Genomic DNA, 70,044 nt, shown 5'->3' with positions numbered 1-70,044 from the left:
TGAACAACCTCTCGTTCCCACTCCATGAGATAAGAGGAACGTCAGAGGCACGTTGGCCCAAGTCAAGTGAGCGTTCAGGAATTGTTTATGCTAAAATTGAAATGACCGAACCACGGGCAGGCACTAAAATTCTTTATGGCGGGGACAAAAGTTGAATCAACAGTCTTTACAAGCCCGTCGCCCGTAGGCCGCTAACACTGCGCACCCATTTAGCAGACGGGTTACAGACGGAGGGGGCGGGGCCTCCCTTTTCTTTGGGTACAGACGCTCCCCTACTTACGAACGTTCGAGTTACCAACAACGGTACATACGAACATGTCTGCAAATTGCGTTTAGGTCGAAAAATGTTCGTAAGTTCCATTTTGTATTGCGCGCCTTTTTCCGAGTAGTGCTTCTTTCCGCCGCTAATACCGACCGACGCCTGGCGCTGTGAGAGCTCAGCTCACCCAGCATCTACCTTCCTCTGCCCAGTTCGTTGCAGTGCAGAAGTGCGTGAACGTATCTCCAGTGCGCAAAGAACCTTTTGTATCATTAAATATCTCGTGCATCCATTATTCAATATGGTTGGTGAAAAGCGAAAGGCTTCTATTGAGGGAGGTGCAAAGAAGAGGCAAGCCATTTCATTTGAAACCAGTGGCAATAATAAAGAAGCTTGATGCGCATGAGAAAGTGGTGAGCGTTGCACAGGAATACAACTTGAATCGTTCGACCGTCAGTACCATTTCTAAACAGAAAGATGGAGCAGCAAGACCCAAATATTGAACGTTGCACAAAGTTTGCAAATCAATTGAATGATGCCATATAGTGCTACCACGTCATTTATGATTAAAAAAAGAAGAAAACTGTGCAATCGTTATTAGATAGCTTCTTTCGGCCACTTTCTAGTAAATCTCTCTCTCTAATGTATGTATACAGTACTGTATGTATTCTCTCTATTTTATTAAATGTTTTTTTCAGTACAAACCAATGCTGGTTACTTATACAAGCCTTAAACATATAAATGCACTTATATAAACCTTCAATATACTTATATAGGCCTTAAACATAAATTATAATACAAAATATAGCACTGAATTAACTTACAAACAAATTCAACTTATGAACAATCGCTCGGAACGTAACTCGTTCGTAAGTAGGGAAGCGTCTGTACTCCGGTTTCCAAGAAGATGCCCAAGTCAACGCACGAGAAACGCACAAGAGCCAGGCGACGTGTCCGCAAGTTTCACAGCGGAATTGAAACGGTCGGCCGGCCGTTTGGTGTCAGAGACGGGCGGACATGTGAGGGTCATTGGGTGAGCTCATTAAAAAGTACGCGGCTTGACAGGGGCCACGACTCCGCGGCCAACGGCGCTCGCGCCCATCTGCTTCCTTCCGAAAAGGACGTGCGCTCAAAGAAACGCAAGCTGGATTCCTTGTCCGCAAACAGCACCACCAGATGACCTTTCTCCCAGTGGCCATATAAATAAGCGTGGTGGGGTCCGCCCCGCCCCCCCGCGGGAACGCATTGAACTCTGGTCAAAAGCTAAAGGGGCGACCGGATGCAAAAGCACAGGCATTCTTTCTCAAAATAGCCAACCACTGTGGTTTGCTGTATACAAGGTCAGCGCGCCGGGAAAAGCCTGTTTTTACACGTTGTCAACAAATGATAGCAGCACGGCCTATTGGACGGAACGCATTAGTAGCCAGCTATCCGTAGAACGCACGCACGCGTTGACGGCAGGACTGAACCGGTCGCAAAAGACAAGCAAGACCTTGACGGAGCCCCAAGTGGTCATCATTTATCATTTATTTTCATCATTTATGATGAAAAAAGAAAACTACAATCATCATTAGATAGCTTCTTTCGGCCAGTTTCTAGTAAATCTCTCTCTCTCTAATGTATGTGTACAGTACTGTATGTATTCTCTCCATTTTATTAAATGTTTTTTTTCAGTACAAACCAATGCGTGTTACTTATACAAGCCTTAAACATACAAATGCACTTATATAAACCTTCAATATACTTATATAGGCCTTAAATATAAATTATAATACAAAATATAGCACTGAGCAACTTACAAACAAATTCAACTTATGAACAATCGCTCGGAACCAATTGCGTTCGTAAGTAGGGGAGCGTCTGTACTTCAGTGTCTTACAATAACGTGCAAGTTATTCTGGCGTGCGTATTATGAAGGATTGCGACTGCTCCTCGCTGGACTTACAAATGAGATGTAAATGCCAGCGTCCGCAAAGGCTATTATTTCTTTGCCGTAACCACATGTCTATTTTCTGGATTGAGCAGAAGATGCAGCTCGAAGAACATTTGGAGAGATCCATTAAACATATTTGAACAATGGTTCCAAATTCATCCAAGCGTAAACAGCCGAGTCCATGGACGATGGGCCGTGTTATCTCTGGATAAAATGGCAAAAAAAAATCAAAATAAATGGTTCTTAGGAAGCGAAATTCCAGGCAGAATTCTGTTAATGAATTTGACTGATATTTGCCACTCCATTTCCTCCTGCCATCTTGATCCTCTCAAAGAAAAGGCCAAAAGAGAATGAAAAGATCCCCATGGCAGCAGAGAAGAAGAGCTCCTTCAATAACTCTGCAAATACAGCACTATTCTCCGGCTTCCCCTTTTGTGCATTATTAGATTTCTGCGATGGAAACGGCGTTCTGAACGATAGAGCTCGGCAAAGTAGTTCTCTTTGTTGTTTTTGGCCGCCGGTTCCGCCTGTGTTTGGCCTCCCCATCCAAAGTCCCGCTCATCTTTCCCCAATGGCTTTTAAAAAAAATACATTTTAATATTTCTTAATACATCCATTTTTACTTTACTTTGTACTTTATACTTTTTACTTTAATGTTTATAAAACTTTCCTTGTTCTGTGAGCCTGGCTTCTTTCGGCTACTTCTTTTTTTTTGGAACCATTCAGCCATGCCTACGCCGTCACACACACGGGACTAGCCGTTACAATATGCAGCAGAAGGAGCAACACCTCTGTGCCGCCGGAGTTTCCGAGCTTCTGACCAAGCATTCCATGGTGGGATAAGACGGAAGAGCTGTCGGCGCTTACCAGCAACGGAGTCGAGGAGTTCTGCCCTGCTGCTGTTTTCTTCAGCTCCAGACTACTGAGGAACTGTGCAGATAAGCTTGGAAGAGTGACTCTGCATATTCTCTACCTCGGTCACAGTCTGCAAAAGTTCCCCATCTCATGGAAGACTTCCCGTGTGTGGTTCCAGTTTTTGTCCAAGTTTACGTCTTTTTGAGTCTATCCGTTTTTGCTACCGAAACTCGTAGCTCGTTTTGTGTTTTTGCTGCTTTTCTGTCTTAATGATTTAGTGATTCTTAATGATCCCATTGACTTTGATTTGCTTTGTACTTTGTGCTTTTTGCTTTTGCTTTGTTGTTCTGCGGCCTTTGACAGTACTGTCTAACTTAGAACTATGCCTTTTCTTGCTACTGTCACAATGAAATTTCCCGAATACGGGATGAATAAAGTTATCCAATCCAATCCAATGACCACGGAACTAGGATGCCATTTGATGTGCTAAACCAAATTATTTTTTCAGTAGTACATTTCGACAGCGTTGTCGTCATGCGTCAACTCAAGAGTGTCAAAAATTCAAGCTAGCCATCTAATTGTGGTGTTTTAGCCTCTCCAAAATGGACGCCGGCCGGTCCATCCTCGCACCGGAGATGCTTTGTTACAAAGGCAAAAGCCGGCCGGGTGTTGCGACTCTGTCATTCGCCATTTTCAAAAGTGGCCCCCCAAAAAAACAAAACATGCTATTTAGGAACTTCAAGTGAAGCCAATCTTCTGCCACTGCGTCTGGGCAAAATGGCTCAGCGACTGGAGGATATTTTCCGTGGCGCGATCAAAAGATCAGCGAGAGGAACAAACTCCATCCAAAATATCAAAGCATTCACATAGTTCCCTATCAACAGAGTCTAGAGCAGCCTATGGAATTCAGCGTTTTCAAATGAGCCACTGGCGTTCGTTTGGCGGCCAAATGGATTCTACACAGCGGCGTCTACTCCTTGAGAGGGTTTTATTGTTGACTTTGTTTTGGACCACCAAAGACAAGTCCCTTCTCAGCGAGTCCATTATTTTTTTTTCCGCCCACTTGAAATGACTTTTCTAACTGCACACGCACACGCACACGCTGAGGCAATCCATCCTGGTGGCAATTGGCTTGTGTCTCTTGACTTCAAACTCCTCTGCGTCCACTCGTTATCTTCTTTTTTTTTGTTTGTTTGCCCTAACCTATCAAGTTGCTTTTTCTGCTGAATTTTCTCTTCTCCTCCTCCCCATTGGTTCTCCTCCAGAAGGCAAAAGTGACGGTGATTGATCCGCTAATCCGGCCGGCATTGCTTTTGATGTGCCAAAAGAAGCCACCACGCAACGGCGCATTAACAACAGCCATAAAACTAACGACGGCCATAAAGAAGCGGCCCGGCCTTATCGCTGCCAGTGATAGAAATGAAATGGAGGGAGGCATTTATCTGGGATGTATCTCATCCGCCGTCCGTTCTCTCAAATCCGTCCGAGTAATGGCGCCGTCGACGGCGAGATTTCCCCGCCGTGGGAAAAAAAAAGCTGACGGGCCAGAAAAGTGCTAAAGGGGATCATTTCAATAGGCTTCGACGGCTTTGTCTCAGCACATTTTTCTCGTTAGGTCTTCATCGATAGACTTGCCGGTCCTGGCGGGGAGTCGTCCTCCCCAATCCATTTCCATTATTCATCTATTAATCCTAGAAGGACGGGCCTTAACCATGGAATCGCGTTCAAAAGATCTGTGGAGTATGGAATGAATTCTTATGTTATTTATTAGTCAATTGGTTTATTTAGTGTAGTCACTAGAATAGAATTTTGCATAGCCTGGTGGAAATTTCCATCATGACACCTATTAGTTAGGGCAGTGTTGGGCAAACTTTTGGGCCCGGGGGCCACATTGACTTTAAAAATTTGACATTTTTGTTTAAAAATACGGTCGCTCTGTTTACCTTATAAAGAAATGATTATGCTTATTTGTGCAAATTCTTACGCAGTTGTTTTGGTTCCCGATCCGCTCGGGTCACTTTGTATGCTTACTTGTGCAAATTCTTACGCAGGTGTTTTTGGTTCCGATCTAATATGAGATTGTTGTGACAGTTGTTTTTGACCTTAAAGGTGTTATTCGGTTAGAATCAGATTACCTTAAATGTTTTGATTTTGCGCCGACTAAATTGACAGAGGAGGATGCCGTTTCTTTAGAATCGTCTTGGACGAGGACGAGTCGGGAGTGATTTTCCTTGCAAGTTGTAGCCAGAGTATGTTAATGATGTCTCCCTGTTTTGATTAAAGTGTATTAATAATAAACCTATCAGACACCATCATGGCAAAGGGTTTTGACAAAATATAAGATGCCAAGATTTTTCTTTGGTTTTTTTTTCAATCTCAAAAACTGGCTTTCATGGAGCGTGAATGGACATTTGCATTTGATTGAAAACGAGAAGGACCGCCCACAAATTCCGCCATAAGTCGATTGTGATGCCCTGGTCAAAGCCAATGCAAATTTCTGTGGTGAGCGTTTAGCGGGCTGCTCTTCTGGTTCATTAAGGTCCCTTCGCCGGTGTTTAATGAAACGCCCGTCAAAACCCGGCGTGCCGGAACGTGGATCACGCCAGTTGACATTTCCACTTACCTTGGTCAACGCCGCCGGGACCGACGGGCACTTGGAGCTGGGCGGCGACTCGATGGTTAGACAAGGAAAAATACCCTGGATGGAGATGACAAAAGCAAAAGAAATAGTTACCCAGGTGCATGCTAGCAAAACACCAAAAATACCAAAAATAGGAGGGAGGCAGGGAGTGGAAGATTTTGGATCTCTAATTGTGTCTTCCCTCCATTTCAAGAACCTTTTTTCCCTTTTAGGAAATAAAAAAATGTCTTAAGAGAGTCGTTGACAAACAGCAAATGGCAGATTTGGGACCTCGGTATCGTCAAAGTAAAAAGCGCGCTTTCTACGCCGCCGCCGCCGCCGCCACCTGCTCATGAATTCTCAGTTTGGGCACGTGTGGGCCCGACGCCCGACGCATGACGCACGACGCACGGGAGCCAGCCGAGCGTAGCGGGGGATATAGCATCAAACAGCTGCCCGTGGCACGTTGCGAAGGCTCTCTTGCACGGCCCGCATTCAAGATATTAATTATGAATCTATTTCTTTCAACGCCTGAGCTGTCGTTTCCCCAGAGGCCGCCGGGAAATGACCTTCACGTGAACACGTACTATACATGGACAAACGGCGTCGTTTGACCACCTCACTCTATCGAGACACTGCAAATAAAGTAGTGTGCGGTATGGCGGTTAACGCAGAGCAGACATGGCCGCGCTAAACGAAAAACCGCCAAGTAGGAGCACGCCGATGATAACAAGTACCTTTTTTTCCCTTCAGTGCCGAGTCCTAGTAGCAAGATTAGCGTAAAGCCTTCCAGTGATAGATGGTCAGGGTGTGCGCACACTTTTATAAATGGGGTTTGGGTCAGGGTTTCAGACAGGAGGAGAACAGCGCTTTTTAACTTTATGCTATCTGATGGATTCCTTATTAATACAATTTAATAAACATGGGGACATCTTTAAACATACACTTGTTACAACCTGCAAGTGAAAATCACTCCCGATTGGTCTTCATCCGGGAGGATTCTGAAAAACGGTATCCTCCTCTATCCATTTTGTCGCGCCATACTCAAAACATTTAATGGCATCTGATTCAAAACAATTGCATAAGCTAACCGAATAACACCCTTAAGGTAAAAAAACAACTGCCACAACAATCTCATATCAGATCGAAACCAAAAACACCCGCGTACGAATTTGCAGAAGTAAGCATAATCATTTCTTTATAAGGTAAACAAAGCAGCCGTATCTTTAGACAATAATGCGATTATAGCCATGTGCCAGAGTCCAAGTCAAAGCAATTTATGAGTCCCTTGTAGATCAACATCCTCGGCCTGGAACAAGGTGTTTCTGTTCAGTCAATAGTCCTGAAAACAATGAACTGGCCTCGAAAGCAGCTGTGGGGGAAAGTGTCCTCTTACTTGGTCCCATATAAAGCACAAATTAATTTATAGCTTTATTACCTATTAAAATGCTTAATGAACATATAGAAACATCCCAGAATAAACCCAACACAATCAATCATCTTTCAAACCGTACGTCAACGGAAAGGTGACGAGATTTAAGTACGGCAAATGTTCTCCCCGTACTTTCAAACATTTCAAGGCTTATTTGAGGGTGTCGCTGGAAGACCGACATGAACAAAAAGTGCAGACGAATACGCCAGTAAGATGCAAATCAAGAAAAGTAGGAAGGCCGGCCTGAGGATTGTCATCCAGTAAAAAGGCAGAAAGATTCCGGCAAAAGATTTAACCTTCACACATTGACAAAAAGGCTGAAACTTGAAAGAAAAAAGTAACAACTCATGGTCCTAGACTTGAGTTTGTCATAAAAAACAAACTCCCCAAACTTTTTCTTACGTTAGAAAATATCCATTCAGTACAGTCCAAAAGTCCAAGGAGTTCTGGAGTCAGAAAAAAAAAATGATGGCCATGTATTTCACCGTTAAAGTCGAAATTTACATCAGAAAAAACACAAATAGGAGGCTGTACTTAGCATTCAGGGGAATTGTAAATAAATAATGATGCTAATCTCCATGTTGGTCTAGGTTATTGGGTCTGAATTTCGGCGTGATGCAATTTTTTTTAGCCGCAAAACTGGAGCAATATTGTGAAAAATGATGTCTTCTTTCCAAGGGTCCGCCAAGCGGAGATGGACGACGGGCCGTAAAATGCATTTTGCGCCGTTGAAGAGCCTGAACCCCGGTCAACGCTATTATTATATCTTTCTATTTGAGCGACAAAGAGCAAATGCATACAATTTCCTCTCTCTAACTGGTGGGGTCAAGCCATTCGCGCGCAAAATATCAGCACGATGGCGATGGCGGGGATAAAGTGGCCGTCGCACGCCACTCCATTAAACTCCGACGGGAAGCCGGTCCGAGGCTCCGAGTACGCGTTCCATTTATCGGGACCTCTGGTGACCGCAACCACAGCGAAAACAACAGCGCAAATGAACCCGCCGTCGAGTGTTCTGGCAGACAAAAATTGGAATACAGACGCTCCCCTACTTACGAACGAGTCAGAGTTAGGTTCCGAGCGATTGTTCATAAGTTGAATTTGTTTGTAAGTTGCTCAGTGCTATATTTTGTATTATAATTTATATTTACGGCCTATATAAGTATATTGAAGGTTTATATAAGTGCATTTGTATTTTTAAGGCTTGTATAAGTAACACGCATTGGTTTGTCCTGAAAAAAAACATTTAATAAAATGGAGAATACATACAGTACTGTATACATACATTAGAGAGAGAGAGAGAGAGATTTACTAGAAAGTGGCCGAAAGAAGCGATCTAACGACGATTGCAGTTTTCTTCTTTTTTTCATCATAAATGATGCGGTAGCCCTGTATGGCATCATTCAATTGATTTGCAAATTTTGTGCAACGTTCAATATTTGAGTCCTGCTGCTCCATCTTTATGTTTAGAAATGGTACTGACGGTCAAACGATTCAAGTTGTATTCCCGTGCAACGCGCATCAAGCTTCGTTATTATTGCCACTCATTTCAAATGAAATGGCTTGCCTCTTCCTTGCACCTCCCTCAATAGAAGCCTTTCGCTTTTCACCAACCATATTGAAGAATGGATGCACGAGATACATTTAATGATAAAAATGAAAACGGTTCTTTGCGCACGGGAGATACGTTCACGCACTTCCGCATTGCAACGAAGTGGGCAGAAGAAGGTAGATGCTGGGTGAGCTGAGCTCTCACAGCGCCAGGCGTCGGTCGGTATTAGCGGCGGAAAGAAGTACTACTCGGAAAAAGGCGCGCAATACAAAATGGAACTTACCAACATTTTTCCACATAAACGCAATTTGCAGACATGTTCGTATGTACCGTTGTTCGTAACTCGAATGTTCGTAAGTAGGGGAGCATCTGTACTCCAAGTTGTTTGATAGCAAAATGTTGCTCATCAAGTGCTCGCTAAAAAATGTTCTCGCGTTGCGAAAAGGATTTGAAGCGCCCAGCAAATGCATTTTGAAAGCAGGCCGTGGCTTTGGCCGGGGTCAACGGCCCCCTGAGCAAAGACGCGACCTCCGTATTAACCCCGATTAGGGACTTTACGTCTCTTCCCCGGAAGCCGCCCCGGCCAGTTAGATTGTCTCGTCGGGCCGCCGTTAATGCGGTCATTAAACTGGACGTCGTCGGCCGAGGGCCGTGAAAAAGCAAAACAATTTGCCTGTCCGTTATTAAATTAAAAGAAAGGCTCACACGCATTTGTCACTTGTCTGATGTTTATCTAACAATTATCCGGAAACCAAACTACGGGGCTCTTTTGTCTTTCGCAAAAATACTCGGCTCTTTTGTTAAAGGATTTTTTTGTTTTGTTTACGTAGGCATCCATCTTTGAGAGAAATGGATCTGGTGACGTTAACCCGAGTGGCGACCAGAGAAAATGCTCACAAAACATGTTTCTCTGATGAGAGGACATCTGCCTGCTCAAGTATGAGAGTGTTTTGGAACAAGGGATCAATACATACATTATTGGACGCGGTTCAAGTGCGACGTTGTAGAGCTAATTCAAGATGCGTGCGTGGATAGGTGAAGTGGCCTATTGATTTCTTTTCAGGGGGAGCAAAAGATAGGACCAAAAGGGTCAGAAGAAAGAAGTGTCCAAGCAAACTGGCGCTGGAGAGCTAAAAGTAGATCAAATAAGATAAACAGAGAGAAAATAAAGTCCTTGGAGATTTTTCTGGCTAAAAAACATCAAATAAGGGCAGGAAGGTCTCCGGTCCATTTGAAGTGGCGACACTTTTGCTCCTTTCAATGCTCTAATCTTGGGTGTAAAGATTTACACCAGAAAGTGAAGAGCAGAAATTGGCGTCTTCATCCACTGGTCCATCGGGTTCAATCATGGAAACAGAGGCAGAAATGTGACAAAGTACTGGTCGACTTTAAGAAACAAAGCGCTGTGTGACTGTCAATGGATACAAACAATGGCTGTTATCACATTGAGATTGCCTCAGAGGGAAGGCGGGCAAACTCTAGAAAAGAGGAGGAGGATCGGGGCTATTTCCATGCTGAATAATCCCTGCAGACAGCTGGACACTTTTCACGATGATGTTGCAAGCTGAGCTCTGAACTACAAGTCCTTTCACAGTACAGTGGTAGCTCGACATACCATCGTAATCCGTTCCGAGACTGAGATCGTATGACGAGCTTCTCATAACTCGAGCAAACGTTTCCCATTGAAATGAATTGAAAACAAATTAATTTGTTCCAACCCTCTGAAAAAACAGCAAAAACAGGATATTGGATTGGAAAAAAGGTTTGATTTTTTCTAATTCGCCATATATTGACAAAGTCATAAATAACGAGTGGTTTAATAGTAATAAAATGTGTTTACTAGAAGTAAAATTAGACGCCTTTCACGGAGGGGAAGGCAACGACACACACGGAGGCGGGGGAAGGTGTTCGGGGGGGGACTTTATCCACGGCAACAACGCACTTGTAAACGAACAAACAAATTTAAATGAACTTGGATTAATATATACAGACACTCAACGTTTAATGTAACTTCACACAAAACTGAATTCTAATTTAGTTTGAATCTTTTTGACCTTTGTTCTACGAGTTGACCCCACCCCGACGTTCCGGTAAGACGAGCATATCGTATGACGAGTGGTCGTATGACGAGGTATGACTGTACTTCCTAGAAGTGAACATTCTAGGTGGCAAAAGGTAGCATCTGGCCACAGGTCAGAGTATCGGTGCACCTTTCTGAATGCATCCACCCACCCATCCGGACGGACGGAGCACAGGTTCCACGTTCAAACATCTGGCCCTCCGTCTCCGTTAAGAGTGGATGGAGCCTTCTCCAAAGATCTAGCTAGCCCCAAGCTGTCTGTCCCGTGGCCCACAAAAAAAGTGGCGTCCGGGCAGATGGAGGCTATATTTGTCCGGCCGGGGTGAAAACCCGGAGCACGGGTTCCACGTGGGCTCTATTTGGCACGACTGCCGAGCGTCACCACGGAGTGGGAGGAAGCCGTGGGCGTGACCTTTGCTAAAGCAAAGCACTTTCCTTTCCATCTCTGTCTGAGTGTTGAAAGCTTTGGCGTTAAGGTCAAGTGTGTGACAATCATATCAGCTGGCTCCCAACGGCACCACACGGGACCATTCTGCTCGGGGTTCTTGCCTATAAAAGGCTCCAAACAAAAACAACAAAAGTTTGCCAGCGCAAGGCTCTCCTTTGAATGTTTCAAACCATCGCACGAAAAGTCCAAGGGTTATTTACGCCTCGTCAAGCTTTGAATTTGGACTTCTAAAAGACAGACTCCAGAGATTTATGTTGGGATGCGCTTTTACGATCCGGGCGAGTCCCGCTCGCTATTCGGCCAATTCTGCAAAGAACGAATTTCAAGCCACCAGGAATTAAATGATTTTTTATTGTTCATCATCTGGAGCGGAAAAGGCATTATTGGCAGATATTTTCATTTTATCGGAGAATGCCCGGTCCGGTCGGTGCACAAGGATAAGAACTAATCCATTAGTCTGGGCGCCGCTGTGTCATTTCTTGTGCTGTATTAATGTTGCTACTGTTTGCCATGTCACTTGACTACTTTGATGTTTTTCGTGCTTGAAAAAAAAAGGGGAAAAAAAGAGAAACAAATTCCCCTTTTTTAACCGAACTAGGTTGAAGATCATATTTTTATCCACAGACCAACTGTCATTCACATGTCTTTCTAAAAGTTGCCCGTCCTGATGACACACTGTTACTGATTTTAAATCAGCGCGTTGGCAAAGCGGTTTTACTTCCAAAAGCATTTTAATCCAATGGCAAACCACACACTTGAAGGCGCTCCTTCACACCTACTTTAAGAAGGAAACGGCGGTCGGGGAATGGAATTTGGGGCCAAATCGGCTTTCGTGCAAGTATTCCGCTGGAGTTTCCACACGTGGCGCGCGGTCTACTTCCAGCGCCATTATATTTCCTATTACTCGTCCGCCGATGGAAAAGCGCAAAGTGACATTTGTCAAGTCTCGGAGACGTGGGACGATGAAAAGCGGGAGCGCCAAAGGAGAGGAGAGGCGGCGCAAAAAGACCACTCGAGGAGGCCAATCTCGCCGTTTGAAAGACAGTTCTTTGAAACGGCTGTGACATTTCAAAAGGCCAGACTTCCCGAGAGGCACCGACGCTCCCTCCATTAAGACGAGGGTGCTCCGCGTTTAGACCTATCCATAGCGTCTTGACACGGACTAGGGAAAACCGTATGATCGCCACAGCGTAGGGGCGGAGGAGGGCCTTCCAATTAAGCCAGTGGTCTCCAAACTATTCCACGGTGGGCCGCAGTGGGTGCGGGTTTTCATTCCAACCCATAAAGAGGACACTTTTTCACCAATCTGGTGTCGTACAAGTGCAATCAGTGGATTGCAGTCAGGTGCTTCTTGTTTTCTGCTGAAATCTCATGGGTCAAACTGTTTATGCTAGTACGGTTGGCACAAAAACCTGCACCCACACCGGCCCTCGAGGACCGGTTTGGGGACCAATGTTCCCTCTAAGCCAGGGGACGGGAACCTTTTTGATGGAAAGAGCCAAAGACAATTCATATTTTTTAAATGTTATTCCTTGAGAGCCATGCTCCGAATTTAAAAGTCAACATACATGAAAATGTGTGCCTTTTTTAGTCACTTCACCACTTTTAAAGTACAAAAAGTCTCTGAAATTTTTTGACAACATTGTTACATTGTTGCTAATCAATGAGTATCAATGAGAAAATCCACGCAAAAGAGTGTAATGAAAAAAAATGATTATAAGGCGCTGGGCTAGTGTCAATGCCATAATACCAACGTAACGCTCCTATTCCTGCGCTTTCTCAACAGCAGTTTGCATATTTTACCTCACAGGTTAGTGGAGAGCCATACGCACCCATCAAAATATGTGGCTCCCGAGCCATAGGTTCCCTACCCCTGCTCTAAGCTGTGCGCGTTCGCAATTGCGCACTACTCTCGTCTTCTTTGCGCACAGCAAATCATATGGAGCGCACAAAATAAAATCCCTTTTTTTTTTTTTTGCTGTGAGGCCGACGCGCGAACCACTCATCCGCCGGGCCGCCCATTCATAGATATTAATCATGACATTTTATTATTACTAAATCATTTATGTGTAGTAGACATACACCTGCTTATGGCAGGTGTGATACTGGTGTGTGCCCATAGCGAGCAATGATGATGTTGCTCACACCGGTACTCAGTGTGTTCAGGGAGGTTGTCTTTCTGTCCAGACAAACAAAAAATTAGAGGGAACATTGTTGGGGACCCCTGAATTAAGCTATCCGTGCGTCGGTTCCAAAAATGTTCTTCAAGAATGCGGCAATCCAGCCAAGGAGGAACGAAAAGGAGGCGTCTTCGGAGCTCCAAAAACTGGCAAAATTTTCTTCGAGAATGCGGCAATTCACCCGACCGAGGACCAAAGGGCGCGTCTTCCACGCAAGTTTCCGGCTTTCCGCCGTTAAAGAGCGACTAAAAGTGGCGAATCCCAGCAGGATTTATCGGTTGTTCGGCGGAGAGAAGCGACTTGACGGATGGCCAGACGATGACTTGCACAAGTCTTCGCCAAACAACTCATTCATTCATTCCAAGGAGGTCACCAAGAGCGACTTTCTCCCGAAGGCAAGCCGCGAGAGCCGCTGCCGCGGTCCCGGACCGATTCATTCCGAGTGAATGCGCGCAATTATACGAGAGCAACGCGCCCGTATTAAACTCTGATCAATCTGGACGCTTAATCACTGTTGCTTGCGCTACGGGCCATTGGCGTTTGCTACCATTTCATTGCATTGAGGAGGGAAAGAAAAAAAAAAAGTCCGTCCGACCGGCAAAAGCCACTCACGCGGCTCCGATGTGACGGCCCGGCCTAATGGGAACCATGTGACCGCCGGGCCATCTTTAATTACGGGCAAACTCCCGTGACGAGCCGCCCTCGTGTGGATCCTCCGCCAGAGCGGACGCCGCCGTCCGGCGAGGCCGTGTGCTCGTAAAGCGCTCCGCTCGCAGATATGTCCAATCCGTGTCGTTAAAGCGCGTGACGGAGGCCAGGCTGGCTCTTTTGCAAACTACACCCACACACACACACGACGGCAACAACAACAACTCAATAATTTGACGCACTCGTGCTCTCGAGCCACAAGCGTTTGACCACGTCAGCAACAAGCATGACATCATTTGTGGAACAAGCCGTTTGGCTTCCACATTCGTCACATCTTCAACACGGGAAAATCAATCCATCGATTAGCTTACCATATTATGTAACGGATAGCACAGCAGTGGAAATAGTTAAGGGGTATTTTCATAAGACTGGAGCGAGTTTAAAAGACAACTATTATTCGGTGCGCCTGTAAAATGTTGCACTACTCAAAGCAAAAGATATTTTCCCACGGACATTCTGGAATTATTTTGTTTTTTTGGGCTGCAACTTTGGGCACTAAATATCTCATTAGGGTCCCGGGGGGTGCTGGAGCCTATCCCTGCTGACTTGGGGCCAGAGGCGGGGGACACCCCGAATGGGTGGCCAGCCAATCGCAGGGCACGATGAGATAAACAACCAATCACTCGTAGCTAGGGGCCATTTAGAGTGTCCAATCAGCCTACCATTCATGTTTTTGGAATGTGGGAGGAAAGCAGAGTACCCGGAGGAAACCCACGCAGGCTCGGGGAGAACATGCAAACTCCAAACAGATGGACATGACCTGCATTTGAACCCGGAGTTGTGAGGCCGACGCGCTAACCACTTGCGCCGCTGGCACAAAATCTGTGACCTGTAAAGTTAAGAGCCACAGGTATAGAGATTTACGTTGCTATCATGGAAAATATTCAGCATCATGAGAGAAACTATGTACTTTTCGCTATCCTGAGTTTGGCCTCGCTGAAATTCCGTAACGGACTGTCCAATGCGCAAAGGCAAACGATTGAAGCACTACTAGCAATGTTCCCTCTAATTTTTTGTTTGTCTGGGCAGAAAGACAACCTCCCTGAGCACACTGAGTACCGACCGGTGTGAGCAACATCATCATTGCTCGCTATGGGCACACACCAGTATCACACCTGCCATAAGCAGGTGTATGTCTACTACACATAAATGATTTAGTAATAATAAAATGTAATGATTAATATCTATGAATGGGCGGCCCGGCGGATGAGTGGTTCGCGCGTCAGTCTCACAGCTATAAAAAAAAAAAAAGGGATTTTATTTGGTGCGCTCCATATGATTTGCTGTGCGCAGAGAAGACGAGAGTAGTGCGCAATTGCCCACGCATGCAGCTTAGAGGGAACATTGACTACTAGTACAAAACGCTTTTGCATAAGGCCTCCTTTTCAGTGATAATGAATAAAATAATAATAATGTCTAACCACCAAACAACCCGATTCCCAAATGAGCGCCACGGAACGCACGGCTTTGTCGCTTTCACGGTACTGGGCAATCATTTTTGGCACCCTATACTCAATGTAGCAGGATTTTGGGCCGGATTAGCGGCGTTTCTCCACACGAGGCGGGACAGACGGCGTCTTAGCGCGGGGCGTTCTCCGAATGGGCCCCAAAAAAAGGTTTTTGCGGTTTGAATGCAGTCAGAGAAGAGGTGTGACATTGGCATTCTGCAGGGAGGGAGACAGAGAGAGAATGAGATGTTGTCTTTGCCATCACAAGGCTGAAGCCTCAAGGGCTTTCAAATGGATCACAGGACCAATTCAATTACATTTCTGGAAGTCATTTGAGAACACAAGATTTATCTCCAGTTACTAGCTGGCAACCGTAAGAGGGCTCACCCCCACACCCCCTTCTCTTCTCTTCTCTTCTCTCTTTTTTAACACAACATATACACTTGTTTCCACAAGATGTTGGATTGGATTCAATGACATGCTCAAAATTAGAATGGGAAACTTTCAAGGATATCTTATGACTTAACATACTGGGGTGGAGATGGCGGGGACGGACGGGTTAGGGTTTTCCTTAACCTAACTCGTTCGTAAGTAGGGGAGCGTCTGTATTTAAAGCATCCAAACCCAAAAGGAAGAAGGCCTTAGGATTCATTTCCTTCTGAACATTTGTTCCCCGTCCGTAGCCCAAAAATGTGGCCTTAGAAGAAGTTGACGTACCGTCCTTGAAGCGGAAAGGAAAATACAAACTGGACCAAGGAGTTGTCCTGTCGGTCCATTGCTTTAGTTTTGAATATTGAACGCAAGGAAAGTTTCGGTCGACGAAAACATACCTCATTCAATTGAATTCACGGCAAAAGCTAGGTAACGTCGGACGTATTCCGCACCTACTAAAGGATGATGCATGGACGTGGTGCTGCTCAACGTGAAAATTGATACGCTATGTCGGAAACAATAGCGCGGGATGGCGAGCAAACAAGTCATGCCCGCTCCAGTGTACGGTTAAATCATGATTGGGACGAGAAACGCCAAAAACAATCATCCATTTGTAATGTGAAAGGAAAGCGGTCGCAGCCTCCAGCCTCCGTCCGTCTCTGAAGAATTGAATTAAGTCAAACTTCTGATATTACATTTCTTGGCCAATTGAATCAGAGCCGAACAGTGGGAAGACAGAAAGAAAAGAAAACGCTGGTAATTGGGGGAAAACAACGTTATGTCTTACTGGGGATTTTCTCGGGGCGGCGAGCGAGGTTTCCGCGCCCGACGACTCCTCCTTCGCTCGCCCCTTCCATCCGCCACCTTCTCAGGATTGAGCGAATACGGAATCGCGGCATAAGGACGCTTTTCCTGATTTGATTTATTTCAGGAAGAAGCTTTATTGCAATACCCAGTATTTCTCTTTAACAATTTAACCTGGTTAGCTGCCTTGTTAATACGAAAACTCAAAAAAAACCAAACAAACAAAACTGCCGCCTGAGAATTCCTCCATAATAACCTCTTAACGTGCCGCAAATCCAAGCGGCCACCGTCACAAAATGCCTTTCGCTTTGGCGCCGACATCGGTAAGATCGATCTTTCACGCCAACGCCGAGGGTACACGGTCGATTGGTCGCCGGTCTTTTGGTCGCCGGTCTTTTGGTCGCCGGTCTTTTGGTCGCCCGGAAGGTTATTGATAATTACCATTTAAATTGTTGCTCAAATTCCCTAAATACAAACTGCCAATGACTATTTAGTCCTACTTAATGCCCTAGTAATTATTAAGCTAAAGAAAAGCTCCAAATTTCCCGGACTTTGATTGTTTTTTGTTGGAGAACTTGCTAAGACCCTGACTGAACTGACGTCGCTTCTTAAAGGGACAACGCATGTACATACAAAGTCTTCTACACTCACACGTGGGCTCAGTGAAACTGCTCATGGCCATTGTTGGCTTTGATTGATGCGGAGACCGTGTTGTTTTACCTCGTTTTGTCAGCGGTCTTTTGGTCGCCAGACCACCGGGCTATTTGGTCGCCAGACCAAAAGACCGGCGACCAAAAGACCGGCGACCAAAAGACCGCACACGGACGGCGAGATGCCTCCGACCAAAACGGCGAATGCGGCAAACGGATAAAAGAGGCGAGGCGAGCCACGGCGGCTAAAGTGAAAACGCAAATAGCCCGGCGATAGAAAAGGCACGATAGCCCGAGTGTTTACACGGTGAGGGCTGGCGCTGGATGATCTGCAATTAAAAATTCGAGTCCTCCAGGCCCACTAGGCCAAATGAACAGGAGCCTCTCCGCCTGGGCACGGCGGCAGCGGCGGCCACTCCAACGTCAAGTGGAGCAAAACAAAGGAACAAACAAATAACAGCATCACACGAGGGGCCACCGGTCTGCCGGCGAATTGACGTCAGCCGGCCCTCGCCGTGGATTCGCTTTTACGCCGGCGGAATGCGGGTCACGGGCGTCAAACGTCAGAGGGCACATCCGCCTTTGCGCATACGTCAAAGCCCGTGCGAGTCATGCCACTTCATTTAAACAATCCGCTCCTCCTACGCCGGCATACGCTACATCTATTATTGACGGTGTGCGTTGAGGCTTTAGGGTCTATACCAGGGGTCGGGAACCTTTTTGACAGAGAGAGCCATAAAAAAAAAAATCATATTTTCTAATGTTATTTCTTGAGAGCCATTCTCAGAATTGAAAAGTAACAATCCATGAAAATGTGTGACTTTTTTTGTCATTTCACCACTTTTAAAGTACAAAAAGTCTGAATTCTTTTGACAACATTGTTATACTGTTGCTAATGGTACTCGGACGTTTGGTCGACCGGACGTTTGGTCGCCGGGTTGTTACTGTTGAAACCAGCTCTCAAAATTATAATCATGAGAGAGAGAGTGAGTTTAATATCTAAATATCTAATATCAAAATATCAACAGTAAACTCATACAACATAATTTGACAGCGAGCGAACCCGGCGACCAAAAGTCAGTTCGACCAAACGTCCGTTCGACCAAACATCCGAGGACCAAACGTCTTTTGACGAAACGTTCGGTCACGGTTGCGAATAAATCAGTATCAATGATATCATGCATGCAGAAGAGTAATAAAACACAAAATTGTGATTAAAGTGGTGGTACAGGTACTGTCAACGCCACAGTGACGTTCGGGACTTAGCACTCTCACTCTCATATGGCTCTCCTAACCTCAAAGGTTAGGAGAGCCATATGCACCCATGGAAAGAGCCACATATGGCTCCCGAGCCATAGGTTCCCTACCCCTGGTCTATACCTTCATCAGACCTTGCTTTGTTACGTGGAGCGTATTTTTAATGGCATGTACGCCGTACTTGACCCAATCTAGGGTACCACTCATATGCGCACAAATGAGACTTGACATGCACGAAACGCCAAGACAATGCGGCCTGATACGGTCAGTTATTTCAAAATAGAGATAAACAGATAAAAGGCTTCATAAAATGTATTTTGACGTCTGCGAGTGAAATTCATGAGAAAAAAAAATAGACCGTATCTGGCACAAAACGTGAAAAAACTGCTAATATGCCAGAAAATCCAGTACAGAAAATCCAAAGGCATGCGGAGGGAAATACAGGTGTTCTAATGTCGGCCTCCCCAATAAACATCACTAGTCACATGGCTTCCTTCATCACACTCTAGCGACCTATCTTCCCTCTCGTAATGGTTGGAAATCCCTTCCCCGCACGGTGTCGCCTGGGCGATAGCCGCCATGCCGAGCCAGATACAATTGTCGCTGTTCTTTCTGTCCCCAAAAAGGCTTTTTTTTCTCCTGTGCAGCTGCATTTTCCGAATAAACAACACATTATAACCAACCTCAGTGGGAGGACGCCAAAATCCTATCTGGCGCATTAAAGCCCTTCCAGGCGCCAAAGACACTCGCGTGTAGCATTCTCTACGTCGATGCGGTGGAACAGGACGGCTTGGAAATATATATGCAAAAGAAATATATGGAAAAATGGTCACAGAAGGCGTGCTTTCATTTTTGAAGAAAGATATGCCTTTCATCCAATTTGCATTGCACAGGATTATTTTTTCTCAGACAATCAAATGTTGAATTTTGGCCGCGTTTTGGTGGTGTTAAAGAAGAAGAAAAAACATTCCTTTCCTAGGCTGTCTTGGCCAGCTCATGTGAGAATATAACAGTGCCAGTGAGAAGATGTATGGCTGTATTAAAGAAGGAAAAAAAGTCAAGAGGAAAATAGAATTTCCCTGCAGCCTGTGCCTGTGGCTTATTGAAAGACATGGGAAAAGCAGGCCTTGCTCGGTGTGGTCTTTGTCACTTGACCGTAATGGAAGGAAGAGTCATCGTAGTGTGGCAATACGAGCAGAGTTCCTAATGCCATTGCTTTTTTTTGTTTTTTGTTTTTTAAACGTTGACGAAATGCAACCTTATCAGCCCCTCGGGATAGTGGACAGTCATTGGTTTGTACAGACGCTCCCCTACTTACGAACGAGTTAGGTTCCGAGCGATTATTCATAAGGTGAATTTGTTTGTAAGTTGCTCAGTGCTATATTTTGTATTATAATTTATGTTTAAGGCCTATAGAAGTATATTGAAGGTTTATATACGTGCATTTGTATGTTTAAGGCTTGTATAAGTAACACGCATTGGTTTGTACTGAAAAAAAAAAGATTTAATAAAATGGAGAGAATACATACAGTACTGTATACATACATTAGAGAGAGAGATTTACTAGAAAGTGGCCGAAAGAACCCATCTAATGACGATTGCAGTTTTCTTTTTTTCATCATAAATGATGCGGTAGCACTGTATGACATCATTCAATTGATTTGCAACCTTTGTGCAACGTTCAATATTTGGGTCCTGCTGCTCGATCTTTATGTTTATAAATGGTACTGACGGTCGAACGATTCAAGTTGTATTCCCGTGCAACGCTCACCACTTTCTCACGCACATCAAGCTTCGTTATTATTGCCACTCATTTCAAGTGAAATGGCTTGCCTCTTCCTTGCACCTCTCTCAATAGAAGCCTTTCTCTTTTCACCAACCATATTGAATAATGAATGCACAAGATATTTAATGATAAAAATGAAAAAGGTTCTTTGCGCACTGGAGATACATTCACGCAGAGGAAGGTGGATGCTGGGTGAGCTGAGCTCTCACAGCGCCAGGCGTCGGTATTAGCGGCGGAAAGAAGCACTACTCGGAAAAAGGCGCGCAATACAAAATCCAACTTACCAACATTTTTCGACATAAACGCAATTTGCAGACATGTTCGTATGTACCATTGTTCGTAACTCGAATGTTCGTAAGTAGGGGAGCGTCTGTACTTAAACAGAAAATGACAACGACGACAGGTGGCATTTTGACAATACAGAGTTTTCCATCTTTTTTGTCCAGCGACGAAAACACAGTGGAATGAAGGACTCGTGAAGAAAATGTCATTTTAGATGATTACAAATATGCCAGGGTACGAGCCGTCAGCGGCTGCGTGTCGGGGGATGCTAATCTTGTCGGATTGAGCCAGACCATTCCCTTAAGAGCACTTGCATGTTACAAACCAGATGCAATCTTCAACATGTATCACGCGTTGCTGCTTCTGAACTCTTGACAAAACACTTGTGAAGCGCACCAATGATGTATATACACTCAACGGACACTTGGTAAGATGCTGCTTCTTGGCGAGTGGGTTGGACCAAACGCTCATATTTATCCTACACCTTTGTCTTCATGGAGGAGGAATAAAAATAAAGCTTCTTTTGCCACCTATTGACACCATAGCAATGGTGTAAAAATGCCACATTTGGAGACGCTACGTTACTAACGGCCACGTCCCAAAGGTACCGTTGAGATCCGGTGACTCGCCGGGCCATTAAACAAGCGTGACTTCATTGTTACTGTATATTCGGGAGAGCAGTTCGAGATGATTAAAGCTGTCTAACGTGCTGCTTTTCCAGCAGGAAGCGGCCATCACAAGATAAAAAAAAAGGAACTTAAAGTGATTCAGTTCTCTTTTGCCCCTGAAAGCAGTTAAAATGTTCCATTCCATAAACGAGTACTAAGAGAAGCCTAAATTCAGGCCAGAACATGCCGTGTACTCAAAAGCAAAGAGAGATGGATTCACGCTGTCACTGTTTTCTCCAACCTTCTAATATTCCAGCAAGATGAAAATGAGAGTGAGCAAAAGCAGGCTTGACTTTCTTTCACATCTTTGATGCAAATTGTAGCCTCAATTTCCTGGCTAACAGGAGAGGACAAACAAAAGTGCAGACAGACTTTCTCCGCTTTAGAGCCTCCTCATCTGTAAAGATGAGCGTTTTGTGCCTTTGTTGACGCTTTCCTGGCTTCAAAAAGAGACTTTGAGGCTCAAATGACCGTCGTTTTTCGGCCACAAAGTTTCTGCTCAAAGAAAATGTCATTTTGGAATCATTATCATTTACATCGAAAGTCCTCCTCCTCTCAGATGCTCACGTTCTACTTCTCAATATCATCTCCAGGCACACTTTGGGACAGAAATCGCTAACTTTCAAGATGAGTTCACGCGCATCATTTTGCTGAGCGCTGCTGTAAACGGACCGGTCGCAAATCAGTACGACGGTAGTATCGATGTAAAGCGCCGCCGACGAAATGACTCGCGGTATTTCAAGTCGGGTGTTATATCTGTTTCCGAGGACGACCCTCCCTCCACGTGATTCACGGGTAAACACGTTGGGCCACGAAATTGCCAATGAAACACAAATGTTCCGCTTCACTTCAACCCCCAGTTCCAAGGCGCCGGCTAGCTAGCTGGCTAACGACATCAATAAACCCGCCCCCTTTTTACTGCACAGTCGATGACATCCCGTATTTTTCAAACTATAAATCGCACCCGAGTATAAGTTGCTCCAGTCAAACAATATACAATGAAGGAGAATTACTTACTTTTTCTGCAGGGCCATATTTTATCAGAAACCAAGAAAAAACATGTTAAAATAAAAATAGCAAACTGAAGAACAACAGGCTACGTAGGCATCTGTTAAGGTACCATTTTTCAGATAACTATAGCCTTTAAAAAAAAAAATCGAAACAGAACAAGCTGTCAGTGGTCAGATAGGGGGAAAAAAAAACTATAGAATACGCACTTGAGTAAATTGTGACTTATAGTCCAGAAAATGTACTACAAGATCACAGGAAGAAAAAAAAGTATTTAGTTAGTCAAATGTGATAAATGTTACACTGGTGACGCCCATTTCTACGTATTATTACACAGTCGTGGACTTTTTATTTTGTTTATTCAGTTTTCTATGTTTTATGAAAAGCGAGCGCAATCGAGTGTCACGCAAGCCAAATTGATTAGTGTCAAAGTGCATGAAATATCTTATTTTATCTTTCATATTTGGCTCTGAGAAAGATGATTAGATTGAAAGCAAGAGATTTTCTAACAGCGATTCTAAGGAACTGAGTGGAGACACTTGTTTTCTGATGAAAGAAGGAATCTAATCTTTCACTTGAGTTTAGCAGGAGCACAGCGTCCATATTTCCACAGTCATAACACACAACGTTAATCAGCAGCGCAACACTTTCCTATTTTTCTTGGATAAAAACCTGTTATAAACTGATTGCGATGGTTTTGAGTGGAAATAAAATGGATTAAGGCATTTTAATTAATCACCCCGGAGGGACAAAAATGATTTGACAGAAGAATATGGAGTTAGAAACTGAAAGTAGTCATGCCACAATTAAATTCAGAGCTTCATCCACCAAAGTCAAAACTTTTCAGCCTCTTTCTTATTCAACCGAATGGTTAAAAGTCTCCAAAGTTATGACTGTACATATAGCTAAATATTACATGTACAAACAATTAACACAGTCTAAAGAAAGAGCATATTTCTCCAATTCGTGCACGACTTTTACTGAACCTTCTGAGTATTCACAAGTGATGACAACTTGACAACAGTTAAGAGTCCTTTAGTTATTCTTACCTTGTTCTTCACTTTCTGAAGGACTTCGAGGTCAGGAAGAACTATTAGAAAAGAAACAAAGACATGTTATGAGCATGAAGTTAACGAATAAAAAAAGAGAGGCTCCACAAATGTCCCTTACTTGTTTTTTTTCCTCGAAAACTTAAAGAGCCCCTACAATAAATGTTCTTACCGTTTGTTTGGAAACGCAGATAAACTCGTTATTTTTAATGTTAGTCCATAATGATAAAAATGCGCACAAACGAATTGACAAGTTTGTGAGTCAGGATAAACAGTGTTGAAAATAGTCGTCATTGCGAGTGATGCTAACCGAGCAGCTATGCTAACGTTTAGCTCATAATTCCACGAGGCCTACCCGGTGACATTCGGGCAAATTCAAGTATTTTCCCTCGCTGAAAAGCGCCTTTTAACCAAGTCTAGATCAAAAACCTTTGACTGTACCTCGGTAAAAATGCGTTTCCGTCCGTTGTTGACGACGAGCACCGTTATGACGTCGACCACCTCGACCTCGGCTAATCAAGTCTCTTCCCTCCGCACCTGCGATTCCATTCGTCCACTGTAAAAAATAAACAAAAAAACAGAAAATAAAAATAAAAAAGCGATTCCCTTTTGATCTGCCGATACCAAGTTCCGATCCAACACATCGTATTAACGGCAGAAAATGTTTTTTTAAACCCAGTTTGAACAAATCTATAGCCATCAAAGTCTTATTGGCGTTTAACCTGCGATTCCATTCGTCCACTGTAAAAAATAAACAAAAAAACTAAAAAAGCGATTCCCTTTAGATCTGCCGATACCGAGTTCGGAACCAACACGTCGTATTAACGGCAGAAAATGTTTTAATTTTTATTTTTATTTTTTAACCCAGTTTGAACAAATCTATAGCCATCAAAGTCTTATTGGCGTTATTAGTGCATCACCATTTCAAAAAAATAATTGAGGAGATTTTGATGGATTGACAGAGTCGACATCACTATCTTGATCCTTTTTCAAGGGAGTTCTGACCAATGCCATAATGTTCATTTTCATGAAAAGTGTGTGTGGAAGTGGGGGGTATTGGTTGGGGGGGTCGGTGGGAAAAGGTCAAAAGCTTGCCGCACAGCTCATTTAGTCGAGAAAAACTCCGCTTTGAACAAGATTAAAGGTGCATTTTGGATGTCATGCTATTTCAAGGTAATGGAAAGTTTGTCCGCGGATGAACCCTCCTCCGTTTGTCAAGTGCGATAAACCCACTTAGATAGACCATCGTGTTTCATTTTAGTTGAGCGTGCAAATATTTTTTTTCTTCTGCAAATGTCAAAATACATTTAAGAATGTGATAAAAGCACAAAAGAATGAAAAAAAATGTGAGAATTTTTCTTCCCTGTTGTTTCAACTCAACAAAGAAAAGATTATTTTTCCTCTTATGATTGGCACATTGTCCAAAAACCCTTTTGTCTGTGATTGTTTGATTGTTACTAAACAAAATAATGTGAAATTTTTAAAAATATAAAAATCAATGGGTTTTTTTTCATATGAAACTCTGGCTCAAGTGTTTTGTAAAGGTGCCCTGAAGCTCATTTTCAAATGTTTTCACTGTTTGGTGCACGAAATAGCGCATGAAGGTTGAAAATAAATCTCCTCGCGGATGTGGTTTGCAACCATGGGCTCAGTGCTCCTTTTGAAAATGGCCAAAAATGATTTGTTTGCCACATCAAGTTATTATCCGTCCATTATCCGTACCGCTAACCCTGGTCGGGTCGCAGGGGAGAAGAGCCACAAGACCTCGTGGGCCGGCCGGCCAATGGCACGGCGGCATTTGGATTACAATAAAAGCAGAAATCGGGAAGGATGGCATCCAGGTTGTGTCATATCAGATTACAAAATGAAGGCAGCCATCTTCTGTTTGAAATGGAAAGCACTTGTAAACCACTCCACTAATTGGATGTTGCTCATTTCAAATACTAATTCCCTTTCCTTCCCTAACCCGGCATACTGCGTCTGTAACGTGCAAATTTTTGCCGTGCTGTTCATCGGTGAAATGACGACGATAATAAGACGCACGCTTGATCGTCTATTCAAGTTGTCAGAAGCCATTAGGTGCCATTGGGATAATTGCTCTAGATATACCGCGTAGAATTTATGGGAGGAAAAAAAGGGCGTAATTACGGCCATGCAAAAAATGACTGATGGCAGCAAATAGCCAGATTGAGTGATGAGTGATAATTGCTGCTGGTGTGCAATGGCTGCTCCTCGGGGATGAAATTTGTTCATCAAACATCAGCTCTTGCCTACAGAAAGAGAAAATCAAAGAAATGGGGGATTTCGACAAACACCTTTCGGGGGAGAAATCAAGAGCCCTGTCGTAATTAGGGCTCTTCTCCTGAGGATTTTGCCTTCATCAGATTTTTTTCCAAGATGTCTTTGAGCCATAGCCATCCATTAGACATCTTTTTAGAAGAGTAAAAATCTGACGGTGTAGTGCAAGGGTGTCAGACTCGGGTTGGTTCGCGGGCCGCTTTAACGTCAACTTGATTTCACGCGGGCCGGACCATTTTAGATATAATATTTAGATATAATTTTTTATAAATGGATTAAAAGAACAGGATTAAAATCCCTGAATATTCCGTTTTTTATAGATTTAAAACAATGTTTATTTTAGCTTTTTTTATATATATTTTTAGATTTTACAAAATGATTTTTGAACTAAAAACACAGAAAAAAATGGATTAAAAAATGACAATGATTGATTTAAAAGGGGGAAAATCAGGAAATTTAATATACATCTATACTCTCCATGTGATCCTAAAACAAAAAGTTGCCACTCATGATTGACTTTCCCGGGCCACACAAAATGATGCGGCGGTCCAGATTTGGCCCCCGGGCCGCCACTTTGACACATGTGGTGTAGTGTAAGGGTAGGGAACCTATGGCTCGGGAGCCTTACATGGCTCTTTTGGTGGGTGCCAATGGTTCCCAGCTAACCTGTCAGTTAACAATGTTGTCAAAAGAATTCAGAGACTTTTTCTACTTTAAAAGGAGTGAAATGAGTAAAAAAAAGGCGCACATTTTTCATGTACTATTTTAAATTCTGAAGATGGCTCTCAAAGAATAATATTTGAAAATATGAATTGTTTACGGCTCTCTCTCTCTGTCAAAAAGGTTCCCGAGCCCTGGTTTAGTGGTTCACTCTGCGTGGGATCCAGTTTTTCAGACAGACTGTGTATGGAAGGGCTGACTGTTTTATTTTATTTATTTTTTGTTTACAAAGAAGTATGCAAGACACCCACCTATACACACACACACACACACACACACACACACACAGCCAGAAGGATGGTTGGAGGAAATGATTGGGTGCTCCAAGTGCCAATAGATGCCAATTTGATGTCAGCCCTTTGTCAGCTTTCATTATGCTTCACGTCGGCGTCCGTCAGCATCCGTCGGCGTCCGTCGGCGCTTTAGAAGCAATCTGGAAAATTTCACCGCTGTCAATCAGCGGCACCGTTTACTCAAATTGAACACGGCGTCTTCCTTCTCCTCGCTCGTGGCTCGGCTTCCTGAACAAGAGTCAAATTCGTCACGCGGACCGATGGGAAGCGGCCTTACGCCGCCTTACGCCGCCTTACGCCGCCTTACGCCGCCCTACGCGACCCTTCTGTCCACGGACGCAGCCAGAGAAATTGCCTTTCTATCTTTAAGCATTTTCTCCTTCCATTGGAGTTCACCTCTACTTTTATTGGATTATAGGTAGATGCGGTTAGTGTGTCGGCCTCACCATTCTGGGGTCGTGGGTTCGATCCCGGGTGGGTCCTCACTGCGTGGAGTTTGCATGTTCTCCGCCGGCTGGCGTGGGTTTTCTCCGGGTACTCTGCTTTCCCCCCCACAACCCCAAATCATGCTGGCTAGCCCAATTGGATGCTCCAGCGATTGATTGTTTTTCTCATTGTGCCCTGTGATTGGCCGGCCACCTGTTCAGGGTGTCGCCCGCCTGGTGCCTGAAGTCACTTGGGATAGGCTCCGGCACCCCGCACGACCCTCGTGAGGATAAGCGGTTTGGAGAACAAAGAAATTAATATTATACGGAGTGGAACGCTGCTTGGTCTTCCGGATTTGTTATCACCGAAGGAACAGAAAGCAAATTTTTCAATGAACTTAACGTGGAAAAACATTTTGCTACAACCGTGCATTTAGTCTTTTGGAGAAAAAAAAAGAAATGTAAAGGGCAGCCCAGAAGCACCCTGTTGCTATTTTCTTCTCCAGCCCTTTGGCAAGGACATCAGCCTGCAGACATTTCTTACAACTGTCTCTGCAATATTTGCATGCAATTTTCCAAGAACGTTGAAGGATTTCTTGGAGCAATAATAATACCATTTCTGCTTCTTTTCATACATTTTTTTGAGAGAGCACAGGACTCTGCTGGAGCATTTAGAGTTAACCTAGATATATATAATATATAGACACACACACAAGATTTGTACACGTGTTCATCCGTTTGATTGACATAGCATTTACTGTAAGTGATCCACAACTCCAAGCTTGAAAACATGACTCCAGCGGACAATGGAGTGCGTGACTTCATTGTTTGAAAGAAGCCACGCAACATCCAAATTGTAAAAACATTTTTTATTTTTTTTTATTTACTTGAAAGGAGAAGACGGCATCTGAATCATGCGCGCGCCAAACGTATCATATGCGTGCCCGTTAGCACGATGACTGGTCATAAATGCCTCTTTCTATTTTCTGCGCGGCCTGATATGCGCCTGTTAGTCACATGTTGGTGGTCCTCGCTCGCGCTGACGACGATTGGGTAAAGCGCCCGCTCCGTTAGTGCGCCTCCAAGAACTCCGAGACTGTGTCGTTATCAGATGGTTGCCTTCTTCCCTTGTGGATTAGAAAATGTGCTGACTTTGGAGTTGGCGCAACATTTTGATCAAAGTTTGACTCAAGTTTCCATCTGGAGAAAAAATGACAATGACCTCCAATTGGATGTTCACGGTACTCCGGCCACGGATATTCACACCACCTCTTAATTATATACGTTTATTATGATGATTATTAAGACTCACCACTGACTGGCAAGCAGTTCAGGGTGTCGTCTACCTCGGCCCAAAGTCAGCTGGGATAGGCTCCGGCACCCCGCGACATTGACCACGATTAGCCTGGCTGAAAATTAATCTTCTTGTGGACCATTTCATATATACATCATGTTTTTTTTGTGTGCGATCGATTGGTCGCCGGTCTTTTGGTCGCTGTCTTTTGGTCGCTGTCTTTTGGTCGCCGGTCTTTTGGTCGCCCCGACCGCGATAACGGGCGACCAAAAGAGCGGCGACAAAAGAAGGTAAAACAAGACGGTCTACGCATAAATAAAAGCCAACAATGGCCACGAGCAGTTTCACTGAGCCGACGTGTGAGTGTAGAAGAGTTTGTATGTACATGCGTTGCTGTCCCTTTAAGAAGCCACGTCCGTCAGGGTCTTAACAAGTTCTCCAACAAAAAACAATCAAAGTCCGGGAAATTTGGAGCTTTTCTTTAGCCTAATAATTAATAGGGCATTTAGTAAGACTAAATAGTCATTCGCAGTTTGTATTTAGGGAATTTGAGCAACCATTTCAATGGTCATTATCACTTACCTTTCGGGCGACCAAAAGATCGGCGACCAATCGACCGTGTACCGGGTTTTTAAATATTCAGCTCCGTTTTTACGAGTAACTAAAAACAAACAATAATGAATCCAAACACAAGTCATGTTCCGCTTTTTTCCCAATTTCATTGTAGTATTCAACGGACGGCCGTTCCGACAATCGCTGTCTGCTTTTTCTCAAGTTTGAGGACCGCCAATGAATGAGAGCTCCTGTTTCGGTGGCCGTGGAAATTTACAGGGACATTTTTGTCAACTTGCTTTTTCAGCATAAACTAATGGAATGAGGTCCGGCCCGCCTTGTGATTTTTCTGCCGAACAGAGCCTCCGTTGTGCTACTGGCTTCTTCGTTCAAAGAAGGCGTCCCGACGCGGAGGAGCAAAAGCCATCAAAATGGACGCTTTATCTGAACGCTTCTGAGTACACAGTCGTAAATCACCACGTGACGTCACTTTTGACGTCTTTTGCAGATGTCTATCGTGCTCGTGTTAGGCTCAGGACACTCGTTGACTCGTTATGACACCATCCTAAGAAGCCTTCGACTCGAGTACGTCGTATCGTATCGAGTACACTCGTCCGGCCGGCCTTGCCGAACGTACAAGTGTCGTATGGTAAACGTCCAACAATTCCAGCATTTGGGATTGTAACCCAAGCCAGAACATTTGTTGCAATGGGTGCGTTGATGTAGCGTGAAGCCACCTTCTTCCTCATCATCGCAGTCCCTTCTAAAAAAAATCCAAAAAGGTGGCTTTGTGTAGTTGTTTTTTTCTCTCTCGATCACACGTTTTACAGAAGCAATGCGATTTGAAACATTTCCATCCACGCGGATCGCCGCCTCGTCTTCCTCATTTCATTTCGTCTCCCGCCTTTCGGGTCTCGTCTTCGCTTTCGGGACAGAAAGAATTCGGAAATGGAGCCGACGTCATCGAGCGCCGCCATGCTTTTTCTTTTGTCTTTCTTTGGGGAGATTTTCTTCGTGCGTTTATCTCATCTCGCCTCGTGGGTGCACCCGCCTTAACGTGTGTGTGTGTGTGTGTGTGCGGGGAAGCTAATGTGCTAGCGTGTGGCGTTGGCTGGATTGCTTCCAGTGACACACACACACACACACACACACAGGTACACACACGTACACACACACCTGGCCTGTTCCATATTCCATTGAATGCAGCAGGCAAGAGAATAAGCAGCTTAGGGACACATTTCGGCCGTGCAAATTCACAACGCCGTAAACACCGGCGTCTTGTCTCAGAGAACGTACGCGTCGGTGAAAGGCAAAGACTGCCAATCGTGTGGCTTCTCTTGCTCTTTTTTGTCTTCTCGAGCGCTCTTATTGACAGTGGCGTAGGAAGTCACAAAGTGCAAAAGACATTGGCGTTTCCAAAGAAGTTTATTTTGAAAGAGGGCAGTGATCACAGATGGAGGATGGACGCTGCGTCCGTCCCAAAGCATGTCACGAGTCACGGCTAAGATGGGGATTAGCGCATCCCGTCACTCCCGTCTCCTTTTTATTTGGGAACAAAGAAAAGCAGCGAGCGGACCACCGACGAGATGGCCAAAAATGACGGCGGCGTGCGGAGCAGATAAGCAGAAGGCAACTCATTTCAATACAAAAGCAGACGTGATTGATTTTGCCATCTCACAATGATAGGTCATGAAACACAACGGCCGTTTGGGCTCATTTTCCCAAACGTGGCCAAAACGACGCCCACCGTTGCCCTCGCCGAGCGGACATTGTGCTCGCAACCCCCGTAAAAATAAAAAAATCCCAACCGCTGGGACGCTTCCAAAGTCCGCATGATTTCGTCGGCCGCCGTGGCGACGTGGCACAAAAGCCAGTGTTGATGTGGAAAATCAATAAGGCTCTCAGATGGCACTCCAATCTTTTTACCCTGTGAGCAATCCAATAGCGGAATAAAAGCACTGCAATGGACCAATAAATAGAGCAGAAACATTCAGTAGTTGGAAATAAATACTAGTAGTCTTTCTGGTACTCGGATGATTCGCCTAAAGACGTTTCGCCGACGGACGTTTGACAGATGGACAGGTCGCCGAATGGACGTTCCACCGAACGGTCATTCGGCCGAACGAAGGTTTCGCGGAAACGGGATTCGCGCGCTCGCCCCGCCCCCGGATCGTGTGTGTAAAATTTTTTCAACCTCGGCCCGTGGGCCATATATGGCCCGTTAAGATTTTTAATCCGGCCCGCCACCGGCGTTGTCCAAATGATAGTAAAAATCAATGATTCATTTCCCTTTGCCGCTCATCACTCTCAACTTATTAGTCCACCGTCAATGGCAGCCCGGGAATAAGAACTCTTGGGCGGGCAGATCTAGCAGAACCGAGCCGTGAAATGACAGCAATCAGGTTAAATCCATCCTAAAACAGCATTTAATGATCAAATACAAATACTGGAGCTCTTTGGACATTAGAACTGAGCCCAGGGAAGTGAATTCCTCGGTAAAATGTCACGATGATGTCGCGATAAGGCAAAAAAACGTCTATATACGACCATTCGGCAACCTGTCCATCTGTCAAACATCCGTCGGCGAAACGTCTTTAGAATCATCCGGCCACGAGTCTTTCTTACATCCCAGCGAAAGGACGGCGAGCGCCCGACCGGCCTTCCTCGCCGGGCCATCCGACCGACGCTTTTTAAAATGGCTGTCGTTCCGACGTCGACTTCAAGGCGACGTCCACCAAAGGCTTGAGCGGAAAACTTTGGTCTGTAGCCGCCAAAGAAATTCCACCTTACAAAATGGCCCAATGGAAAAACATCCTCCTACGGCATGTCGTACTTGAGTTGGAAACGGTCGCCCGTCCGCCGCGATGCCACGCTAGAGCGAGCGCAAACCCGGACGGCGAGTTCCTGTTCGGCAGGGCGTGTTTCTTGACTTTTATCCTTTGTGTGCTTAACGTACAGCTCGCCTATCTGTTCAAGTTGCGTGTTTACGTGCCCGTGTTTGCCGAACGCTCGCCGTTCCTCCCACGCACTCGCCGTTCCTCCCCAATGGAAAATGTCTTTGGCTTCGTTTCTTATCCTTTTTTTTTGGGTTTGTTATTTTTTCTTTTGATCCAAAAAATGTTATCATTTCCAAAGAGTTTCGGAGAGAGTATCACACCGACGACAGTTTTTTTCCACGTGAAATGCGTCTCCAGGCGACGGGAACACTTCTGGAACGAGGAAATTTGCCAAGCCGAGGCGAGGCGAGGCGAGGCGAGGCGAGGCGCCGCCGCCGCCGCCGCGTAGAAGGAGCAGTCACGTGTCCGGCAAAGTATCTCCACGCCTGATTATGGTGGCTCTCCGGCGCACGTACTCTGGCACAATGAAGAATGAGACGATAGGTCGCCTACAGCCCTTTTTCCCCCCCACACGGTCCATTAAACGTGTGCGCTTTCAAAACACGCATGTTTTTTGTCAAGGAAACGGACAAAAATACAAGATGGAGAGGAGCGTGACGCCCGGAGCCGACAAATAGTCCCAAAAGAAAGTCTCCGTCGGGCTAGTTTCCCGTTGGCTCGATGCCCGTTGTTGTTGTTGTTGAAATGGCGGCTCGTGGCCAAAAGGGGCCTTTTGCTCCTGCTCACCCAAAGTCAGTCTTTCCCGATTTTACGCCCCGACAACCTTCACCAATGCGCACGCGTTTGTGTCCATGTAAATATTAATGTGTACAAGTATAAACCGGCCCGGAAAATCCCAAAACTATCACAGTGGTGTAACGGAGTCCAATGTTGCTCGGCTTGGGCTTTGCAATCCACAGGCGGCCATATTGACGTTACAAGTACTACCTTTCGCAAAGCATGACTACGTCCCGGATATTACATACGTGCCCCGAGTCCTCCCTGATTGGCAGCTTCACAATTTGCCTAGCGTTGTTGTTGTTTTTTTGTTGTTTTTTGAAGCGTTTTTGGGGAATGATGTTCATCTGGAGCAGGGGTCGGGAACCTTTTTGACGGAGAGAGCCATAAACAATTCATATTTTCAAATGTAGTTCCTTGAGAGCCATATTCAAAATTCAAAAGTAAAAATACACTAATATCTATGCGTTTGTAGTAATATCCTCATTTTTAAAAGTACAAACGTTCTCCGAGATCTTTTGACAACGTTGTCGCGCTGTAGCTAATCAATGCTAATCAATGGGAGTATGCATGCAGAAGAATGTAATGGAAAAACAAATGTTTAAAGCCGCACGAAAGGTCATGTCGGCGCCACAATGATCAACGCAACGCTCCTATTGATGTGTTCAGGATGGAGCTCTCTCAACAGGGGTTCCCATATTTTACCTCAGTTTAGTGGAGAGCCATATGCACCTATCAAAAGAGCCAGATATGGACCCCGAGCCATAGGTTCCCTACCCCTGATCTGGAGTCACGCCCGAGCTTGACCCGTCCCGTTAAATGGTGTCCAAAATACTAGCGAATGGAGCTCCGGTGCTCCCAAAAGGCATCCGGTGGCCGTCTTGGAAAATTTGGAGCCCGGCAGTCATCGTAAAGCCCTCGTGAAAAAGGTCGGCGTGGTTGGCCTCGCGGCCGGCCGGCCGGCCGGTCTAAAAGAAAGTCGTCCCCTTGGTGCTCCTGCACAGAATTTTCTTGAAGGCCTTCCTAAAGTCTTTGTTGAAGATGGTGTAGATGACCGGGTTGAGGCAGGAGTTGCAGTAGCCGATCCAGAAGAAGAAGGTGAAGAGCGGCGGCGGAATGGCGCAGGCCTCGGGGCACACCGCCTGCAGGGAGTAGGAGAAGAAGAAGGGGAACCAGCACACCACGAAGACGCCGATGACCACGGCCAGCACGAAGGTGAAGCGCTTCTCCCGGTTGACCATGGCTTTGCGCCGAGCCGCCCCCGGGTTCTTGTCCACTTTGGACTTCCTGCCCGGCGCCAGGCGCGCCCCCCTGGGGGTGCTCATCAGGTCGCGGTGGCGCTCGGCGGAAGCCGGCGAGCGCGCGCCCCCTCCGCCACCGCCGCCGCCGGGGGCGCCGGAGCTCCCGGGGGCCCTTTCGTTGCTGGCCTCGCTGTCCGTGCTGGAGCTGTCGCCGTTGTTGTTGTGGGATTTGCCCCGCTTGGGACGCTCGGGGCCCCGCGAGGCCTTAGCCGGGCCTTCCGCCGAGGGGGCGGGCGCTCCGGCCCGGGACGCCGGATCGGCGGAGGGGGTCTTCGCGGCCGGGGAAGGCTCCTCCTCCGCCGAGGGCTTTCCGGCGCCGTTGGCCCGGCGTCCGGGCCCGGCGGGCGTGGCGGCCGCCGACGACGCCAAGGCCCCGTCCTTGCGGGGCTCCCCCGGCGGGCGGCGCGTCCTCTGCTTGGCGATCTGGTAGATGCGCACGTAGACCAGGATCATGATGAGGCACGGCGCGAAGAAGGAGCCGATGGTGGAGTAGAGGATGTACCAGCGCTCGTCGTTGAGCTTGCACTGGGGGCCCCTGTCGTCGGTCAGCTCGCCCGCCTCGCTCTTGTTCAGCGACAGCAGCGGCGGGAAGGAGATGACGGAGGAGATGAGCCACACCACCACGATGGCGCCCTTGATGCGGCGCGGCGTCCGCTGGCGGCCGTAGGTCACCCGCGAGATGGACAGGTAGCGGTCCAGCGAGATGGCGCACAGGTGCACGATGGACGAGGTGCAGAAGAGCACGTCCAGGGCCAGGTAGATCTCGCACCACAGCGACTTGAAGTACCAGTAGCCCAGCAGCTCGTTGGCCAGCGAGAAGGGGATGATCAGCGTGGCCACCAAGATGTCGGCGGCCGCCAGCGACACCAGGAACAGGTTCTGCGGCCCCCGCAGGGAGTGGCTGGTCAGCACGGCGATGATCACCATCACGTTGCCCACGATGGTGAACACCACCATCAGCGTGATGGCCGTGGCGAAGGCGGCCGTGGCCTCGGGCGAGTACGGCGCCAGCTTGTGGACGCTCTGGTTGCAGGGGACGGGGACGGGGACCGGGACGCCACCGCCGCCGCCGCCGCCGGCCACCCAGCTGCCGTTCCAGGGGCTCAGCTCCAGGGAACAGCCGCTCTCCTGAACCCGGGCCATGCTCTGCTCTGCGCGCCTGCCTGGGGGAAACAGATCGGGCACGGCTTTAGTCCGGGGCCCGAGTCCGAAGCCCGAACCCCAGCCCCCGCCCAATAAAACTAAGATGCAGCCCGTACACTGATTTTTCACTCAGCGGTGACCCATCCCGCGACTCCACTTTTTGACCCAATTTGGGGAGGCCACAACATTGGTCGGATCTGGCTTTCCCGTCCCGGGCGACCGTTTCCCCGCCTCCCCACCCTGTCTGTAGCGTTTACCTCTCTGTGTTTCTCCTCCCAACGTTAGCTCCCTCGCATCCTCCCCGACGGAGCTTCCGAGTCCATGGTAAGCTCAGCGAACGCGGGCGTCCGTGTTCTCCTCCGCGCCTCTCCGCGGGGAATCCGCCGCTGGGGAAAAGCCCCGCTTCCCCCGGGTCATAGTTCACCTTTTCCCTCCAAACAGTTGAGGACTCTTTTTGTTTTGTTCCGGGTCCCAAAAAGAAGCCGCTATGTTGCCGAGTCTGGGAGAAGGCTTAGGTACTGTCGCAAGTGCGCCGCTGGCCAGTCCTTTTATTGCGGACACGCCTCATCGGGGAAAAGAACAAAAGAAGAAAAAGTGAGCAAAACTGAAAGTTGCCAATGTTTTACAAGCTCGGACCAGAAGCGGCCACCCATCCTTCACTGGCAAATGGCAAAAACGGATCCCGACGCGCCCGTCAGCGGTCGCTCTTCTTCTTCTTCTTCTTCCTTCCAACGGCGCCTCGTCAGCTTCTGAGGCGCATCTTTGCCGAGAAGTGGACCTGAGCTCGCACGCCTCCCATCTCGCTCTCACCGTCTCTCTCTCTCTTTCTCTCTCTCTTTCTCTCTCTTTCTCTCTCTCCCTTTCTCCCTTTCTCCCCCTCTCGCACTGACGTCAGCGCACAGCTGTGGGCGTCACGGGATTGCGACGACCTCAAACGGAGACAATTGAAAAGGAGCAATTATTATCTCCCAGTCACGGCGGGGCCACGCCAGCCACATCGCCTCGTCTGCCGCCATCCATCCGCCATTCGGGTACAATTGATCCATTTCCGGATGACGAGTCGTGGGTAAAAAAACCCTTTGAAGGTTGGCACAGTTATATTGGATTGGATAACTTTATTCAACCCGTATTCGGGAAATTTTGTTGTCACAGTAGCAAGAGGGTGAGAATACAGACACAGGAAAAAGACATTTTAGACATAAATAGATAGGTAATAAGTAAGTTAATGAATAAATATATAAATAAATAAGCGTGTTGCTTAGCACATATATACATACATACACATAAATATACATGCATGCATACGGTAGGTCTCAACACTCAGCCATTTGTTTTGTTAAAGAGCCTGACAGCTGATGGGAGGAAGGATCTGCGGAAGCGCTCCTTCCTGCAATGAGGGTGCCGCAGTCTATTGCTAAAGGAGCTTTGGAGGGACTCCACAGACTCATGCAGGGGCTGGGAGGTGCTGTCCATGATGGACATCATCCTGGTCAGCATCCTCCGCTCTCCCACTTCCTCCACAAAGTCCAGAGGACAGCCCAGAACAGAGCTGGCCCTCCTGACCAGCTTATTCAGCCTGTTCCTTCCTGTCCCTCTCCGTGCTCGCGCATCCCCAACAGAGCACTGCATAAAACACTGTAGATGCCATTTATACTTTTTTTTAACACAAGACCTTCAAATAGTTGACTTTATGTTAATTTTGAAAAAATATGTGAGAACAAAAGAGGAGTGCACATGATTTTTTTTTGGTCACAGCACTCTAAAGGAGTTTGATGGATGTGAAAGTGGCAAAAGTGGGGGTTAGGGTTAGAAAAGAGCCTCCTCTTCCCTCCGTCTGGTTCAATTGAGAAAGATGGATGAAGGCACTCCTTCGCCGTCACGCCGTCTTTCTTGTGACTTGACCTTTGAAAAATTCAAATGCGGAGCATTCCGTTTCAGTGTATACGTCTGCCTTTATTTCCTCCTGGCCAGCCAATCCGTGCTTATCTGCTGGCTTGACTTTCACGCTTTTGAATGTACGTCGGAGAACTCCGGGCACTATTTCATGTGATTTCTGCGGGATGCTATGAATACACTTTTTTTTTTGTTTTTTTTTATTGAATTCTTGTGATAACAAGTCATGACTTGAGGACCTGTGGATCAAAAGAAGGTCTCCATTATGAAGACTGACTTGGTTTTGCATGAACCGTAGCTATTAGCGCCTGCGTCGTCCCAGGAATTCCCGTCTTTTGAAATGATTTTTTTTGATTTTTTTTTATCAAACCTCAAAGCCTTTTGATATCACGGGAATGCGTCCGCCCGCTCACACGCACTTTCAAAGTAGCGTCAAAAACAAGTCCGTCAAAATGGGCTGCAAAAAAAGGAAGGCCACTTATCCTCTGGGAGTTAAAATACATTTTTAAGGAATAAGTGACAGGATAAATCATTCAAGTGGAGAAAGACTGAAGATGTCCGTGATACGGAAGACCAATGGATGAATAACTGATATTTCTTCTTCATCTTGACATGGTTATTGACGACTCCATTTCTTTTGTAAATATACGGGAAAGGTCATCGAGTGGACGGACTTGGAGTTAGTGGACAAACAGAGAAGTGGGCTCGCTTATGTTCCGTCCTTTTATGGCATAATGACTCGTTTCTGTATCGCCTTGGTTTTGTCGGATTTATAACTTGCTTTTATTTCTCCGCACGCTTCATTTTCCCCATTTTCACTCCACAATTCAGGCATGTTGTTCTGCGGTCTTTGACTGTACTGTCTAACAGTCAGGGGTCGGGAACCTTTTTGACGAAGAGAGCCATATACAATTCATATTTTCTAATGTTATTCCTTGAGAGCCATACTCCGAATTTAAAAGTCAAATACATGTGAATGGGTGTCTTTTATTTTAGTCATTTCACCACTTTTAAAGTGGAAAAAAAGAATACTTTTGACAACATTCTTATGCAGTTGCTAATCAATGAGAGTATACATTTTAGCAGAGTCTAATGCAAAAAAAGAAGACTAAAGCAGCACTGGACGTAGTATCTCAGTTCTGTCACCAGCGGGTTCCATATTTTAGCTCACAGGTTAGCAAAGAGCCAGATGCACCCATGGAAAGAGCCACATGTGGCTCCCAAGCCATAGGTTCCCTACCCCTGGTCTAACTTATAACTATCCCTTTTCTTGCTTCTGTCACAATGAAATTTCCCGAATACGGGATGAATAAAGTTATCCAATCCAATCCAATATGTCCCAAATAAAGCATTTAAATGAAATGAAAAGGAAGTGAACGCTCCAATGGATTGGGCCTCTGCTACTGTCAGATCAAGGCAAAAGTCTTGAATTTGGACTGCTAGTCCCAACTAGGCGCCTTCTTGGAATTTTTTATGGCGATAAACCTTGCATGGACTTTGTTTTTTCTGCTACGCAACACGAGATTGTCCTCCCGACAATGGAAAAGGTGAAAAAGCCATTGGAATCCTTTTGGGACGGACACCAGAGACTTCACGGGACTCCCCCGTTTTAACGGCGCACCATCCGCGGCTAACTTTCACGTAAGGCTCTCTCCTGGCCTCGCCGTGACTCCACTTCCGTCGAAATCCCGCAGCACGTCCCCCCTGGCGGAGGTGGAGTACCCCCTTGCTTGCGTCAGGCTCCTAAATTGAAATGGCGGTTCAGCGTTGCGCGCGACACGCGAGGGCAGGTCACCGTTGCGTGGCGGACGGGCGCTTTCCCATCGGGCCCACGTAACACGCTGGCACGCACTCGGCGGCCCACGCGGTGAACGCTCCGTGGGTAGGAGGTCCTGTTTGTTTGGTTAGCGCGCCTGCCGCCGCCGCCGCCGCCGCCCGCGCATTATTCATTTAATTAAAGAGCGCTCCTCCTGCCCGACGAGAGCGGCCGTGAAGTAGGCGCCCGTAATGGCCATGCCATCTGCGCCGCGCGTTCCAAATAGAACGGCAAACAAAATAAAGCTTTTAAGCGTGCTCTCCTCTCCCATCGCGTCGTGGCTCGCCTTCGCGTCTCTCTTCGTCACGGGCGGATGTGACCCCACGCGGGCCGACACGCTCGCCGTTGCTCAACGGCGACCGATCGGGGGCCTTCTTTAGCGCTTATCGAAGTTGGAAACGATTTGTAGGGGCTCCAAGACAAAGAAACCAGTGTTTAGGCTTTTATTTGGATCATTGGCGTCAAGATTGCTCTTTCGTAAGAGGGTCAAATTCGTTGGTTTGCAGACAGAAAACAAGACAAACTAAATGGACACACAACAATGGACAATAAAACAATTGTTTCAATTGATATGTCAATTTGGTCGAACAAATTCCGCTCGTTGAAATGCTTTAAAATCGTTTTGCGGTCTCAACAAATGGTTCAAACACGTATTTGCTGGATATTAGAACTCAAAAATGGACAGTCTAATGTTGGGCTTTGCTCGTTGGCTGCTATTGATAGCGACAGACGCCTTGTTCAGACGGACAAAATGCAATGTTACACTTTGAAATCAGATGGCAAATGGACATTTCTTCCTTCTTGTCACTTTGCCAATGAGGACAACAGGCCTTTTGGGGTAGGACTAGTATTCTCCTTTCCGGGTCATTCGTCTTTCTGACAGTAACACGCTACTTAAAAAAAAAACTAGTATTAGTAGTCTTTTCCCACTTTGAGCCTCGTCTTTCAAGTTCAAATTGGCTGCGTTTTCCACAAACAGTGTGACAGAGACATCTACTGGAAGTCTGCGAAGGAGGCAGTTCATCATGATGGTCGCTAGAGGTCACCGTTTCGCAGTATTCTTTCACATTACTGTTAGCATTCCAGCAGGCCGCTCTCGTCGTCGAAATGAAGGGGAAGTCAATGCTGGCTAGCTAGTTGCTAAACAGTGCACACCATCTGTTCCACCAATAGTCATTTTCTTCTCCGACTCCACTCCTCTGGTTCTCGGATTTTCTCCGCCGAATCATTTTTCTGCGGAAGAAGTCACGGAGAACCACGCCGTCAATCGCCGATCGTTCAAGAGCACGATCGCTACAGTGTGCCAATCCCAGGTTACGGGTCTTCCGTCAGATTTTGCTACCGAAGCTTTTTCTCATTAACACGTCTATCGATTTGTGAAACGTTGCCGCCACAGTTAGCACAAGAAGAGCCGTGGCGACTCACCCGATGACGGCGGCGAAGAGCAGACTGAGCGCCAGGCTCAGAGCGGTGACCACGGCCATGAGCTGCATCAGCGCCCCCCCCGGGATCTCCGAGAGCGAAGGCAGCGTCAAGTTAGGTCGGCGTTTTGGCCGCGCCTTCCGAGTCACTGCGAAAGAGTGGCAATTAACTCCGATAACACGAGTGGACCTTCCGTTTTCTCCTCTGCGTGTTCATTTTCCCTTTCCAAAAAGCACTCTCCGGGGATGTTGATACTTTACCGCTGAGGAGGAATGTGACTTTGTAGAGGAGCATCCCATCGTGGCCCATCAGCGAGCATCGGTACGTCCCCCGCTCGCTCCACCGGAGCTGATTTAACACCACGAACGGGTCCTTCGTCACACTTAGATCTCGGAAGTCACGCTCTCTGGGCTGCGCACGCACACACACACACATAGGCAAAAAGTGTTGGTTTGCTTCCTCACCCAGAGGTGGGCAAAGCAATCCCAGAGGACCAGGTTTTGGGTCCTAGCGATCCAGCACAGACAAAGCTTGACAAAGTTGAACCAGCGGGGGATGTGCTAAAACGAGAAGCACCTGACTGCAATCCACTGATTGCACTTGCAACATACCGGAGTTGTGCAAAGGTTCCTCAGAAGAGGTTGGAACCAAAGCACCCCCGCACCCCTGCAGACGGCCCACAGTGGAACTCTTTGCCCACCGCTGCCCGAACCCGACCCTACCTGAAGCTCGTTATCGTAAGAAACAAGCCGTCGGTCGGTGGGAAAGCCCCAAGGCCTTTGCAAAAGAAATGACGGCGGTAGACAAAATGATGCGTGGGACACCCGTGGCGGACCTTTCTGCCTCCTGTGACGGCGGGGGCCCACGTGTAGCGGTACTCCGGGCTCCCAAAGACAAAAGAATGCCACGGCCGGAAACAGTTGAGGACCGCCTGTCCTCTCTCCTCGGCTTCCACTGGGTATTCTGCAGAAACAGAGATTTTTTGGGGGTTGTCGCAAAAGCTCAACTGACACGGCCGTCCATCGTGTGACGCCGAGACGCACCGCCGCAATCCTCTTTGCCCGACGGGGAAGGACAGGTGTAGATCTTGTAATCGCAGGAGATGCAATCCATCACTCGCCTTCGCAAGAGCCCTTGAAGGCGCCCGCGTCAAAAAGACAGTTTCTATCTTTTTGACGTTGGCTGAAGCCGATCAAACTCACCACATTGGTTGGGGCACAATCCTGTGAAGGGGAAAAAAACAGCCTCCCCTAAGTCACGCCGTAAATGGTGACGTCCACGTACCGAGACGGACGCCACTTACCATCGCGGATGAACGTCGTCAAGTGGCTTTCTAATATATTTTGCCCCTTGGCAAGGGTACTAATGAATTCAGAGGATCTGTCTTGGGGGGGGAAGAGCTGGACGTCACAAGCTGCTCCATCATCTCCATAAAAATGGCGACTATATGCCTCCAGTGTTTCAAAATTCACGATAAATTGGCAAATATATATAGTGTTTCAATGATATTGAAAGTTACCCAGACACTAAATTGACACATTCATGGTGAATGCTACTCAATTTCTACAGTGTTTCACATTATAGTTCTTTTTTTTTAAATAACTGTTTTGGAAAAGATCCACTGAGATGCGTGCTTCACCGGACTAAAGTCTTCAGTTTGTGAGGGCAGATCATTTTGCCCCAAAATGTGAATTTTGAACTATACGGGAGAATAAATGAGTGCCTTGCGAAGGTTCTCACCCGTATTTTGCTCCAGGAAGAGTTTAAATGCAATCTGGTACTCCGTTTTGACTCTGTACAAGGTGGTCACATCTAAGCAGGCGGACAAAGGTCATTCGCCACCGCGGGATAGCGAGCGTCAATGCCCACGATGGGTCGGAGGGCTCCGGTTCTCACCTATGACGCCCTTCCGCTTCCTGCTTTCGTCCTGGTACTGGCTATAGGCGTTGTCTATCATATCCTGGAAGGCCTTCTGTTTGCTGGCGGGGCTTTTGGACAGGGAAAAAGCTTCGTGCATGTTTCTGACGCCGCTGTCGCATTGCAGGCAGGCCTCGGCGCCGTAGACCAGCGTCAGCGCCAGAACCAGGGCCAGCGACGTCAGGAGCATCCCGCCTAACCCTCAAAAACATGAGCAGATATTCCGCTATTCTGGAATGTTCCCCGAACAAATTGAATTTCAGTAGCATTCCTACTCCTGTTCCTATTAGTTTGAGGTGAGGTTGTTTTGTCCACTCTTTGTCTTTAAACATTTGCACTATGATGATTTCCGTCAATACGTGTCACTCTTTTATGAGGTCACTCACATTAGTTTATAGTCACTGTTATCAAATATGTATTTGGCTAATCAGAAATGGCAAATGTACTCACATGTTGTACTTGGAATGCAAACGCCCAGAGCAGGGGTCGGAACCTTTTTGACGAAGAGAGACACAAACAATTCATATTTTCTAATGTTATTCCTCGTGAGCCATACTACAAATTTAAAAGTCAAAATACATACATGTAAACGAGTTCCTTTTCATTTTTTTTTTTAGTAATTTCACCACTTTTAAAGTGGAAAAAACTGAATGCCAGATGCACCCATCAAAAGAGCCACATGTGGCTCCCGAGCCATAGGTTCCCTACCCCTGGCCCAGAGGGTGAAAAAGGATGAATTATTTAGAGTTATTTTATGTATGAATGTGGGTGCTTGGTAACCAATTCAGGGATAATAATACAGAAATGATGCCATGAGTCCTTAGTGGACCAAAAAAAAGTAAAATACTATCTGCTAAGCTGGAAAAATTAACAATAACATGGCAATTAGCAAATACTCTTTGTTGTTGCAAATCGAGTGAAAAGTGAACTGCGGAAGTCCAACGAGCCGAAGCCTGTCCATTTGGACGGACGCGCGTCTGGGCCAATCAGCGTCCGAGTTGGCCTGTTGGTAGGCGGGACCACAAAGCAGCCCAGTTGCACCTGCGCAGCTGTTCGCGGGCGTCCGCTTGAAGTAAAGAGACACAAATGAACTACGTGAGTATACTAAGCTTCTCGAATGTCTCATTTCATCAAACTTTAATAAGATATAACGAGTGACATCATCGCGTAAGAAAAGCCCGACTCGGCCCGATAGAAAAAGGGAACGTAGTTGACTTTAGTAGCGTCGACTGCTCGCATTCTATAGGTTGTTCCATCTGGGCCTGTTGAAGATAAAACGAGCCACGAAGACTAGCCAAACAATTGTTTGTTAAAGCGCCCAACTGCCGCTTTAAGCCCCTAAATATATGAAGTGAGCGCTCCGGCAATGACCTTCATATTGTTCTCTGTGTATTTCGCTTCCTCGTAGGCAAGCCCGAGAAGAAGCAGGTCTTCTTCTTTTTCTTCTTCTTCGCTTTACGACAAAGCAGCGACGTTACCCGAATCGGTACGTAAATGCAGCCCATTAAAATGACAATCAAGTCCATTTTTCTCGGCGGTGGCTTCACTGTTTCTACGCTAACTCGCCTACGACTGGCCTGTCTGTCATCACACATATCGTATCGTAAGGCCATTTTATACATTGAGCTATCGCCCGATATACTGTATGAAATGACCGATGGGGGATGAATGACGTCTCATCGACATTCTTTATTGTGCGCAAACTAGCTCTCATGGGAATTGAATGGAATTGAATGTTTTTATTGTCGTTATACAAGTATAATGTGGATGTACGATACTGCTTATTTTGGCTGCTAATGTTTTTGAGGCAGGTATTATTATCATGACTCATGGAATGACTATATTTTTATGACCTGCCAATCGAGGTCATATTTAACGCAGCAGTTTTAATATCATGTTGGCAGGAAAAGAAAACAAATCTCACTTATTTATCGTGATCGTATTTTTTTAAAGAAAAAAAAATGCCCTACAAAAACAGTTATGGTGACATTCTCTCATGTCAGAACAACACGTTTGACAACAAGAATTTTGAAGTAACTTCTCATAAGTGTAGCTCATAACGGCACACATAAAAGCACCCATGAAAATGTCACCATACAAATACGATACGCGTTGAAAGAAATAATAAAATGGTCACCCTCGCACTGTAAATACAATTAGCTCACGTGAATCATCTGGACTGCATTTGTTTTCAGGGGCCGGCCTGAATCGAGCTCAGGATGTACCAGATGGTTCCGGCGGTGCCCGGGGAGCTGCACCTGTCCGACGGTCCCGGGGACTCGCCGCTGAAAAAGCGAGGGAGTCGGGAAGCCCGACCGCTGGCCGTCTCCAGCGTCCTGGGATGCCTTTTGGTTCTGGCCGCCGTGGTGGCCTGGTGCTACTATTCGGCATCTCTTCGCAAGGCCCAGCTGGTCAAGACGGAGCTTTTGGATCTCAACAAGGACGGCTTCGTCATCCGGAACCAGACGGGCGCTATTATATTCACCATGACCTTCAGGTGGGTTGATGCTGATGAGCGGACGAGAGACGGGACAAAATCAGAGGAACCGCCAGGTCTGGGCAAGCAATTTTACCTACCCAGCTAGCTCGCTGCATGCTCATGACCTTAATCCGAGTCCAAAAAAATCACGTGTCACACACGTCACCGTCAGCTCGAAGCCGTTCTCCCCGCTAATTTCTTCAATGCTTGTCTGGTTTTGTAGCTCCGCCCAACTGGACTTGGACTCCTGCTCCCTGGAGGAAAATATCCTTAGCTGCACCCGCTCGGATGCCGGCCAGGTCCACTTTTTCATCCACACCGATCGACCGAAGGAGACGGTGACGTGTTACCTCGTGCGCTGGGAGCCCTTGGACCACGAGGGCCCGGTGGAGCACACCATGCCTTGCAACGGCTCTCATTGGTACGGCGGGGCGGAGAGCGCCACGCAGCGCTGGCCCGTGGCCGTGGAGGGCGAGCGGGAACCGCGGCCTTTCGTCACCGGCGACGTCTACGCCCACCGCGACGCTTTCGGGGGGATTCTGGAACGCTACTGGCTCTCCTCCAAGGCGGTGGCCATCAAAATTAACGATTCGGTGCCCTTCCACCTGGGCTGGTCCGAGAAGGACCTGGCGCTACGCTTCCAGGCCCGCTACCGGGATTCCCCGTTCAAGCCAGCGCGGGGACGGCGGGCCTCGCCGGAACTCGGCTACACGGTCTGCGTGGGCTCGGATGTCACCTCCATTCATAAATACATGGTAAGTGCGGATGACGTATACGTGTTCCGCGTCGGTCCGTCGCCGCCGGTTCCCGCCTCGCTCAATGGGTCTTTGTTTTGCCAGGTGCGTCGCTATTTCCCAAAGCCCGTCAAGGTTCCTTCGGTGGAGGTGTTCAAGCATCCCGTGTGGTCCACCTGGGCTCTCTACAAGACATCGGTCACCCAAGACAAGCTGCTGCGCTACGCCGCCGACATCAGGAAGCACGGCTTCGCCTGCTCCCACCTGGAGCTGGACGACCGCTACACCGCCGACTACGGCGAGTTTGACTTCGACCCCCAGAAGTTCCCCAACGCCAGCGGCATGTTCGAGCGGCTCCGCGAAGGCGGCTTCCGAGTGACGCTGTGGACCCACCCGTTCATCAACTACGACTCCATCAACTTTGGCGTGGGCGTCCAGGACGGACTGTTTGTGCGCGAGCCCGGCGGCCAGCTGCCGGCGCTGGTCCGCTGGTGGAACGGCATCGGCGGGATCTTGGACTTCACCAATCCCAAGGCCCGCGACTGGTACCGGGCCCAACTGGAGAAGATGAAAGAACGCTACGGCGTGACGTCCTTTAAGTTTGACGCGGGGGAGAGCAGCTACCTGCCGCCACAGTTTAGCACGCTGGTCCCGCTGAGCGACCCGTCCGCCTTCACCCGCCTCTACACGGAGATGGCCGTCCCCTTCAGCGAGCGGGCCGAGCTGAGGGTGGGCTACCAGAGTCAGAACATCTCCTGTTTCTACAGGATCATCGACAGGGACTCGGTGTGGGGGTACGAGCTGGGCCTCAGGTCCATCGTCCCCACGGTTTTGACCGTCAGTATTCTGGGCTACCAGTTTGTCCTGCCCGATATGATCGGCGGGAACGCGTACGCTGACCATATGGAGGGTACGCTATGAATCTTCGCCATTGTCTGATTTTTAAAATAGAATGCTTTTGATTTTATTTGAATTTTGACCTGTCCTGTCCAACTCCTCGGACACGGAGACTTGCAGTCTGAAGAAGAAATAGTTTTAATATGCCCCATGGGAGTTTGTTCTACTCCCGTTGTGCTTCATTATGAAAACACCGCTGGACAGAAAGGCGTGACCAGACTTTTGGTCGCCGGACTTTTGGTCGCCGGACGTTTGGTCGCCGGACGTTTGGTCGCCGGACGTTTGGTCGCCGGATGTTTTGTCGCCGGACTTTTGGTCGCCGGACGTTTTGTCGCCGGTTGTTTGGTCGCCCGGACCCAAACAACCGGCGACCAAACGTCCAGCGACCAAAAGTCCGGCGACAAAACAAGGTAAAACAACATGGTCTACGCATCAATAAAAGCCAACAAAGGCCACTAGCAGTTTCACTGAGCCGACGTGTGAGTGTAGAAGACTTTGTATGTACATGCGTTGTCCCTTTAAGAAGCGACGTCAGTCAGTCGGTCTTAACAAGTTCTCCAACAAAAAACAATAAGAGTCCGGGAAATGTGGAGCTTTTCTTTAGCCTAATAATGACTAGGGCATTAAGTATGACTAAATAATAATTCGCAGTTTGTATTTAGGGAATTTGAGCAACAATTTTAAATAGTAATTATCAATAACCTTCTGGGCGACCAAACGTCCGGCGACCAAACGTCCGAGTACCACAGAAAAGTGCTTAGATGCTACTGAGAGAAAGGAATAGTCATATACCAAAAAAAAAAAATACACGCTATTGTTAGCTGCTAGATGTCAACTCTTCTAGAAGGCCCAACCGGAAGCGGTCAGGCATTTGCTAGGATACCCGGCGAGATTCTTTGCCTCTGGCTGCATTTGATCAAAAAGATTTCACTTCCTTTTCACAACCCTTTTGTGTGCCTTGTTTAGGCAACGGGAAGGATCTGCCCGACAGAGAACTTTACATCAGATGGTTGGAGCTGTCTGCCTTCATGCCCGCTATGCAGTTTTCCATCCCACCGTGGCACTACGACGACCAAGTGAGTACGACACGTGCACGACATTTTGGCTCAAATCCGGGAGAAGATTTGCTTTTGTGCGTTTCCTTCCAAATCATTTGGTCAAAGGGGCATTTTGTTTCACGGCAAGTGTCCTTAGACCGCTCATGTCATTTTAAATGCCTTCTTTTTTCAAATGTATCATCCGGTTTGGTAGCCCCTCACAAAAGCCGTGATTCCTTCTCCCGCGTTTGCGTCGCATTTGTCGCCGGTCGGACACGGTGCGGTCAACTGAGCCCGGTTAAACGCCATGTCGCCGATCTGGGCAGGTGGTGGAGATAGCGCAAAAGTTCACCAAACTCCACGAGACCCTGGTGGCTCCTCGGGTTCTCAAGTTGGCCAAAGAAGTGCTCCACACGGGAGATCCCATCGTCAGGCCCCTGTGGTGGATCGCCGCCGCCGCCGCTGACGAGGCGGCTTACAAGGTGGACTCTCAGTTCCTGATCGGGGACGAGCTGCTGGTGGCTCCCGTCTTGGAACCGGGCAAGCGGGAAAGGGACATCTACCTGCCCGCTGGGAGCTGGAGAAGCTACAAGGGAGAGCATTTCCTTCAGGGCCCCAAGCACCTGACGGACTACCCCGTGGACCTGGACGAGATCGCCTACTTTACGTGGGTTCAATGAATTGGTGCCGACCTCCAGAGCCTTCCCTAGCTAGCACTCGTGGCGTTTATTAGGATCCGCCGTTGTCTTGCCCACCCGTGTGCCGGACAAACCGGACCGGCGGCCATTTGGAGGCAAAGGGATGAGAACGCTGGAAAATATTCTTCCTTTGACTATTTATTGGCGCATATTTCCAGTGGTAGAGTAGCCTTCTAAAGCATGAGTTGCTTGGTGAAAGCCAGATGCTTCCCACTTGACTTGGTGCACTTTCAATTTCAGATCAACGCAAGTTTCAGCTTCGAAACGAAGCCAATGTTTTAACTTTCGCCACCGCATTGCCGTAAATTTCAACACTTTGTGACGGGAGGCTCCACGCTATTCCACGTTGATCTTTTGGATTGCGCTTCTCTTTGAGGCGTGAGGTCCAAGATCAAGCTGTTTTTAGCATGATTCATGCGTTCTCCAGAGTGACCATTAGGTTTAATTCCACCCGACTTTGCTATAGGGGTGAAACGTCATTGGGCTTTTGGACTGCTGCATGCAAATGCTGGATCAAACACTCCATTGTATTGCTCCTTCCTTTTCTCATGTGCCTTCTACCGACTGTCGTCAATAATCTCCGATTGTGTCATTGCCGTAGTCTTCCACGCGCTTCCTCGTACGCTAGCGCGCCGCGACGTAAGCTAACCGACGTGTCTTTGTTCTCACACTGACCGACTAAGTAGACTCTTTCCCTTCTTTGCTTATTCTGTGACAGGGATATATATATATATATATATATATATATATATATATATATATATATATATATATATTTATATTTATATATATATATACATGTTTGTGTGTATATATATATATATATATATATATATACATATATATATACACATATATACACATATATACACACATATATACACATACACAAACATATATACACACATACATACACATATACACACATACATACACGTATACACATACATATACACATATATACACATATACACATATATACATATACATATATACATACGCATACATATACACATACATATATATATATATATATATATATATATATATATATATATACACACATACACACACACACACACATATATATATATATATATATATATATATATATATATATATATATATATATATATATATATATATTCATCAAGGATGATATTAAGGGTGAACTTGATAACTGTAACACATTGTGGTGTCTCCTTTGTGGAGCTTCATTAATTTATACGATATGCAATAAGTCAGGGAATGTGAAATGTCTCTGGGATGCCTTAGAGGGGGAAATTCTTGCAAGGATCAACTCATAATCAGAACTCTGTTATAGGAATTAAAACATTGACTATTTTCCTGGAAAACTCATTTTGAATGTCATGAGACTGGCGCTGTCATCTTGACAAGGACAAAAAAAACGACTGTTTCGGGGTGGAACATTTTACTCGAGCAAACTAGTATTTTCTTGATGTTGGATGCAAAATAACTATTCTTCTAAAAAGCATTTGATCTATTTTGTCTGAAAATACTCTTATGTGAAAACAAAGTATCAGAGCATTTACTTTTACAAAAAGTAAGGTAGGAGGAGTAAATGCTTTTTTGGGGGGGGTTTACATTGGCTATGTACTTAGAAAAATATATACTTAGTTCTGTTTTGTGGACCCTCAAACTTTGGCCTTTTTTGGCCCCTAGTTTGAGACCCACTAAACTAAGACTTGAACATCAGTACTATACTCGTGTCTGTATTTTTCTCCCATTGCCAAATATTTTTGTTTATTGCTGTCGGATGGTTGCTATAGTGCCAAGTACTTTGAAAAGCTTACATTAAGACAAAACAATTCCAAATCACTTTGCTTAATTCTAATGCTAAAGCATGGATGGGCCAACAAACATTGTGTCAATGGTCACCACTTCAACAACTTGAAACCTTTAACCAGCTATGTTTAAACCCAATTAGTAGCAGACCGGCAGTTTTGAGCAAACAACAGTATCTACCTGCAGATATTATTGATCTGCGAATAAAGATGAATTGCACCTTTGATCTGATACTCTTTATTTTCGTTAGTCATTTTCTGTTTTATGTGCACTGCCCCAGGTGATTTGGGCTTGAAACACCATAAGGGAGAAAGCACAAAGTCCTTTGAAATTATAATAGCCCATGAACTCATTCTCTCAAATATTTACAATCGTATGTTTTATAAAGCAATGCTGTGGAGTGCTTTTGCACCGGAAGTGAATTTCCCCCCCAAAAATCACAAAATATACGTATACTGCATGCTGTCGCAACTTCCAATAATCTTTATTTACCAAATACACCTTTACATTGACGCGCACAATTAGTACACAGAAGACTTTTCCGTTTAACAACATTATATTAAGAAACATTTTTTGTTTGTATCGTCTCTAGAAACTAAACAAAATTGATTTCAGTAACGTTTCAATTGAACAACTTGTCGTGCAACTGAAAACCCACAACAGGAAGCTCCGATATTATTTTGGCGCGATTAATGGCCTACGTCACATCAAGGCGACGCTGTGTTTTGGAAAGTTAGCGAGCGGCTGATCCCTAGCAGAGCTCGCGACCGATAGGTTTGGCGTTACTGTGAGAAACATTTAGCGGTTAGGATGCCGAAAGCTGTGAAAAAGTCGTGTGCCTCTCAACCGTCCGTTAGCAAGTACTTCAAAGGACTTGGTGGCGGTGGCGGCGCCTTCAAAACACGAAAGGACAGCGAGCGCCCGAATGGCAAGGTTCGGACCGGCCATTGTTTTTCGCCGTCATAACTGAACCGACTTGTGTCCCATCACATGTAAATGTATATATGTACTTGTTCCTACACACGCACGCACACACACACACAGAAGCGCCCCTTGGAGCACTCTCAGGACGACGTCCCTTCCAAAGAAGCCCGGCTCTCCCTGCAGGTGGACGACGGAGGTCGAGACACGCCCCCCACTCGCAGGCTCGCAGGTAAACTCATGCCACTCATTCTACTTGAATTAAGACGGTTAATATGGGAATGTTTCAACACTTAATTTCTTTTAGCCGACTACAATTACTGTTAGAATATTTTTTCCCCTCCAAAGTTGAACTGTTCTGGGTTGAAATGATTTTTTACTCCGTTAAAAATACATCATCATTTCAGCCACCCTTATCGGCTATTTCATTGGAAAAACTAGAAGTACAATCCAATGGTTGTACTTATTCCTTTGATTTTTGCCCTATTTTCAGTATGGCTATGGGATTGATTACCTTTTAAGTCCAAATGAAATGAAGTGCCATTTGATTTCTTCAGTGGCGGTCCGTGCATTTTCTCGCAGCGCCTTCAACGGGTAAAATCCACTTCCTAGCAGCATTTAATGATTAAATACAAACACTAGAGCTTTTCAGATATCAGAACCGGGCCCACAATTGTAATATTATTTAGGAATATAGCCATATTTTACTCACCAAAAATCCTTTTAACTACACAATATCCATCCTCCTTTCTTTCTTCCTTCTTTTCTATCGCCATCGAAGCTAATGCTGAAAGTCGAGCCCGTCCTGTCGTATTTCTGGCATAGTCCGTCTTGAAATGGCTTTAAATCAACACAACAATATAGTTGCTTGTGCAGCTAGCTCCAGATACAGTTTGGTAGCTCTGGCTAATCACTAGCCAATCATAGCTGGTGAAAGCGATGACGTATCCCTATGCCTGCGAGAAGGCATTGTGGTGTTGCCAACTCGAAATCTGATTGGTTAAAGCAACAGTCTTATCGGCGCTTGCTTAATGCACCAGAGCCTGCAGAACTGATTGTGAAGGCCTTGAGGCAGATTTCTGACCCTGGCAACAAATAATGGCTGAAATGTGATTGGTTAAATGCTTCAATATGAAAACACACATCTGGAAGCAGTGCAACCAGGGGGGGGAAAGCAATGAAAGGAAGCTAACAGACCATTTGGAATTATTTCATAAGTATTGATGGACAAAATATAATATATGATTCAGATATTTCTTAGGCCAGCAGAGAAGGCCCTGACGGCCCGCCACTGGATTTCTTTTCCTAGGGGAAAAGGTGCCATTGAACCGAGGACCAGGGCAATTATACCCTTCCACGTTGGAGAGGCTGAAAGGCTTCAGCTGCATGATTGAGCCCGGCGTGAATGGTTTGAAGGAGGCGGGCCGGCCGACTCGCGGCTCTCCTGCTAATGTCCTCAGTCGACACGGCGTTGATGACCGAATGCTGGAGAATGAGCAGCAGTCAAGCCAGGTACAAATTGGACATCGTTACTGCGTCTTCCTTTTTCTCTACATCTCATTTTTCCCCAAATAAGACCCAAGTTACATTTAAACGCTGTCATTTGTTCCAAGGTCCCAAGACTACCCCAAAAGCCTCTAAAGATGATAAAAAAAAATACAAATTTTGTATTTATGCAAAAATGATGAGGTAATGATCTCTTTAAGCATTAATATAAATAAGGAATGCAAAGGGAAAGCACGTAGGTGAGGGTGGAGAAAGATGCCAACATTTGGCAGCCGAATAAACGTACGTAGACATCCAAGTAAACACACCACGGGGCCATTTCAAAATACAAGAGGTCTGAAATTTTGAGATTTTACGTTTTGTGACGTGGACTTTTTTTGGGACATCTTACGAGAAACGTTACCCACGGAGGCCGTTCGTAGCCTGAACATTTGGCATGTAGAGATGTTCGTGAATAGAAGTGCCAGCATATTTTCTTTTAAAAACAATTAAATCAATGTACCCACTAACTTTTCTGTTTTTCGGTTTGCCAAGCCAAGAGGAAATGCGGGAAAATGCGGCAGAGATAACGCTTGGGAGGACAGTCACCCGTCGGGCGCCAGCGCCCCCCACAGGCGCTCAAAGGGCGTGTACACTCCCCTGGAGCAGCAGGTGGCGCAGCTGAAAGAGAAGTACAAGGATGCCTTGTTGGCCGTGGAGTGTGGATACAAATACAGGTTTTTTGGAGAGGACGCCGAGGTGAGAAGGGCCCGGCCGACCGACCGACCGACCGTCAAATGTGTCGCCACGGCGTTCTAACGCGCCGCCCACGTGTCCTTAGATTGCAGCAAAGGAGCTGAACATCGTCTGTTACCTGGACCACAACTTTATGACGTGCAGCATCCCCACGCATCGATTATTTGTACACGTCAGGCGACTGGTGGCTCGAGGTCACAAGGTGAGAAGAAGCCGTTTGAACGGACGCCACTGGAGGAGTGGCATTTTCTCCCGTCATTTTCTCTTGACAGGTGGGCGTGGTCAAACAGACCGAGACTTCCGCCATCAAAGCGTTGGGGGTCCACAAGAACACGTTGTTTCAACGGCAACTCAGCGCGCTCTACACCAAGTCCACGCTGGTGGGCGAAGGTATCCTTTTTGAAGACTTCTCAAGTTCACTCTCACTTTGTTCTTTTTGCTCACATTGCCACGCCATGCTAGGTTCGGGCGAGGGTGGGTCAGAATGACACTTGGTAGCGACGGTGATAGATCTGAAAAACAACTTCAGGAGCAAGTTAAGAAAGAGTGAGACTAATTTAAAGGAGATTCAGTTTATTAGCAGACTGCAGAAATGGGAGAGCTCGAACAGCGTGATCGCTCACGGTCTGTTGTCCTTGCAGGCTCTCACTGAATGACCAGTGAGTGAGTCTTCTATACAGGCAAAACTGACAGTTGTCAGCAGGACTTTGAACAGATACGTTTCAGTCATTTGCAGGGCAAAAAGTAATTGATCAGTGTCGGACAGTCGAGTGTTTGTGCTGACATGTCAACCCAATCACAAGACTAAGATTGATTATTCAGTCAGACAGTCAGCCATTCACAATTTGTATGAGAACGATGCTTTTATACTCACAAAAACTGATACAATCTTACAACGGATACGCATCCATCCCCCGTTTTGGTCTCCGCGTCGATTGATTTAATTCAAGCGTCAATCCTCCGGTTTGTGGATGGATGACAGAATGACTATGTAGCTCTACCATTTAAGAGCCGTCCCCCATTTTAAATTGCTTGTCCAAGGGCTACTTAACATTACTAATTGGGGAATTATTGTTATTGTCTCTGGATTCTTGAGATTTTTAGCGAGCGAGTCGGGAGCTCCCAGTTCATTTTGAACTTGTTCACGCTAACATGATCATGCGTGTTCATTATCCGGCTTCATTTGCCGGCGTTGTCTCCTCAACGTACCCTCCAGACGTCAACCCGGTGGGCGGCGCCGACGAGAGCCAGGGTGCCACGTCGGACCCCCCGGACGGCGTCCTCCTATGCATTAGCGAGAATTGGGACAAGTGGAAGAAGAAGCTGACTGTGGGCCTGGTGGTGAGTCACAGTGAATACTACAGTGGTACCTCGAGATACGAGCTTAATCCGTTCCGGAACTGAGCTCGTATGACGAGATTCTCGTAACTCAAGCCGACGTTTTCCATTGAAATGAATGGAAAACTAATTAATTCGTTCCGGCCCTCTGAAAAAACAACAAAAACACCTTCGTTCTGGCCGGGCTGGTGGTTTGCCATGCCACGCCTCCACCCTCACGTTCGCTATCGATGGACTGTTTGCTGTTGTATTGCCTTCAAAATATTCCCAAAATGATGCACACAAATGTCCTCACAATAGGATAACGCACGACCGACCACTTGCCAACGAGAAATACGTAGTCTTGAAAGAACGATCGCGGGAGCTTCTTTCCTTAGAAAGAATAACAGGAAATACAATAGTTGAGCTTACCCACCCACGTATTGATTGTGGGTAATGAAGTTTTATTCTGAGAAAGGTTGCCATTGCCTATCGGTCGGTGTTGTGTGCACGAGTAGACTTCATTACCCAGAAAGCCCTCTTTTTGCCCGCGCATGCGCGTTGTGCGTTTCCTGGCCGATGCGTAGGAGAAACTTGTCTGAATTAATCGTTCCGTGCTCGTAGATATTGTTATACACGAAAGATATGCAAAAAAGACCTGGCTTGGTCGCATCACGAAATTTGGATCGCATGACGGGCGAATTATTCGATGGAAATTTCCGCCGTAAGACGAGAATTTTGTATGACGAGCGGTCGTATGACGAGTTACCACTGTATTCCCAGTTGAGTTGGGACGTGGAACCTGCGCTCTCTAATTGTGTATACTATGTGTATATTATGGCAATGCAGGCCGTGGTGCCCAGCACGGGAGAGGTGCAGATGGATTCTTTCCCCGATGGCCATTCTCGCTCCGGACTGGAGAGCCGGGTCTTGAAGATAAACCCGGCGGAGATCCTGGTGCCCTCTGACCTCTCGGCGCAGACACAAAAACTCTTGCAAAGCATCGGCAATGCCAGGTAACCAATGAGGGGGGGGGGGGGGGGGGGGGTTGGTCTTTTGTGCTCGGACTGTTTTTCCATCTGAATGCTGCATCTTTGAAGCCTCACGTCTTTGTCTCTCTCGCTCTCGCCTTCTCTCGGGGTTTTCCCTCACTGCATTAGGCACAAATGAGTATTCCACCACTGAGTGGGAGGGGATTAGATTACTCGATGAGGTTGATTGGATAAATAGAAAGGTGCTTCATCTTTTTTTTTTCCCGGTCCTCATTTGTCATTCCTCAAACTCATCATCCCCAAAATGAAATGCAAGTCCCAGTAGAGTCAAACCAATTAAAATTAAAATTCAAATGAACTCATTGTGGGCATAGCGCCCAAAATAAAGCGGTGCGGCCCACGCCAGCTCTCCTCCGACACCCCTTTCCCGATCTAACCGGTAGATGGTAGAAGAAGGCAGAGATGCTAAGCACTCTTCGGTCCTATTAAAATGAATGAAATTTGAGAAAAAAATTGCTCCGTAAATTCTATCCGCTTAGCAATCACGTCAAGTAGCAACTGTTGAACACCCCCTCCCTCCCCTTTGTGAGCTGCTGGATTGAGCTATTTGAAAGGATTACAAATCAGATCCACCTTGCTTCACTCGTCGTGTAGTTTGTGTGTGTGTGTTTGTAGAACGTGGCGCTCTCCCGGGTCATGCGCTGGCAGCGGTAACAAGACTTGCGCTGGGGTGTGTCCACAGAGAAAGAAGTATAATGAGCCCCCGGGAGATTTCCAGTATCGCCCCTTGCCTGTGGGCATCAGCCCGCTTTGTGTGTCCAATAGGAGCCGGCGAAAAAATTAGCCCTTTCCACACAAATGTCCGCGTATTCTTCAGACTATAAATCAAACCCACCCCTTTTTTTTACGATCTGGCCGGGGTGCGACAGATGAAATGACTAAAGGGAATGTTTGCAAGCCCTCCAAAATACTGACTGTGATTTCATGTGAGCCTCGAGCTTGTGATTGATAATTCCATACCTGTCAACCTCTGCCGATAACTGCCCTTATACGAGTCGTACGGTGTTTGGAAGGTTTTTTTAGGGTTTGTAAGGGGAATCAATAATCATTTATAAGGGCAGTTATCGGCAGAGGTTGACAGGTATGGAATTCCGTTTGATATTTTTCACCGAACTCGATTTGAGCCGTCGTCATTTGCGCGCACTGTTTGCTGAAACAATGTTTTTGAGGGGGACTAGAACGGTAAGTCGTAAGAAATCCGGTCGCCCCCGGCCGGCCGGCCGACGTTTATCTACAGCCCGGTGTTTGCCTCAGTTGCCGTGGCAACGGGTCGGACAAAGCTCGCCGGCGAGTCCTTGAAAGCGGCATTGCGGCACCGATGAATGAGGCGCGATGGAGCGACCGCGTGTCTGGCTTCAACCCCCCCCCCCCCCCTTTCATTAGCTAGGAAAATGACATTTATTCCTGCCCGCCTTTCCTTCCAGTGCTCGGGCTGACGACAAAGTGCGCCTCGAAAAGAGGGACAGCGCCCACTTTGAGTTTGCCTCCGCCATGAACACACTCACTGAATTCTATTGCCACAATCCGTCCCAAGGTTTGTGTCCTGTTCTCCTGCATTATTCAAAGATGATTTTAAACTCGACATGGCCACAGTTTCTCTATTTCTTGGAGCAGTGCATTAGCCAGCGTTTGCCTTGTCCAGATTCCCGTGCTCTGGCTCACGTGGGGTCTTTGGAGACCCCGGTCATCTGCTGTTTGGGTCCTCTCGTCCAGTATCTCCAAGAGTTCAACTTGGAGAGAGTGCTCAGAAGCCAAAGGTACACTCAAAACACTCCAAGCTTTCCTTCCATTTCCACTCCAAACAAATTCAGATCTTTCTAAAAAGCCAGTCGAGGCAAAAAGAAAACGGGGAGACCATCGGGAAAAGCAATCGGAAAGGATTTGGCCGGTTTTGTGTCAAATTGGACCATGTTGGTGCCTTGATTGGGCTTTTTTTTGTGTGCAGCTCCTTCCAACGTCTGACCGCCGAGTCGCAAGGAATGATTCTAACTGCGTCCAGCCTCAGGAACTTGGAAATCCTCCAAAATCAGGTGATTTGTTTCTTCATACAGATGCTCCCCTACTTACGAACGAGTTAGGTTCCGAGCGATTGTTCATAAGTTGAATTTGTTCGTAAGTTGCTCAGTGCTATATTTTGTATTATAATTGATGTTTAAGGCCTATATAAGTATATTGAAGGTTTATATAAGTGCATTTGTATGTTTAAGGCCTGTATAAGTAACACGCATTGGTTTGTACTGAAAAAAACATTTAATAACATGGAGAGAACACATACAGTACTGTATACATACATTAGAGAGAGAGAGATTTACTAGAAACTGGACGAAAGAAGCTATCTAATGACGATTGCAGTTTTCTTTTTTCATCATAAATGATGCGGTAGCCACTTTCATCAAGCTTCGTTATTATTGCCACTTTCGTTTCAAATGAAATGGCTTTCCTCTTCCTTGCACCTCCCTCAATAGAAGCCTTTCGCTTTTCACCAACCATATTCAATAATGGATGCACGAGATATTTAATGCTACAAATGAAAAAGGTTCTTTGCGCACTGGAGATACGTTCACGCACTTCCGCACTGCAACAAACTGGGCAGAGGAAGGTGGATGCTGGGTGAGCTGAGCGCTCGCTCACAGCGCCAGGCTTCGTCGGTATTAGCGGCGGAAAGAAGCACTACTCGGAAAAAGGCGCGCAATACAAAATTGAACTTACGAACATTTTCCGACATAAACGCAATTTGAAGACATGTTCGTATGTACCATTGTTCGTAACTCGAATGTTCGTAAGTAGGGGAGCGTCTGTATTCCGTTGCCAGCCAGCTAGCCAGTAGTCCGTCGCGGGGTACAAGGAGACAGACAGACCAACAACCAATCACTCATACTGAGGGTAGAATTTGTCCAATCGGCCTATGACACGTGCGGTTAGGGAAGCGGAGTATACCTGGAATAAACCCACACATGCAGATGATCACATGGGAACCCTCCATCTCAGAACTGTGAGGCGGACGTGCTCGTGTATATTTGGTTGATTAATATTTCTTTTCTTTTCCAATCACGGCGATAGAGGTCCAATCCATTTCAACTGGGAAAGTTGGCCGGTGGGGCCTCGTTCGCTTTCCATTCATGTACGTACATCATATTCCGACGCTTTTACGCTCGTGCGGGACCCACGACGGGTCATTTACGCGCCGCTCAAACGGAAGGAAATGGCCCTCCCGAGGCGCTCTGTGAACATTTGAGCGGCCTGGAAATTGTTCAGCGACCGGCGAGGCTCGCTCGCGTGGGCGACGGCTCGAAGCTTCGCTACGCTTTCTGTCATTCGTTTCGGGCGCAACGACGCACGTACTGGATTAGGTCTGATTTAGGTCTCCTCTTTTCAAACTTTTTTTTTTTCCTTCTCCAACGATTGGACGCGTCGCCCTTGTGTGTTCCATAACAGACGGACGGTGGCGTGAGGGGCAGTCTGCTGTGGGTGTTGGACCACACGTGCACTCCGTTCGGGAGGAGGCTGATGAGGAAGTGGCTGACTCGTCCGCTCACCGACGCGCGGTGAGTGTCCCTCCCTCCTGGATAGCTTTCGTCTATTTATCTATTCATATCCTTCTCAAGAGTTACCTGTCAACCTCTGCCGATAACTGCCCTTATAAATGATTATGATTCCCCTTACAAACCCCCCAAAAACCTTACAAACACCGTACGAGTCGTACGACCTGTCCGTCTGTCAAACGTCCGTCGGCGAAACGTCTTTAGGCGAATCATCCGAGTACCAAGTCATTGTTTACTCAAGACATTTTTGGAGGTCTTTGTGTGTCAAGTGGTCGCATATCGCCGAGCAGCCGATTGTGTTGGGACCTTTAGGTCCATCTTGGAGCGGCAGGATGCGGTGCGGGAAATCCTGGAGTCGGATTCGTTCACCTTACACGCCACCAAATCCCTGCTGGTGCGTTTGCCTGATCTGGAGAGAGGAATTTGCAGCATTTTCAACAAAAAGGTACAAAAAAGAAAGGGGCTCACGCTTAGTGGAGTTGAAATCGGAAAAAGCATTTCCATTAGTTTGTCTGCAAAGACACCGAGAAAGAAAGAGAGAGAGAGAGAGAGAGACAGAGATGGGGAATACTTAAAAGGTTCACACAATCTCATTTTCCATCTGATTCATCTTTAAAATGTCACGGGGTCTCCGGGGCCCATTTTCGTATTCAACTTAAATCCATCATAAAGACAAAAGCAACGTAAATGTCACTCTCTGCGAGCGCACACAAATCCCGCGATCATCACGTCAGCCCTCCGCCGATAAATGGGACCGTTGAAGACGGCCGCGTAGTGGTCTTAGTGGTCTCCGACACGGGGGGAGCCGTAAGACGGCACTCGGTGATGAACACCTGAGAGCATTGTGACTCTCATTAACCTTTAATGATGCCAAAGTCCCCTAATGGCTATCATAAAGCACAATAGCCCGTCTTCCCCAGAGGCGAGCCCGTGTTGTCAGTCGATAAATCAATACTCTTGGGCCCGATGCCCGTTTGGCCTGACTAAATTTGTTTTTGCTGAAACGTCGAAATTCACAGCACCGTTTCCTATTGATATTTTGCCTCCGATATCGTTGTAAAGATGCTAATGCTGTGACCTGTCCGCTTACAGCAGGGGTAGGGAACCTATGGCTCGGGAGCCACATATGGCTCTTTTGATGGGTGCATATGGCTCTCCACTAACCTGTGAGGTAAACTATGGAAACTGCTGGTGAGAAAGCGCAGGAATAGGAAGGAGCGTTACGTTGGTATTATGGCATTGACACTACCCCAGCGCCTTATAATCTTTTTTCTTCTTCATTACACTCTTTTGCATGGATTTTCTCATTGATACTCATTGATTAGCAACAACGTAACAATGTTGTCAAAAGAATTCAGAGACTTTTTGTACTTTAAAAGTGGTGAAGTGACTAAAAAAGGCACACATTTTCATGTAGGTTGACTTTTAAATTCAGAGCATGGCTCTCAAGGATTAACATTTAAAAAATATGAATTGTTTATGGCTCTTTCCATCAAAAAGGTTCCCGACCCCTGCGTTAGAGTCTTTTGCATCTATTCTCTCATTGATACTCATTGATATTCATTGATTAGCAACAGCGTAACAATGTTGTCAAAAGAATTCAAAGACTTTTTGTACTTTAAAAGTGGTCAAATGACTAAAAAATTGGCACATTTTCATGTATTTTGACTTTTAAATTGTGAGTATGGCTCTCAAGGAATAACATTTGAAAATAGGAATTGTTTATGGCTCTCTCTTTCAAAAAGGTTCCCCACCCCTGGCTTACAGTCTGTGAAAAGTGAAATATTCAAGGTGTTAAAGCACCGTTTTTTTGTTTCCTACGCCAGTCCTCCACGCAGGAGTTTTACCTCATCGTCGGCAGCCTTTGTCGTCTGTCGCTTGAACTACTGGCCTTGCTGCCGGCCATCCGAGCGCAGGTCCGCTCCGACCTGGTCCGATCCCTCCTGGCGGACGCCCCGGACCTGTTGGCCCCGGCCCACGGCTTCCTGGCGTCGCTGGACGAAAAGGCGGCCAAGTGCGGGAATAAGACGGAGCTCTTCGCCGACCCGTCCGCTTTCCCCACGCTGCGGGAAAGGAGAGCGCAGATCCGGGAAGTGCTACGAGAGCTGGAGGACCATCTGCAAGACGTCCGGCGTGTCCTGAAAAACCCCACCCTGGACTACGCCACCGTGGCGGGGCAGGAGGTACCCGCCGACGTCCGACGGGCGACTGAGCGCGAGCGCCTTTTTAATTTTTTTTCCCCCTCTCCTCCCGCCACAGTTTCTGATCGAAGTGAAGAACCGGCAGTCCTCCCTGGTCCCCGATGACTGGCTCAAAGTCGGCGGGTGAGACGGAACGGAAGAAGCCAGCTAGCCTGAAGTCAAATGACCGTTTTTTTTCTTCTCTTTCATTTATTGATTGGATAGCACCAAGTTGGTCAGCCGCTATCACTCTGTCTTTGTGGCGGAGCGCCTGAAGAAGCTGATGCGGCTGCGTGAGCAGCTGCTTTCCGACTGCCAGAGAGAGTGGAGCCTTTTCCTGGAGTACGTACGACGGAGCACCTTGAGCGAAGCTAGCTCCCGGCCGGCCGGCCGGGAGTGGCTTCCTTCCCAAAGTGGCCGTGGCCCGCGGGAAGGCAATTTCTCCTCATTCACGTGGGCAAATCTCTCCCCGGCTCTCTCGCAGTCACTTTGGGGAGCACTATCACGCCATCAAAAGGGCCATTAGTCACCTAGCAACCATGGACTGTCTCTTCTCATTGGCCGAGGCCGCCAAACACGGGGACTATTGCAGGTGATGTAAGCTCTCCACTGTGGATTTTATATACGCTGCGTGCGTGTGCGGGTGCGCGTGGGCGTTTCCCGCGTGGGTACACGCTGCGTGGGCGGGCTAGCTTGCGCGCTCGCCAGATCGCCAACGTTACTTTGGCCGGCTCAAATGCACACGCCCGCCCGCCCACTATGCCAGGCAAAAGTTGTCATCCGGTGGCCGTCCCCGACTCCTAAGGCCTGGAGTGTTGTTTTCACAGGCCAGAAGTGTCGGACGGCGAGCGTCGGATTGCGATCAAGGACGGCAGGCACCCCGCCATCGAGCTGCTCACGGGAGAGCACGGCCAGTACGTGCCGAATCACGTGGATCTCCAGGTACGCCAAAATCAAGCCACCCGTGCGTCTTCCCCAATTTGGGGGTCCGCCACTTTGGATGGATCTCGAGCCTTCTCCTTCTGGTGCCCCACTTCAGGCCGACGGACAAAGAACCATGATCATTACCGGCCCCAACATGGGCGGGAAGAGCTCGTACCTCCGCCAGGTGGCCCTCATCTGCATCATGGCCCAAATAGGCGCCTACGTGCCCGCCTCGGAGGCCCGGCTGGGCATCTTGGATGGCGTTTACACCAGGTAGGACCGAGTTCATTTCTCTCTAGTACAGGGGTCGGGAACCTTTTTGACAAAGAGCCACAAACAATTCATATTTTCCAATGTTATTCCTTGTGAGCCATACTACCAATTTAAAAGTCAAAATACATACATGTAAACGAGTGCCTTTTCAAATTTTTTTTGTAATTTCACCACTTTTAAAGTGGAAAAAAACTGAATGTTTTTTAAAAGATTCTTATACTGTTGCTAATCAATGAGAGGATGCATTCCAGAAGAGTCTACTGCAAAAAAGAAGAAGATTAAAGCAGTTCTAGATGTAACATCTCTTGACCTCGGGGGGAGCGGCCAATTGAGCGCAGTGCCAGCAAAGCGTGACGCCATTGACGAGCGCACCAAATTGAATGGGATCGGACGACCAATACAATGCAAAAAAACCAAATGGTTGATTCATGCAAACTATTCATGATTTTTCACATCTAAATCAAACAGGGTCAAAAAGGTGAACAAAAAGCCTAAACCGCTAATTGGCGCAATGTGCGACGGTAGCGATAAAGTTAGTTGCTTTTTATTCGGCGTCGACGGAGCGTTCCCATGACGACGTTACAGCGGTGGTATCTCTCCACGGAGAGGTTTGACGGCAAGCTGAAAATCAAAAGGAGATCATCCTTGCTTCACCGCCTATCATTGTATTTTTGGGCACGTCACCGCCGAGTAATCCGCTGTAATCTCTCGGTGTCCTCCGCCACGCGCCGGATGAAATATGCTTAGTCTCCGGCGCGATACCAGACTTCTTTGTCGAAGCGCTTCTTTGTGCGCTTTCGACAACAATTCCTGTTCACTTGTGGCCTTGCTGCTCCCTCTAATTAGTCATAATGGTTCGCAGATGTGCGTAATTGTCTTTCTTTTGTTGCTCCAAGCAGATTTTTTTTTTTTTACGTATTCACTCGACGGGGTCCAAAACTCTGTCAGCAATTCCTCCATTTCATTCCAGCGTTCCTTATCCTTGAGAAAATCATGTTTTTGGCTCATAGATTCATTTGTTGTTGTTTTCATAATAATAATAATAATAATCGGACATAGGCCCTGTCGTCATGTCGTCATCAACAACAAAAAGCCTACTTGTCATCACACCCAGAAACTGCGTATGACGAAATTGGTGGTGCTTCTCCATAAGTTGCGTTTAATCGACAAAAGACCTAAATAAGTGATAGTTATGGACTTGTAATTTGGCATTCTGTTGTTATGGATACAGGTATGCACTTACCTCTCACTGTCTTTCACTTACCTTCAGTCAGCTAGTAGGAGGCAGATCACCACCCAAACATCTTTTCATATTACCGCAGAAGGGATTGTGTGTGTTGTGTTACCGCAAATTTAGAGTTCTGATGGATGTGGGGAAAAAAAACTGTCCTTAAGCCTATTTGTCCGTACTTTGTGGGACCTATAGCGTCTGCCAGAGGGCAGCAGCTGGAACAGATTGTGACCAAGGGTGGTAAGGGTCCCCTATGATGTTCCTGGCTCTGCCGAGGTAACGAGGGCTGGCAATGTCTTCCAGTGAGGGCAGAGAGCAGCCGACAATCCTCTGGGCAGTGTTAATCACTTTCTGCATGGCCTTTTTGTCTGCCGCCGTGCTTCCAGCGTACCACACTGTGATGCGGTACGCCAGGATGCTCTCTACAGTGGTTCTATAGAAGGTTATCAGAAGCTTGGTGCCCAAGTTGTTCTTCCTAAGTACCCTGAGGAAATGGAAATCATCCTTTGCTCATCAGCCCAATTGGCAGGTTATGTAGGGTGTGTGCGATGGGGGGTTTCTGGGGGGTTGCCCAAGGCCCAAAATTGTCCAGGACCAGCGCCTCTGTTCAAAGTAGAGCAACAGTTGGCAATGCATGTTTCAGCCACTCTTCAAGTGGATTGAAAATTGTGTTTAACGCCAGCGGAAGCAATTATTGAACGTTTTAAGTAGCAGCTTGCAGCTTGTTTCGGAATGTGTGCGCGCGAGTGTGTGTGTGCGTTTCGCTTCTCTGTCCTGTTTACCAAAGGGATTAGCGGTTAATATTCCTCTTATTGGAAAAGGCAGACAAGGGCTCGTTGGTGTCCTTTGAGCTTGCAGCCCTCCCCCTCCCCCGTCCCGTCCCATCTCGTTATTGCCTATCCCTTCCTAATTGGGACGCGAGAAAGTCTGTATGGATATCGACACCGAGCCACACGTTTAATGTCTGTAAAATTGGCATTTCATTGCATGAATTGTCTCGTCTAATAAGCGCAAGCGAGACGGGCGGCCTTTTAAGACCGCGGTGCAATTGCCTGCTTTGGTGAGGGTAATCAAATGGCGCGTGGGTGTTTAATGGGCTCCCCTGTCTCAGATGATCCAAATGATTGATTAGCAGCCGGCGTTTACCGCGCAAACGGGGGCCCGCAAAATCTTATTTGGTTTTGCTCTCCCTCCCACGTCCAAGGAGAATTTGTTTGCTCTACGTACGTCGACGTTCGCATCCGTCGGACTGCGTCGAGCGGCAAATTTCCACCGCGCCTCCAGTCCGTCCCTTTGCGGTTGTTATGGAAACAGCCAAAAGGAGAAGGCCTCTTTGGAAAAGTCAAACGGCAGAAATTCATTTCAAATGGCCCGCCGCCTGCTCGCTATTTGTTGACGCGCGAACTCACCAGCTAAACAAGCGCACCCGTGGAATTGCCAAGCGGGCCCGGCAGCGCCGGAACCCGTTTAGCGGAGACGCCGGCGCCCGCTCTCACCACGAGGAGCGGCTACGCCCGGCGCCCGTTTGACGGAACAGAGAGCACCGCTAATTTCCCCCGAGTCTCCGTCACGCACGGGTCTACGTGCCCTTCTTAATGAGCTGGTGTAAATGCAGGCGCACGCACGCCACGCCCCTTTTTTCTCCATCGCCAGTTGTGTCGCCGTGGCGATACGGGAGCCGGTAAAAGGGAGGAGTAAAGATGCCGCCTGCACTACGCTCTTTTTGAAATGGGGAAGACTTTAACCAGAAGCAAAAGCCAAAGCAAAAGGGCCCCCCTTGATGAGCGCTTCCGAGGCTCAAAGACAGCAATTAGCATCCTACATTTCACTTGATAAATGAATCTTTTTCTCATGAAGAATGAAACGTGCTGATTTTTCCTTTCATCTTTGATCTAAACCACATGTGTCAAAGTGATTCCGCCTTTGGGCCGCAGTGGGTCCTGGTCTTTGTTCCAACCGATCCAGTGGTGCCGACATTTTAACCCATCAGGTGTCTTCTAAAAGAAGTAGCACCCGACTTTAATGAACTGATTACACTTGCAAAAGGTATCCTCTTGTTGAGTTGGAATGAAAACCCGCACCCAAAGCGGCCCTTTGAGGACCGCTTTGACACCCCTGATCTAAAGTCTAAACTGTCTCGATTTGTTTTGCTGATCCCCATCCGATGTGGATTAGCCATATTTTTTAGCCCGTGCAAATGACGCTCATCCAAGCAGTGATTTAGAAATCCCATTTTTAAAGCAGAAGCAACGCTCTGTTTCCAAATATACCACCACGCTCTCTTCCGAGCATCGGTTTCTAACGAGAAAGCCGTACCGCTCGGCGGACGCGTCTGTTTGACGGCGACCCAAAAAGGGCCTCGGCGCCCAAAAGATGGGATGCGACGTTGCGAGCAAATCCGGTACCGCTCCGGTAGCGTAATATCGGAGCTGGACGTGGCCATTCCGATGATTTTAAAGCCAGGTTTCTTCTTCTTCTTCTTCTCTGCGGCAGAATGGGAGCGTCGGACAACATTCACCGAGGCCGCAGCACCTTCATGGAGGAGTTGAGCCAAGCCTCGGAAATGATTTCCCGCGCCACCGAGCGCTCGCTGGTCATCTTGGACGAGCTGGGACGGGGAACCAGCACCCACGACGGCGTGGCCATCGCCCACGCCACCCTGCGTCACTTGATCACCGTGGTGAGTCTCTCTCTCGCTCTCTCTCTCTCTTCCTTTGCCTTTTCACAAGGCCCAATTCTCAAGCCACCGGTTGTGTAACCACACGGATCGGTCGGCTGAATTCCATAGATTGGACTTTGCCCAGCTAATGGCAGTTCATTTTGTAAAAAAAGGATAGGCGGAATACCCACTTTTTGCCGTCCTTTGGGTGCTCTCAAATGTGGTCCGCAGTTGGATTTGCAGAGGCAATATGTATTTTAAAAAGTTAAAAAATCTTCCCTGCAGTGAGCCTTTAGCAAAAATGTCTCTCCTTTTTTTTGGGGAAGAAGGACTAAAACATTTGAAGGCATCAACGTAGACTTGATGCGCGCGCTTTTGATGGCGTAAAAGCTCGCTCAATTTATCGTGCAACTTTTCCACGGGCTTGCTTGGGTCGACCTAATGAAGCGCGTCAAGCTACGCTCATTTTAGCGAACGTAATTCCTCAAGCGACTTGTTGACGGAGCTTCAAAGTGACAGCTCTCGAAGCCAGGCCAAGCCAGGCGAAGCCAAGCGATGCGCTCCCAAAAGCAGAAAAGAAAAGGTCGGCCGCTGCTGCCGCCGCCGCCGCCGTCGTCGTTCACCCCACGCTTAAACCCAAACAAGAGAAAGCAGCGGCAGGTCGGCGGCGTTCACTCCCGCCAAATCTTTCTGGGCTCTCCCCACGGAGATCACAGACCGCCCCAGGCCGACGACGCTCGTTAGCTCGTCGTTAGCGCCGACGCCGCTGGAGCGCGGCGCAAATGTCGTCGCGCCTAATTGGACGAGAAAGCCTTATCGAGCGGCGATGACGCCTCCTTCCCGATCACGACGCGCGTGGGTTAGGGGGGAAAAAAGTCGCCCGCTGGGTGAAGTCAGCACTTTATATTAACTAGCGCTCTGTATGGCCTGGTACACGGTCGATTGGTCGCCGATCTTTTGGTCGCCCGGAAGGTTATTGATAATGACCATTTAAATGGTTGCTCAAATTCCCTAAATACAAACTGCGAATAATTATTTAGTCATACTTAATGCCCTAGTAATTATTAGGCTAAAGAAAAGCTCCAAATTTCCCGGACATTTATTGTTTTTTTGTTGGAGAACTTTTTAAGACCCTGACTGAACTGACGTAGCTTCTTAAAGGGACAGCGCATGTACATACAAACTCTTCTACACTCACACGTTGGCTCAGTGAAACTGCTCGTGGTCATTGTTGGCTTTTATTCATGCGGAGACCGTCTTGTTTTACCTTGTTTTGTCAGCGGTCTTTTGGTCGCCCATTGTCGTGGTCCGGGCGACCAAAAGACCGGCGACCAAAAGACCGGCGACCAAAAGACGGTGACCAAAAGACCGGCGACCAAAAGACAGTGAGCAAAAGAAGTCGTTCAACGCGCTCAGCTTTCTGCACACGCGGCATGGCTGCTGCGTGCTGCCAACTAGTGGGCGGGAGTAGAACTGCAGTGTTTATTTTCACCACCAAAAGCAGACAGATATTGAATGCATATGAGAGTAGACGTCCAATCCATTTCAAATGGTAAGAGCGACAGCGAACCGTTGCCGCTAACTCTCCATTCAAATTGCTTTCCATTGCTGTCAATGGCAAGGAATACGTAAAAAATAAAATAAATAAAAAGCCTTTTGAGCTCACAAACTGTCGCTCAAGTCATGGACGACTTTACTAATGGTTTTCAACTTTGATTTAATGGCCGCCTCCCACCCACGGGCTCGTCGTGGCCGCTAACGAGCGGCCATTAGCCCCCCGTCGGACCGTTATTGGCACCGACCGTCCGCCACCGCGCTGTATTTGTTTGGGTCCTTCCACGTAGGCGGACAGGCGAGCGCGGGGAAGCTGGCGCTATTTACTGTGACGCCCAACCTTTGTCAAAAAGGGGCGGGAGAAATCGGGCGTCCAAATTGAGTTGCTATTTATCACGCAGTGAAACACGGATCGGACGTCTCTCGTTTGTTTGTTTTTTTGTGACGAGCAAACGAGTCCCATTCAAATGTCTTGCTCCAAATTCCCCGTCGACGCCAATCGTCTTTGTTCTTTGGCAGGTGCGGCGACATTTACGTAACCGCCCGTTCTTACGTAAATGTGAGCGCACCTGCCGCTCGTGGTCTATTCCATTTATGAAATGCCTATTTTTGCATCCCGCTTGACCCCGGCGCTCAGATGAGGACGGCGTCGTCCTCAACGTGGGAGCCCGTCCACAAAATAATAGGCCCGAGCGACGGCACCGTTTGTCGCAGCGTGCTCCCCGACATCTCCATAGTATTTTTTAATGTGCGCCCGTAGGATGGAACAAGTCTCTTTGGCTCGTAGCGGCTGCCAAAGCCGCTGCGTAGGTGGGCAGGCAGGGGTGAGCGCATTTATTCTGGCTCCTTGCTTTTCTTTTTGGGTGAGCGCATTTATTCTGGCGCTGTCCCACTCCTTGGCTTTCTTTTTGCCCGGCCTTTACGTAACGGGGCCAGCCATGCGGAATCCGGAAGCTCATGAAGGAGGTGCTCCTCGCGCCCGCCCGGGTTCCTCTCACGCCCTCTCTTTTTTGCTCCACAGGTGAAGTGCTTCACGCTCTTTGTGACCCATTTCCCTCCCTTGGGCGAGCTGGAGCGGGCGCATCCACACCACGTGTCCAATTACCACACGTCCTTCCTCCTCAACGACCCCGACGAGACGGAAGGAACGCCCCGTTCGGTTTCCGGCGTGGCGGCGACCCGGGCCGACCGCGCCGCTGCGGACGAGGAGCCCCGTCCGGATTCCGTCACCTTCCTGTACCGGCTGAGCCGAGGAGCCGCCGAGCGCAGTTACGGCCTCAACGTGGCCCGCTTGGCCCACATCCCGGAGTCGGTACTCCGCGGCGCGGCCCTCAAGGCCCGAGAGCTAGAGGACGTCGTCCAATCCCGGAGGTAAACATACACGCACACCCGCTCGCCCACAATCGGTCAATCAGCGCCAATGAAAGGCACCGACGGACCGCCGCTGCCTGATCAAATTTGACGCCCAGTGTCCGTCCGTCCGTCCGTCTCTTTTAGGAGGAAGAAATTGCTGTCGGAGGTTTGGAGCATCTCGGACAAAGCTTCTCTGGACCAATGGCTGCGCTCCAACTGCTTGTGACACTACCGACCTACATGCATACATACGTATGTATTCAGGATCCAAAACATACCCCATGTACATTATGAGAAGGAGTTTTCTTTTTTTTTAAGCTTTGTATTCCACGCCGCCAACGGTGATGCATTTTTGCATTTTTTCCCGTTTGTCCCTCAGCGACAATTCATTGGAGGAACCCGGCTGTAAACACTACTGGCAGCCAGAAAATAGCATGCACGTAGCATGTTTCATTAAAAACGAACATTTGACATATCAAGTGATCATTCTGGAACTTCTTTGAAGTAGTGCAAACGTCTCGCGTGAAAAAATCAACTCCGTCAAAAGGGAAAATGGACAAAAATGCCACGTGTGTCCTATTTGAGCACGAACGCAATTTCTCGGCGATATTGTTTCTATCTTTGCTTGTGTTATTGCTCCACGGATGGGATCTAATCAGAGGACAAGAAGTCCTGAACCTTGCTGCTCTTATTTTTTTTAATTTGTTTTTGCAACGAAGCGACCTCTCGAGAGATTTCTGCAAGAACAAGAAGTGTGAACTTTCCTTTTTTTCCTAAATCAGCCAAGAAAAATGCAATCGAAAAATGATGAGCAGAGGGCTCTCGCAACATGAACAACTGACTTTAATCATCTTTAGCCTCTGTTTACTAAATGGGAAGAAGATTTTTGAACAAGTGTGGAGATGGGCGAGGGGTGCACCTTTTTCTATTTCAGCGCTCATCATACAAGATTGTAGAAAAAGTTGATTATTAACTCAGAAAGTGACCCTTCCACGGCCATTTTGTAA

The 70,044-nt window shown here is 47.2% G+C and overlaps 5 protein-coding genes across 10 annotated transcripts in view; 2 read left to right on the top strand and 3 right to left on the bottom strand.

Moving 5' to 3' along the window:
• The window catches only part of gpat2 (glycerol-3-phosphate acyltransferase 2, mitochondrial), a 48,933-nt gene extending 24,780 nt beyond the window's left edge, over positions 1-24,153 (bottom strand). For 2 of the 4 annotated variants that reach the window (XM_077600368.1, XM_077600367.1), the window contains exons 1-3: positions 23,893-24,153; positions 23,452-23,492; positions 5,671-5,745 (exon numbers count right to left, since the gene is read on the bottom strand). The gene's annotated coding sequence lies outside the window, so the exon portion shown is untranslated. The other 2 variants (XM_077600369.1, XM_077600370.1) reach the window with 2 other exon arrangements.
• A 6,286-nt stretch (positions 24,154-30,439) lies between these two features.
• Positions 30,440-35,652, bottom strand: adra2b (adrenoceptor alpha 2B). The gene is made up of 2 exons (XM_077601525.1): positions 35,349-35,652; positions 30,440-35,111 (listed from the first exon to the last, which is right to left on the bottom strand). The coding sequence occupies exon 2, from the start codon at positions 35,089-35,091 to the stop codon at positions 33,616-33,618; it is 1,476 nt and encodes a 491-aa protein (XP_077457651.1). The 5' UTR covers positions 35,092-35,111; positions 35,349-35,652; the 3' UTR covers positions 30,440-33,615.
• Positions 35,653-39,651: 3,999 nt separating this feature from the next.
• On the bottom strand, positions 39,652-42,546 carry izumo1 (izumo sperm-oocyte fusion 1). The gene is made up of 9 exons (XM_077601695.1): positions 42,119-42,546; positions 41,963-42,034; positions 41,526-41,606; positions 41,425-41,445; positions 41,266-41,355; positions 41,058-41,185; positions 40,483-40,633; positions 40,226-40,370; positions 39,652-40,033 (listed from the first exon to the last, which is right to left on the bottom strand). The coding sequence occupies exons 1-9, from the start codon at positions 42,327-42,329 to the stop codon at positions 39,934-39,936; spliced, it is 999 nt and encodes a 332-aa protein (XP_077457821.1). The 5' UTR covers positions 42,330-42,546; the 3' UTR covers positions 39,652-39,933.
• A 554-nt stretch (positions 42,547-43,100) lies between these two features.
• Positions 43,101-48,180, top strand: LOC144074952 (myogenesis-regulating glycosidase-like). 2 transcript variants are annotated; one of them, XM_077601661.1, is made up of 6 exons: positions 43,101-43,234; positions 44,335-44,636; positions 44,842-45,373; positions 45,458-46,262; positions 47,216-47,325; positions 47,613-48,180. In XM_077601661.1, the coding sequence occupies exons 2-6, from the start codon at positions 44,359-44,361 to the stop codon at positions 47,964-47,966; spliced, it is 2,079 nt and encodes a 692-aa protein (XP_077457787.1). In that variant the 5' UTR covers positions 43,101-43,234; positions 44,335-44,358; the 3' UTR covers positions 47,967-48,180. The 2 variants fall into 2 exon arrangements, with proteins under 2 accessions (XP_077457787.1, XP_077457788.1); XM_077601662.1 differs by lacking the exon at positions 43,101-43,234 and adding an exon at positions 43,263-43,625.
• Positions 48,181-50,479: 2,299 nt separating this feature from the next.
• On the top strand, positions 50,480-69,520 carry msh3 (mutS homolog 3 (E. coli)). 2 transcript variants are annotated; one of them, XM_077600287.1, is made up of 23 exons: positions 50,480-50,723; positions 50,835-50,943; positions 52,021-52,223; positions 52,752-52,955; positions 53,038-53,154; positions 53,225-53,342; positions 54,169-54,293; positions 55,119-55,285; positions 56,746-56,855; positions 56,964-57,078; positions 57,267-57,351; positions 58,757-58,866; positions 59,176-59,308; positions 60,690-61,046; positions 61,123-61,187; positions 61,269-61,385; positions 61,528-61,635; positions 61,871-61,985; positions 62,083-62,240; positions 65,965-66,151; positions 68,706-69,055; positions 69,182-69,289; positions 69,417-69,520. In XM_077600287.1, the coding sequence occupies exons 1-22, from the start codon at positions 50,601-50,603 to the stop codon at positions 69,261-69,263; spliced, it is 3,258 nt and encodes a 1,085-aa protein (XP_077456413.1). In that variant the 5' UTR covers positions 50,480-50,600; the 3' UTR covers positions 69,264-69,289; positions 69,417-69,520. The 2 variants fall into 2 exon arrangements, with proteins under 2 accessions (XP_077456413.1, XP_077456412.1); XM_077600286.1 differs by having other exon boundaries at positions 69,182-69,520.
• The last annotated feature ends 524 nt before the right edge of the window (positions 69,521-70,044 follow it).

The sequence above is a fragment of the Stigmatopora argus genome, chromosome 5 (assembly GCF_051989625.1).
Source record: "Stigmatopora argus isolate UIUO_Sarg chromosome 5, RoL_Sarg_1.0, whole genome shotgun sequence".
In the NCBI taxonomy this organism is placed as follows: Eukaryota; Metazoa; Chordata; class Actinopteri; order Syngnathiformes; family Syngnathidae; genus Stigmatopora; species Stigmatopora argus.
The sequence above is the reverse complement of the archived record's forward strand: the minus strand, read 5'-3'. Positions and strand labels throughout refer to the sequence as shown.

Coding starts and splice junctions, on each gene's coding strand:
- adra2b (XM_077601525.1), bottom strand. CDS start 35,091: ATGGCCCGGGTTCAGGAGAGCGGCTGTTCCCTGGAGCTGAGCCCCTGG.
- izumo1 (XM_077601695.1), bottom strand. CDS start 42,329: ATGCTCCTGACGTCGCTGGCCCTGGTTCTGGCGCTGACGCTGGTCTAC. Junction 41,607..41,962: donor CTTCCTGGAGCAAAATACGG/GTGAGAACCTTC, acceptor TCCCCCCCCAAG/ACAGATCCTCTGAATTCATT. Junction 41,356..41,424: donor ATTGTGCCCCAACCAATGTG/GTGAGTTTGATC, acceptor GGCGCCTTCAAG/GGCTCTTGCGAAGGCGAGTG.
- LOC144074952 (XM_077601661.1), top strand. CDS start 44,359: ATGTACCAGATGGTTCCGGCGGTGCCCGGGGAGCTGCACCTGTCCGAC. Junction 46,263..47,215: donor GTACGCTGACCATATGGAGG/GTACGCTATGAA, acceptor TGCCTTGTTTAG/GCAACGGGAAGGATCTGCCC. Junction 47,326..47,612: donor CGTGGCACTACGACGACCAA/GTGAGTACGACA, acceptor CGATCTGGGCAG/GTGGTGGAGATAGCGCAAAA.
- msh3 (XM_077600287.1), top strand. CDS start 50,601: ATGCCGAAAGCTGTGAAAAAGTCGTGTGCCTCTCAACCGTCCGTTAGC. Junction 50,944..52,020: donor CCCCACTCGCAGGCTCGCAG/GTAAACTCATGC, acceptor TTCTTTTCCTAG/GGGAAAAGGTGCCATTGAAC. Junction 61,986..62,082: donor CGAATCACGTGGATCTCCAG/GTACGCCAAAAT, acceptor GCCCCACTTCAG/GCCGACGGACAAAGAACCAT.